At 45.5% G+C, this 70,423-nt stretch overlaps 3 protein-coding genes and 1 pseudogene across 8 annotated transcripts; 3 read left to right on the top strand and 1 right to left on the bottom strand.

Moving 5' to 3' along the window:
* The first annotated feature begins 23,361 nt into the window (after positions 1–23,361).
* Positions 23,362–26,028, top strand: Atp5mc1 (ATP synthase membrane subunit c locus 1). 3 transcript variants are annotated; one of them, XM_087571257.1, is made up of 5 exons: positions 23,362–23,407; positions 23,990–24,036; positions 24,975–25,052; positions 25,361–25,539; positions 25,814–26,028. In XM_087571257.1, exons 2-5 carry the CDS (start codon positions 23,998–24,000, stop codon positions 25,926–25,928), a joined length of 411 nt encoding a protein of 136 aa, XP_087427383.1. In that variant the 5' UTR covers positions 23,362–23,407; positions 23,990–23,997; the 3' UTR covers positions 25,929–26,028.
* A 7,092-nt stretch (positions 26,029–33,120) lies between these two features.
* On the top strand, positions 33,121–52,252 carry Ube2z (ubiquitin-conjugating enzyme E2Z). Its single transcript, NM_001037643.2, is given in 7 exon segments — positions 33,121–33,484; positions 35,519–35,591; positions 37,695–37,882; positions 40,543–40,654; positions 42,760–42,872; positions 47,003–47,093; positions 50,337–52,252. Coding segments are annotated over 7 exon segments (1,071 nt in total). The 5' UTR covers positions 33,121–33,161; the 3' UTR covers positions 50,508–52,252.
* A 1,092-nt stretch (positions 52,253–53,344) lies between these two features.
* Positions 53,345–65,721, bottom strand: Snf8 (SNF8 subunit of ESCRT-II). Of its 4 annotated transcripts, XM_087570743.1 has the most exons (9): positions 65,576–65,721; positions 65,251–65,301; positions 62,403–62,501; positions 59,513–59,651; positions 58,309–58,413; positions 57,016–57,088; positions 55,161–55,302; positions 54,351–54,425; positions 53,345–53,565 (listed from the first exon to the last, which is right to left on the bottom strand). In XM_087570743.1, the coding sequence occupies exons 1-9, from the start codon at positions 65,627–65,629 to the stop codon at positions 53,428–53,430; spliced, it is 876 nt and encodes a 291-aa protein (XP_087426869.1). In that variant the 5' UTR covers positions 65,630–65,721; the 3' UTR covers positions 53,345–53,427. The 4 variants fall into 4 exon arrangements, 3 of the variants coding, with proteins under 3 accessions (XP_087426869.1, NP_001007805.1, XP_087426870.1); XR_015630415.1 differs by lacking the exon at positions 55,161–55,302; NM_001007804.2 differs by lacking the exon at positions 62,403–62,501.
* Positions 62,885–63,247, top strand: Psmg4-ps2 (proteasome assembly chaperone 4, pseudogene 2; annotated as a pseudogene).
* Positions 65,722–70,423: the final 4,702 nt, after the last annotated feature.

The raw sequence follows: 70,423 nt of genomic DNA, 5'->3' as shown, positions 1-70,423 counted from the left end.
AAAGAACCACATTAAAATGTGATTTAAAAAAAAAAAAGATGTAGGGATTGGGGATTTAGCTCAGTGGTAGATCGCTTGCCTAGGAAGCGCCAGGCCCTGGGTTCGGTCCCCAGCTCCGGAAAAAAAACCAAAAAAAAAAGATGTGTCAGTGGTTAGTGTATGAACTGCTCTTGCAGTGGACCTGAAGTTGATTTCCAGTACTTACACTGATGGCTGACTCACAGTTGCTTGTAACTCTAGCTGGGGTCGGGAGTGGAGGGAAATCTGGCACCCTCTTCTGGCCTCCACCGGCATCTGTACACATATGGTAGCTTTTTTTTTTTTTTTTTCTTTCTTTTTACTTTATATGAGTACACTGTAGCTGTCTTCAGACACACCAGAAAAGGGCATCAGATCCCACTACAGATGGTTGTGAACTCAGGACCTCTGGAAGAGCAGCCAGTGCTCTTAACCTCTGAGCCATCACTCCAGCCCCCATATGGTAGCTTTAATATGTATATTGAACTAGAAATTTCTGGTTGTGTCATGTGATGCAGCCTCATGATGTCTTGCTGAAGCAGGCACATCAGGACATGTGATATTTAGATAGGGTGTAAGTAGGACCCAACAGACAGTGACAGTACACCTGCATAGCTAGCCACGCCAAAGCTTCATTGGTCTCATTCCTTCCCTGACCTTTGCTTCAGTGAGAGAGGCATGGCAGAGAACAACTGGCATTCCAACTGGTTCTGGTCACTCCTGCTGACTGTTGCCAATTTGGCAGAGGCCTGGCTGTTTCTGCTGGATCATTCTGCTGCTGATGTGTTTGGTGATACTTTTGAAATGGAGTGCTGGTATCCTGGCAGTGAAGATTAGAATGGTCCCAAAGAACTACTTCTAGACAGGTCTACTTTCCCATTGTCCTATTGCCCATCTTTTCTCTCCTATTTGAAAACCTTTATTAAAGTAGGTTTTGAAAAGCCTACAGTGTGCATGTGAGTGCAGGTACCCATGGAGGCCACAAGGGGGAGCACTAGATTCCCTAGCACTGGCAGGCATGTTTATGAGCCACCTACCAATATGGGTGCTGGGAATCCAACTCAATACTCTGCAAGAACAGTTGATGCACTAACCACAAACATGTTTAACCGTGAACAATCTCTATAGCCATGGAATAAAGAGTAATAAAGTATAAAACAGGTAAGCATATATTCTTCCCAAGATTGATACTTTTGCTCCTTACAATTAGCTAGAAAAGAAAACAAGCTGCTTATTTGTGTGTGTGTGTGTGAGAGAGAGAGAGAGAATTAGGGTTTTCAATTAGTTTCACTGTTGTTGTTTGAGACAGGTTTCTCTGTGCAGCCCTGGCTATCCTAAATGTAGACCAGGCTGGCCTCAAACTCAGATCCTCCTGCCTCTGCCTCTTAATTGTTAGGATTAAAGGCGTACACTTTCATTCTCACACTCTACCCCCACTGGCTTGGACCTCAATATGTAGCCCAGGCTGTCCTGGAACTCATGGCTCCCCCCACCCCCGCCTCCCTCCCCTCCCGTCTCAAGCTGAGATCGTAGGTGTGAGACTCTATGCCTGGCTGTTTATTTGTTTATTTTTATCTGCACGTGCCTGTCTTGTTCTTCTAACTGCTCCTCGGGAACAGTTTCTTTGTTTCTGCTCCTAAATACAAATCTTTGAGCCTTGGACTCATCATTGGTCTCTTAACGTGCTGTCTGTTGAACATTGATCATAATCAAGTTCTATAAATGAGGGGACCGAGGCTTAGGGAGAGGTCGGGCTGTGAGGTGTGTGGCTTCAGCACCATCTAGGGAAAGGGTGGAACCCAGCTGTGGAAGGATGGGAGAAGTGACTGAAGCCTGAGGCTAACTTCCTCCCACTCAACCTTTCTCTATCTTCTACCCAATAAAGTTCATAGTTCAGGAAATTCCCTGCAAGTGGCAACAGTTCTTAACTGTTCCTGAAGATAAGAGCTGCTTTACCAGAACCTCCCTCACCTCACACCATGCCCCAAGCTCATGCTTTTTAACTCTTTCTTCGCCAGTGACCCGACCTTTCCAGCTTACTTTAAAAAAAAAACAAGAGTTTACTTTAGGGCTGGAAATGTACCCCAGTCATTAAAGGTTATAACTTACTACCAAACATCAAGATTTTATTTTATTTTTATTTATGTGTATATGTGTCAGAGGTGCATATATGAACACAAACACACTTGGAAGCCAGAAGAGGGTGTCAGATCCTTCATGTCTGGAGTTCCAGGCAGTGTGAGCTCCCTACCATAGATGCTGAGAACCAAGCAAAGCCTATCTTCTGGAGAAAGAAGAAGCACTCAGTCTCTGAGCTGGTTGTCTCTCCAACCCTGTCCAGCTTACCTTTGGACCAGGGTATAGTTTCCTAAAGAGATCCTGGAAAGGTCAGATCTTGGCTCCTCCCCCAAATACCTGGGAAGCCACACTGCATCTCATCTCGAACCACACTCTCCCCTCACCCCACTTCTCTCCTTCTGGGAGGTTTTATAGTTTGCTCCCACTCAGCCAAAAATTTAAGTAGTGTGGAGACAGGGATTGGCTAGTGTTGGGTCTGGAGGTGCCATTAAAATAGAAATTCACGGGGCTGGAGAGAAGGCTCAGTGGTTAAGAGCACCGACTGCTCTTCCAGAGGTCCTGAGTTCAAATCCCAGCAACCACGTGGTGACTCACAACCATCTGTAATGGGATCTGATACCCTCTTCTGGTTTCTGAAGACAGCTACAGTGTACTTCTATATAATAAATAAATCTTTAAAATAGAAATTCACTAGTCCATGGGTATAAGAATAAGAAGAAGGCAGTTGAGAATGTGTCTTTTAAAAAAAGAAAAGTAGCAGGGTCTGTAACCTCCCCAGCCACTGGTTCTTAGCCAGGTTTTCAGTGGCAGACATTCATTTCTCCTGCGGAGAGGACTTGAAGTCAGTTAGAAGGCGTTGGTTAACCCCATAGCACTCACACCATATTGGACCAAGTACATAATCATGCCAGGCAGGCAGGTCATTACTGTAGCTCCCAGAGTTCACAGCAAGGGGTTGGGGGGGAGATTGTTGATGTCTTTGTCTCCTCAGTAGCTAGCAAAGCACCTCAGTCACTAAGCAGGCTAGCCAACTGGGAAGCCGCTTCCCACTCAGAACCAGCTCCATCTCTCATGTCCTGAGATCAACATCTGGAGTCTTCAGCCTAACAGGGTCTTCCCGTTGAGATCTAGGGTGTAACCAAGAATAGCCACCTTAATTCCTAGTCTATTGCTGTAAAGAGGCTCCATGACCAAGGCCTGTGAAGTATTTATTTGGGGGTATTGATGGCAGCAGTAGCTGACAGTCACATCCTGATCCACAGGGGGCAGGCAGCTGGCACAAAGGATAGAGACTAGGCCTGGTGTGAGTTTCTGAAACCCCAAAGACCCCCTTCAACGACATGCCTGCTCCAGCAAGACACACCTATTGAAACACGATTACACGTTCTAATCCTCCCCAAACTGTTCACTCACTGGGGACCAAACATTAGAATGTATGAGTCTATGGGGAGCATTTTTATTCAAACTGCCACAATAGCAGTAGCCTGTACAATTACACACATATATACACACACACACATATATACATACACATGTATACATATATATATAGATATCATATTTATATGTGGAGACTCCATATGTCCCATGATATATGTATATATGTGTATATATACACACATACATTTGCATACATGTATTATACATATGTATATATATGTGTGTGTGTGTGTGTGTTTGTTTGCACACACACACACACACACATACACACGTGAAGGTGCTAGAGAAGTGACTAAGCAGTCAGTAAAGAGTAACTGGCCTTGAGGAGGACCCAAATTTGATTCCTAGCAACCAACCCATTGTTAAGCAGCTCATAAGTGCCTGTAAGCCCAGAACTTCAGGAGACTCTGACACCTCTGACCTCTGTGGGTCATGTGCACACACACAGACACACACACTAATCTGAAGAAGAGGAAGAAGATGTGGGGAGACATGAACAAGGTAGGAGGAGTTGGAGTGGGGAGTTGGGGGGGAGATATGGTGTAAGTACATTGTATTCATGTATGAGTTTAACAGAGAATAAATAAAAACTAAAAACAACACAAAAAAGAGCAACAAAAGCCCACCAGAAATTCACTCAGGCCCAGGAAATGACTCCCACACATGCGTTTTGTCTGTATGTATAAAGAGACAAGGAGAGGGGTTGGGGATTTAGCTCAGTGGTAGAGCGTTTGCCTAGCAAGCGCAAGGCCCTGGGTTCGGTCCCCAGCTCTGAAAAAAAGAAGAAAAAAAAAAGAGAGAGAGAGAGACAAGGAGAGGGCATTGGATCCCACAGAACTAAGGTCACAGCCATGACCTGCCACGTGGGTGCTGGGAGCTAAGCCCAGCTCTTCTGTAGGAGCAGCCAGTGTTCTCGACTGCTGGGCCATCATATCCTCTTCAGCCCCAGTAAAGATTTATGTATTTATTATGTATACAGTGCTCTGCCTGCAGGCCAGAAGAGGGTATCAGATCCCATTATAGATGGTTGTGAGCCACCATGTGGTTGCTGGGAGTTGAACCCAGGACCTCTGGAAGAGCAGTCAGTGCTCTTAACCACTGAGCCATCTATCTCTCCAACTGCCTCTCCTCTCTTCTGCCATTTTGTTTTGTTTTTGTTTTTTTGTTTTTTTTTTGTTTGTTTGTTTTTTGGAGACAGACTTTCTCTGCAGTCTAGGAAGTCCTGGAATTCAGTCTATAGACTAGTATGGCCTCCGAACTCAGAGATCGCCCTACCTCTGCCTCCCAAATGCTGGGATCAAAGGCCTGTGCCACCACCAGCCAGCTTGAAAAACCTTAAACAAACAACAAAACAAACGAACACCCACCATTACCTCTTTTCAGCCACATGAATTATGATATGTAAAGGATTTATAATGGGAGCTGAGCATGTAGCTCAACTGGCAAATCTCCAGTAAACTCAAGGCTCTAACTTCAAGTCCCAGCTCACCACAAGATTTAGAATGGGGTGTGGGGCTGGCAAGATGGGTCAGGTAGTACAGATGCTTACTGCCAAACCCAAGGACCTGAGAGTTTTATCCCCGTGTCCACATTTGCTACAAGTTGTCTTCTGACCTCCACACTCATAGCATAGTTCACACACACCCACACACACACACACACACACACACACACACACACACACACACAATCAATAAATAGTTTAGGTGATGTTTGATGGGTGTTTTTGGTTTTGGTTCAGACAGGTTTGCAGGAATTTCAGGCTGGCCTTGAACTCACTATGCAGCCAAGAATAACCTTGCACTTCTAACCCTCTTGCCTCTGGATAATGGTGTGCAGGGTGCCACTCTGCCCAGTTTCTGTGTGACACTTTGTTTCTTCTTCTCTTTTTTGTTCTTTTCTTGGAAAAAGGACAGGGTCTGTACTGAGGTCCTCCTGCTTCAGTGCAACCACAACCCCAGTGCTAAGATTGCAAGGGTGTACCTCACACCAGCCTCTAGCATGTGCCTTACAAGCATTCAGTACATTCAAGTGGACAGGCCACTTAGAAAGGGTATTGGGGGGCTGGAGAGATGGCTCAGTGGTTAAGAGCACTGACTGCTCTACCAGAGGTCCTGAGTTCAAATCCTAGGAACCACATGGTGGCTCACAACCATCTGTAATGGGATCCGATGCCCTCTTCTGGTGTGCCTGAAGACAGAGACAGTGTACTCATATATAATAAATAAATCTTTTTAAAAAAGGGTACTGGGGGGCTGGAGAGATGACTCAGTAGTTAAGAGCACTGACTGCTCTACCAGAGGTCCTGAGTTCAAATCCTAGGAACCACATGGTGGCTCACAACCATCTGTAATGGGATCTGATACCCTCTTCTGGTGGGTCTGAAGACAGCTGCAGTGTACTTGAGGAAGAAAGAAAGAAAGAAAGAAAGGAAGGAAGGAAGGAAGGAAGAAAGAAAGAAAGAAAGAAAGAAAGAAAGAAAGAAAGAGAGAAAGAAAGAGTGAGTATTGGGGGCTGGAGAGATGAGATGGCTCAGTGATTGGGAGCACTGGCTGTTCCTCTAGAGGACTTCGGTTCAATTCCCAGCACCCACATGGCAACTCACAACTGTCTCTAACTCTGGCTCCAGGGGATGTGCATATGCCTGCAGGCAAAATACCCATGCATAGAATAAATCTGAAAGGAAGGAAGGAAGGAAGGAAGGAGAGAAAGAAAGAATGAGGGGTTGGGGTTTTAGCTCAGTAGTAGAGCGCTTGCCTAGGAAGCGCAAGGCCCTGGGTTCGGTCCCCAGCTCTGAAAAAAAAGAACCAAAAAAAAAAAAAAAGAAAGAAAAGAAAGAATGAGGATATTATGTGGAGATGGGAGCTCTGGCTTTAAAGTCAAACAGCCTTGAATCCTGACTCCCATTTATTCATTTACTTAGACCGTCTGAACTTGAGTCTCTCTCTCTCTGGAAAGTGAACCCATAAGACCTCTTGCTTCTGAGGGTTACCGAGAGGTCAAAGCAAAAGATAATACTGACAAAGGGCTTGGTACCCAGGCAGAGTCACAGTGGCCATCTTAGGATGTGTAAGACAAAAGTGGTAATGCCCGGTGGGTTCTGTAAGGCTAAAGGACACGACATGTGTTTTTCTCTCTTCTACTCAGTCTGATTCTGTTCTTTTTGTTGTTGGTTTTGTTGTTGTTGTTGTTGTTGTTTGTTTGTTTGTTTGTTTTTTGGAGCTGAGGACCGAACCCAGGGCCTTGCACTTGCTAGGCAAGCGCTCTACCACTGAGCTAAATCCCCAACCCCTTGTTTTTTTAAGAAAAGAAGCCACCCAACAGTTGAGTGTTTTCCTAGCATGCATAAGATTCTGGGTTCACCCAGCACTTTCCAAAACAAAAACAGACAGACAGACAAAACCAGAAAGCATTTTAGTTTCAGTTTTAAGGACTGAGATGACTAACACTGAGGTGTTGGCATCTGCTGGGCTCTTCATGACATAGCATCACCTCATTTGGAAGGAGGAAGGAGGAAGGAGTGGGGAAGCCTGCTGAGGAGCAGAGAGCATCTCTCTTCCCACCCGTCTCCTCTCCACTTCCTGAGCTGGGAGTCCCAGATGACAGAGCCTCCTCAATCTCTCCTTGGCATCAGAGCCCGTGTTAAGATCCCTCCCAACCTTGAGCCTGAGGTCAAGGAAGATGCCTGAGAGGGCAGAGTCTATGTCACAGAATGCTGGAGGTTTGGCTGTTGTCCTCCTGGGAGGAGGAGATAAACTCAAGCCTCAGACTCTGTAACTCCAAAGGCCTCTGGCGGGAGTCTGCAGTTTAACTCAAGTCTGCTCCATTCTGGGCACCCCAGCATGGAGCGACACTTCTAAATAAAACACACACACATCCCATGTGGAATGTAGGTTATGCACATGCTTTCTACAAATTGAATGGCAGCTGGCTGGGTAATATAGGAGAGTTAGTTATTTAATCTTTGTTTAATTCTATATTGGGACTTTCTTTTTCTTCATTTAGAAACCAGTAACTTTTCCAGGTTTCTATCATGGACCCCGAACCTAAGACTATGAAGCCAAGGGGTGGGTCAATAGTATGACCATTGCTAAGGTAGCCGGGTTAGATTCCTTTCCCAGAATTTGCTAACCCCAAAACCCAAGTGGACTGTACCCTCTCCACTGACTTATCCATTCATCTGCCCACCCATCCACCCACCAATTCATGTAAGCATCCATCCATCCATCTAGAGGGACTGTGGTAGAAAAGGTAAGCGCGGTGTGAGGCTGCCCTCTAGAGGTTGCTCCAGGAAGGTACAGGTGGGGAAGTTGAGATCCTTCCACATTCCTCGGTTATCTTTTTTTTTTTTTTTTTTTTAAGATTTATTTATATATAAGTACACTGTTGATGTCTTCAGACACACCAGAAGAGGGCATCAGATCCCATTACAGATGGTTGTGAGCCACCATGTGGTTGCTGGGATTTGAACTCAGGACCTCTGGAAGAGCAGTCAGAGCATGAGGTCAAACACCCTGAGATATATATATATATATAGTTAGATAGATAGGCACTTCCGTACAGTTCGTTGCAATGACTGTTGGGCTACATTTGTGCACCAAGCCCGCCGGGAACATCAGGGAAAACCAAACGTCTCAGGTCACGGGGGTAGGCATTTCAGGGATACCAGCGCTCAATCTGGGCCTCAAAGGGAGTCCATGACACTTCCGGTCTTCTCTGCAGAGAAAAGCTATTCTGGGTGAGAGGGTCATCTCTACAGAGTGGCAGGCTTGCAAGGACCGGTGAGGAGGATAGAACATACCTACTAGTTCACAACACGACACATCTGGCAGGGGAGGGAGGGTCACGTGTTGAGGAAACCCACCCGACAAAACTTCTCCTGGGCTCAAGGATGAAGTCAGAATCCTGGTTACAAAGCTGCAGGGTCTTAGTCCTTGGAGTGAGGGCATGGATTTGTTCATTCCGTTGGTATCTGCTGAGCGAGCACCTCGCCTGTGCCAGAAGCTATTTTAAGCATGGTGTGTACAACAGGCAACAATCCTACACGCGAGCAGCTCAAACTGTAAGCATGCTCGAGAGGACAAACGGCAAACACTGCAAGTAGTCGTGTTTGTCTTCTGTCGAGACGGCCGTGCTAGAAGCTACAGGCATCGCTCTGAGTGAAATAACACAGGCCTGGAGGAAGGATCCTTGTTGGATGAAAAATAAAATAAAATAAAAAAATAAAATAAAAAGGAAAGGAAAGGAAAGGACTTGACTGCTCCTAGGGCTGGTGGTGGAGAAAGTTTATTATAGACGTGTGGGAGAGTGCAGCCAGAGGCAGACACATCTGGGAGAGTCCAGAGTGGTCAGGGCTCTGACCAGTGGGGAGAGGGGGAGGGAGAGATCAGAACCAAGTACAGCAACCAGAAGTACAAAAGGAGCAAGAGAAGGTAAGCAACCAAAATGTCTGGATTGTATGGAGAAAAGCCTGTGGGAGAGAGGCTCTTCCCTGGGCTAGAAAGTTCAGGGTAGAGGATGGAGTATGTCAGCCCTACCCTGTAACAGGTAGGCACTGAGGGATGCTGGGAGAACCTTGAGGCCCATATTGATATATTAAATAGGGACCTCTGCCACTTGTCCTGGGTTTGAAACTGAACAATCACCATGCCTACGGCTCTTTGCTGTATACTGAATGGAGTTCATTTAAAAAAACAAACAAAACAAAACAAAACAAGAACAGAGAGAGGCTCAGTAACTGAGAGCATTGACTGCTTTTCCAAAGGACCCTGTCCAACTCTAGCACCCACCTGGCAGTTCTAGCCACTGTCACTCACGTCCCAAGGGACCCAATGCTCTTTCACAGCCTCCTCAGATACCAGACATGCATGTAATACAGAAACATTTATGCAGGCAAAACTACCCATACACATAATGTAATACAAATTACACATAAAGTCTGTTGAAGTGGAACAGGCCTTTAATCCCAGAATGTAGGAGGCAGAGGCAGGTGAATCTCTGAATTCAAGCCAGTCTGGTCTACAGAGCAAGTTCTAGGACAGCCAGGGTTACACAGAGAAACTTTATCTCAAAAAAAAAGTTATACAGGGCTGGAGCGATGGCTCAGCGGTTAAGAGCACCCGACTGCTCTTCCAGAGGTCCTGAGTTCAATTCCTAGCAACCACATGGTGGCTCACAACCATCTGTAAAGGGATCCGATGCCCTCTTCTGGTGTATCTGAAGACAGCTACAGTGTACTTATATATAATAAATGGTTAAATCTTTAAAAAAAAGTTATACATAAAAATAAGTTCACACACACACACACACACATACACACACACATACAATTTTAGTTGCATGTCTGTACACCACACATGTGCCTGATTCCCTCAGAGGCCAGAAGAGGGCATCAGAAACCCTGCAATTGGAATTAAACGTCTAGTGATCCACCAGTGTGGGTGCTGGATCCTCAGGAAGAGCTCTTAACCATGAAACTATCTCTCCATCCCCTCTGTAGGCTTAGACTTTTCAAAGTCTACTTAAACTATGGTTCTTTAACACTTCAACCTCCCTTCTAGCCCACCACCCACCAGAGGTAGGGGAAAAGAAGGTCAGTAGGAAATGGGAACTGTGGACCTGTTTAAAAATAGTTCTTTGAGGCACTGCCAATCTTCGTTGTCAGTAGTCCAGCCCACTAGTAAAACACCAAATATGAATGAGCAGAAGCAGCTCGATCCAGAAGAACCTGCTAGGCTCTGCCGAAAGGGACGATAGGCACAAGTCCATGGAAGCCGCAAGTAGCAGCTGGAACAGAATCAGAAGTTTTTTTGGTGTGTGTCTCTCTCTATGAAGTCACAACAAGCAGAGATCAGGGAAGAAAGCAAGGGGAACCAAAGTGAGAGCGTCATTCACCGTGTTGGGTTGTGTTTGTACCCTTTCCGAACACGCCGTGTCCTTTCAAGTATCTGCTCTAGCAAAACACCACTTGTCCTCTCACCAGGCAACTTCCAGAAAAAAACACCCTGCGTCTGTTCTCAGCAAAACGTCCTCTCACATGTCTGCTTCAGCAGAACAGCCTCTCAGAAGAGAGTTTGCAGAAGAACAACACATGACACAACAGAGTCTCCAAGGAAAATCAGGAATTCCCACTTTCCCCCTCTTCTTTTTGAGAGAAGGTCTCCAGCCCAAGCTGACCTCGAAATCGCTACGTAGCCCTGGATAACCTTGAACTTCTGATCCTCCTTCTTCTACAGATCCACTGAACTCCTGGTGTGGTGTGTCACCACCACACAGGGCTTGAGGTACCGAGGACTGAATCCAGGGTTTCATGCCTATTGGGTAAGCATTCTACTGACTAAACTACATCCCTAGCCAACACTAGCTTACCTTACAATAAATAAATAAAAGCGGCGTAAGGTGATTAAGGTTGGGTGGCTGCCATATCAAATAGGAGCAAGTTTTCGAGCAAGACCTAAAGGAAATGATCGAGTGAGTCCCACGGTTGTAAAGCAGCAGTTCTCAAGCTGGGTCTCGATTCCTTTGGGGTTCGGAATGACCCTTTCACAGGGGGGGTCACATATCAGATATCCTGCATGTCAGACATTTACATTACAATTCGTAATGGTAGCAAAATTACAGCTATGAAGTAGCAAGGAAAAGTCATGGGTGGGGTCACCATGAGACACTGTGGCAAGGGGTTGCAGCATTAGGACGGTTGAGAACCACTGTGGTAAAGGGTATGGGACCAGGAGCCAGAGCAAAGCGTCCAGTGGAAAGACATGTTAGTAGACAATAGGATGGGGGTAAGAATTTATTTATTTATTTATTTATTTATTTATTTATTTGGTTTTTCTATTTTTTTTAAAGATTTATTTATTTCATGTATGTGAGTACACTGTGGCTGTCTTCAGACACACCAGCATTAGGACGGTTGAGAACCACTGTGGTAAAGAGTATGGGACCAGGAGCCAGAGCAAAGCATCCAGTGGAAAGACATGTTAGTAGACAATAGGATGGGGGTAAGAATTTATTTATTTATTTATTTATTTATTTATTTATTTATTTATTTGGTTTTTCTATTTTTTTTAAAGATTTATTTATTTCATGTATGTGAGTACACTGTGGCTGTCTTCAGACACACCAGAAGAGGGTGTCAGATCCCATTACAGATGGTTGTGACCCACCATGTGGTTGCTGGGATTTGAACTCAGGACTTCTGAAAGAGCAGTCAGCGCTCTTAACCACTGAGCCATCTCTCCAGCCCCTATTTGGTTTTTCTAGACAGAGTTTCTCTATGTAATCCTGGCTGTCCTAGAATTCACTCTTAGACCAGACTGGCCTTGAACTCCAAGATCCTCCTGCCTCTCCTTCCAGAGTGCTGGGATGAAAGGCGTGAACCACTACAACACGAGGACTTTGATTTTTGACCCTGACCGACGATTACTTTAATAATAGTATTTAAGGATAGACTGTGAAGCCAAGTGCGGTAGCACACACTTGTAATTTCACTTGGGTGGTATCGACAGGAAGGTCAGGAGTTCAAAGTCAGCCTCATCTACAGAACTAGTTCAAGGTTTCATTTGAGTGGCCAGACAGCTCTGAGGGTAAAGGTGCTCAATGCTGTCATTCCTGGCAGTGAGCTCAAGCCCAGGATTCACCTGTGAAAGGAATGAATGGCCTTGGCAAGTTACATTCCTTCCTTTCTTTCTTTTTTTTTTTTTTCTTTTTCTTTTTTTCGGAGCTGGGGACCGAACCCAGGGCCTTGAGTTTGCTAGGCAAGCGCTCTACCACTGAGCTAAATCCCCAACCCCTCTTTTTTTCTTTCTATCTTTCTTTCTTTCTTTTCTCTCTTTTTTTTATGTTCACACTTCCACACACACAAAAACATTATTTTTATTTCATGTGCATTGGTGTTTTGCCTGCATTTTTATGTCTATGTGAGAGTGTCGCAGCCCCTAGAGTTGGAGTTCCAGACAGTTCTGAGTTGCTTATGTGGGTGGTAGGAACTGAATCTGGTCCTCTGGAAGGGCAGCTGTTTCTTCTAAATGAAGAGGCATCTCTCCAGCCCTAGCACTCAGGAGGTAGAAACAGGAGGATCTCTGTGAGTTCAAGGCCAGCCTGATCTACAGAGTTCCATGACTGCCAAGACTACACAGAGAAATTCCCTCAAAAAATATATAAAGATGCATAAATGAATGATGAAGAAATTAATTAATTAATTAGCTAATTAATTAATTACAATCTCAGGGCTGGAGAAATGGCTCATCAGTTAAGAGGACTGGCTCCTTTTACAGAGGACCCTGGTTTAATTCCCAGTACCCACACTGTGACTCACTCACTCCATCTGTAAATGCAGGGTATCAGGTGCCCTCTTCTGGTCTCTGTGGTTACTGCACACATTGGTGCACAGACATCCATGCAGGCAAAACACCCATACACATAACAATAAATGATGAAAGAAAAAAAAACCCATGTGATTCTTCTGCCTCTACCTCCCAAGGGCCAAGATAGTGTGTGCGACCATGCCTGATTGTTCCTTCTGTTTATGACGTCTCATTGTGTTGGGTAGGCTAGCCATAGATTCTTAGACTCATGCAATCCTCCTGTCTCAGCCTCTTTGTAGCTATAACTTAAGTGTGCACCACCATACCCAGTGTATTTGACATTAGTACCCCACTACACCAACAGAAGTAGGCAGTGAAACACTTGAGCAGCAGACTCATCAGAAGCCAGGGGTGGTGGTGCCTACCTTTAATTCCGATACTTGGGAGAGAGAGGCAAGGGGATCTCTCTACGTTTGAGGCTAGCCCGGTCTACAGGACAAGTTTTAGGCCAGCCAGAGCTGTCTCAAACAAGCAAATAAGCAAAATAAGACCCAATAGATACTTGATTAGGATGGTTACAATTGACTGTCAACTTGAAAGAACCAGGAATCACTCAGGAGACACCCCCCTAGGCATGTGTGTGAGAGAGATTCCGGATTAGGCTTCTAGGTGGGAAGACCCAGTTTATTTTATTTATTTATTTATTTATTTATTTATTTATTTATTTATTTATTTTGGTTCTTTTTTTCGGAGCTGGGGACCGAACCCAGGGCCTTGCGCTTCCTAGGCAAGCACTCTACCACTGAACTAAATCCCCAACCCCAAGACCCAGTTTAAATGTTAGCAGTACTATTCACTGGGACAGACCTCGGACTGAGTAAAAAGAAGAAAGGGGGGGGTTGGCAATTTTACACCCCGCTGGTTGACCGGACACATTGTGAACCAGCCACCTCCAACTCCCATGGTGATGATGCCGTCTCTGTTGTGATTGGCAGTACCCACAAACCGAGCCAAAGTTAACTTGTCTTCCCCAGATTTGTTTTTGCTGGGTATTCTGTGTCAGCAGTGAGAAAATTCACGAATATCCTTAGAGAACAAACCAGCAGCTAACAGCAAAGCTTAGGTTCTCAGTCACCCAGGGATTGATCCTGAGGCGTACTGGGCTATCAAACGAGCTTCACTAAACTTAGACGTATAAAAATAATACAGAGTATCAGCTCTGAATGAAATAGAATGAGTTACCTGAGTGTGGTGATGCACACCTGTGACCCCAGAATTGGGGAGGATGAGGCAGTGGGATTGCTGTGAGTTCAAGACCAGCCTGTGATGTAGAGTCCTAGATCAGGATCCAGAATGAGACCCTGCAGCAAACCCCTCTCCGACGCAGAGAGAGTACTGCTGCGTTGAACACCCACAGATAAACAATGAGCCCAAGATACATTCCATCCTTACAGAGCAAGAGGTAGGGCTAACCCACACACGAGCCTCTCTGCCACACGTGATCCACACTGCAGAACGAATGGTTCCTAAGACAAAAGCAGAGGCTGCCCAGAGTGAAACAAAAGCAGCATGGGGGTCCACGGAAGCTCAGCGGCACAACTGTGCCAAGGCAAGAGGATTTCCCCTAACTCAAGATCAGCCAACCTGCGGTACATAGTAAGGCCCTGTCTCAAAAAACATAGGAAGGGGGCTGGAGAGATGGCTCAGTGGTTAAGAGCGCTGACTGTTCTTCCAGAGGTCCTGAGTTCAAATCCCAGCAACCACATGGTGGTTCACAATCTCTTTAATGAGATCTGGTGCCCTCGTCTGGTGTGTCTGAAGACAGCTGCAGTGTCCTTATACATAATAAGTAAATAAATCATTTAAAAAAGGAAGGGCTGGGTGGTAATAGCGGCATCTTTAATCCCAGCACTCAGGAGGCAGAGGCAAGCAGATCTCTGAGTTTGAGATCTGCCTTGGTCTACGGAGTGAGTTGCAGGGTAGTCAGGGCTACGCAGAGAAACCCTGCCTTGAAAAAAAACAAACAAAAATAGATGGGAAGAAAGGACAGAGAGGAAAATGAATGAACAACTTTTTCTGAAGGCTGCCTCATCCCTTCCACCTATGAAGACTCAATAATGTGGTAGCTTGAAAGAGAACGGTCCTCATGGGCTCATACATATGAACATTTGGTTCCTAGTTGATGGAACTAGTTTGGAAGGGTTAGGGAATGTGACCTTTCACCTCTGGGTGGCACTGGGGATAAGCTTTAAGGTGTCAAATGCTCACACCAGGCCCAGTCTTTTTGTTCTCTGCCTGGTGCTTCTGGATTAGAAGGAAACTCTCACCTACTGCCCCAGGACCATGCCTGCTGGCCTGCCACCATACTCCCCTCCATGACAGCTACGGACTGACCCTCTGAAACTGTACGCAAGCCCCCAGCTAAATGCTTTCCTTATAGGTTGCCTTGGTCTTGGAATCTCCTCACAGCAATAGAACAGTGACTAAGACAGGTAAAGAGAGATTGTCTTGAACATAGAGAGTGACAGCTGAGTCTGTGGGCACCTTGATGTTAGACTTCCCAGCTTCTAGAGCTGTGAAACTAAATCCTTCTTCCTTCCTTCCTTCCTTCCTTCCTTCCTTCCTTCCTTTCTTCCTTCTGTTTTGGTTTGTGTTTTTTCAAGTCAGGATTTCTCTGTATAATAGCCCTGGCTGTCCTGAAACCCACTTTGTAGACCATGCTGACCTCAAACTCAAAGAGATCTGCCTATCTCTGCCTGCCAAGAGCTCGGATTAAAGTCGTGCACCACCATGCCTGGTGAGAATAATGAACAGACTAAAATAATACACAGAGGGCTAGTGAGCCCAGAGGGTAAAGGAACTTGTTGCCAAGCTGGCCATTCCTGGAAGTTCTAGACCAGCCTGGGCTATAGAGTGAGAAGAAGAGAACTAACCTTCACCACCACATGCACCCAAAGCGCTCAGGAGCCAGAGGCAGGTGGATTTCTGTGAGTTCAAAGCCAAGGCCAGCCTGGGAGCGATGAGGAAGAGGGGGTTAAAGCACACACTCTCCATGCGACCTTATCTGTAGTTATCTGGGGTAGATGCCTAAAACCAATACACAGGGACTTTGGTGACTGGATCTGGAACCGATAACTTAAGCTATGAAGCTGTTGACTTGCTGCTAGCCCGTACTGATGGACAAGCTGATCGAGAAAAAGATCACCTCCAGGGCAGGCAAGGCGGGAAGGGGCGTGGCAGCACCACGTTTCGTCCCCCTTGCCCCACCCCCACCCCACCCCACGCAACTCAGACTGCTGTGCAGATTTTAAACTGACCTTTCCCACCTGCCACTCCCTCTCCTGCCCGCAAGTTCTCTTTCTGGAGACAGGTACTCATGTAGCTCAGCTTTGAACCCAAGAAGTAGTCAAGGAGCTTTTTTCTTTTTTCTTTTTTTCGGAGCTGGGGACCGAACTCAGGGCCTTGCACTTGCTAGGCAAGCGCCCTGCCACTGAGCTAAATCCCCAACCCCAGTCAAGGAGCTTTAACTTCTGATTTCCTGCCTCCCTGCAATGGCAGGATCATGGGTGTTGGCCTTCATGCTGGGGCCTGAACTCAAAGCTTCAGGAGCCGCATCAGATCCCCTAGGGCTGGAGTTGCAGACAGCTGTGAGGAGCCATCTTAGTCTTTATAGGAAGCCAGACTTTTCAGATTCATTTTCATTTTGTTTCCAGCAGGATGGCTTTCCGCAGCCCAGGCCGCCCTAAAATTCATGTCAATCTTCCTACCTCAGCTTCTCCCCACCCCTACCCCGAGAATTAGGGTTACAGGCATGAGTCAGTGCGCCAGCCTACACTAATTTTAAATTTTTAATAGAAGTATAATCACACTTGGATAAACATTATTCAGCCTTACTATACAATAAAGAATTAACTATTAGGAAGGATAAAAAGTTGGCTCATTGGTTGAAAACACTTGTTGTTCTTTGTTCTGGCTGGCTTTTGTGTGTCCACTTGACACAAGCTGGAGTTATCACAGAGAAAGGAGCCTCCCTTGAGGAAATGCCTCCATGAGATCCAGTTGTAAGGCATTTTCTCAATTAGTGATCAAGGGGGGAGGACCCAGTCCATTGTGGGTAGTGCTGTCCCTGTGTTGGTCTTGGGTTCTATAAGAAAGCAAGCTGAGCAAGCCAGGGGAAAGTAATCTAGAAAGTGGCACCCCTCCATGGCCTCTGCATCAGCTCCTGCCTCCAAGTTTCGGCCCTGTGAGTTCCTGTCGTGATTTCCTTTGGTGATGAACAGCAATAACTTGCTTCTGGTCATGATGGTTTGTGCAGGAATTCAAACCCTGGCTAAGACAGTGTTCCCCAGGAACTGGGTTTGACTCCTAGCTCATGTAAGGAAGCTCACAACCATCTGTAACTCCAGTTTCAAGGAACCCAAGGCCCTTTTCTAACCTTGTAACCACCAACTGCATACACATGGTGCACAGATATACATTCAGGCAAATATAATATCATACAGATATAATAATACAATGAACATCTTTTAAAAATAAATTAATTTATTTATTTTATTTAAGAAATTAATTAGCTATCAGGAATTTGGGCTCTTCATGACCACCTGTAATTCCAACTCTAAGGGATTCCACACCTTCTCTGGTGGCTTCCTTGGGTACCTGCACACATGCGGTATCATTTAAACACACACACACACACACACACACACATACACACACACACTCGTGTGCACATGCACATAAAAAATGTAAAAGAATTCTTTTTGAGGTGAGATGTGGTGGTACATGCCTTCAATCCCAGCATTGAGGAAGCAGAGGGAGAGGCAGCCAGATCCCTGTGAGTTCAAAGCCAGCCAGACCTGTCTCAAAAACAAACAAACAAACAAACAAGCCATCAAAATTTGAGGGTTGGAAAGATGGCTCAGCAATTAAGAGCAATGGCTGCTCTTCCAGAAGACTCAGGTTCAATTCCCAGCACCTCTGGAAATGTAGTTATAGACAATATTAACTGTCTGCCCTCTGGGTGCTGGCAGATAGCTCTCAACTGTCTGTAATTCCAGTTTCAGAGTGCCTGAGGCTATCTTTGGCTTCTCAGGGCATCACACATACATGGTACATAGTCAAGCAGGCCACATACCCATATTCATAAGATAAGAGGAAATACGTGCTGCAGAGATGGCTCAGTGGCTAAGGGCATTGCCTGCTCTTTCAAAAGACCCGGGTTCAATTCCCAGCACCCACATGGCAGCTCACAAATGTCTATAACTCCAGATCCAAGGTATCTGACCCCCCAACCAACACACACAAACACACACACACACACACACACACACACACACACACACACACAAAATCAAGCAGAACACCAGTGTACGCAAAATCAACCAAGTATTTTTAAAATATAATAAAAAGACAAATAATGTTGCTGCTGGAGAGATGGCTCAGCAGTTAAGCCCACCAGCTGGGGCTGGAGAGGTGGCTCAGTGGTTAAGAGCACCAAATGCTCTTCCAGAGGTCCTGAGTTCAAATCCCAGCAACCACATGGTGGCTCACAACCATCTGTAATGGTATCCAATGCCCTCTTCTGGTGTGTCTGAAGACAGCGACAGTGTACTTATAAAACAAAACAAAACAAAATAAACAAACCAAAAAACACTAGCTGTTCTTGCCATGAACAACCAGGTTTCATTCCTGGCACCCACATGGTGGCTCACAACCATCCCTAATTTCAGTTCCAGGGTATCGATCCTTCACTTATTTAAAAATATTCTTTAGGGGTTGGGGATTTAGCTCAGTGGTAGAGCGCTTGCCTAGGAAGCTCAAGGCCCTGGGTTCGGTCCCCAGCTCCGAAAAAAAGAACCAAAAAAAATATTATTTAAATAAACATTGTTTAAATTTTAAAAAATGACTATTTTTTTAAAGATTTTTTTATTTATTTTATGTACAGCATTCTGCCTGCATATGTGACTGCAGACCAGCAGAGGGCACCAGATCTCATTACAGATGGTTGTGAGCCACGCTGTGGTTGCTGGGAATTGAACTCATGACCTCTAGAAGAGCAGTCAGTGCTCTTAACCACTGAGCCATCTCTCCAGCCCCAAAAAATAACTATTAATATTACATACTCTTCTAGTTTGTTTTCTATAGCTGTGATAAGCAACATAACCAAAAGCAACTTGGGAAGGGTTTATTTTACCTTAGAGTCTACAACCCATCGTAAAGGAAAGCCAGGGTGGGAAGTCTGAGGCAGGGACGGAAGCAGAGGCCAAGCAGGGACACTGCCTACCGCTTAACTTCCCCCTCCCACGCAGCTTACTCGCTAGTGTCCTACATACTCCAAGACCCCCAGCTCAGGGATTCCACTCTCCACAGTGAGCTGTGCTTCCCAAATCAATCGTCCATCAAGATGTCCCACAGGCCAATCCGATGGAGGCACCTCTTCAGCTGAAGTTCCCTCTTCCCAACAGACATCAGCCTGAGTCACGCTGATAAAAAATATACTCTCTCTTCTGATCTTTTAACCATATATATATACATATATACACACATATATATACACGTATATACATATATACATACATATATATATATATATTTATGTATGTGTGTTTATACTTGTTGGGAGAAGGGGGTACGCGCGCGCATGCCCGCATGAGTAAGTGCATAAATGCGTGCGTGCGTGCGTGCGTGCGTGCGTGCGTGCGTGCGTGCGTGCGTGCGTGCGTGCGCGCGCGCACAAGTGCCCGTGTTTAGGAGTCAGAGGACAATCTATCCTTTTTCCAAGCTTTCTACTTTTTTTTTTTTTAGACATGATTTCTCACTGGCCTGGAACTTGCTAAGCAGACTGGTCTGGCAGGCCAGAGAACTCCAGAGATCACCCCCACCCAACCCCCTACCCCAGCCACACCTACGATTCCTAGCGGTGGGATTCCAAGCCAAGCCACCACAGGCTACCGAAATTAAACTCAGGTCGTCATGCCTGTAAAGCACTTTCTTGACTGAACTCTCTCACCCCAGTTCCCAACACCTCTCTGATTTTTTGTGTGTTGGTTCTGATTTTTCTTCCTCATTATGTAGCCCTAAATGGCCTCGAATTTGCGATGTAGACAAGACGCCTCCGACTTGCAGTGACTTTCCTATCTCTGCCTCCCCAAATGTTTACTTTGATGAGTGATACCAACAAACCTGGTTTCTCATTTTGCATCTTTCCTATTTTTTTTTTAAATCATGAACCTTTTCTCTATGTTTAAAAAAAAAAAGTTTACTTTTAATTTTTATTTCGCCAGTTTAAAAAAATTTTTATGTGTGTTTTAGTTCAGGAATGCATGCATACCACATGCATGCAGTGCCCTGAGGCCAGAAGAAGGGTGTCATATTACCTAGACTGAGTTACAGACTATGGAAGCCCATCCTGTGGGTACTGGGAACCAAATCCGGGTCTTTTAGAAGGTAGCCAGTGCTCTTAACTGCTGAGACATCTTCGATGGCCCTCATTTTATCTTTTAAATTTAACTTTATTAGACTGAAGCACTACTTATTTTGCTAATGAGGCTCCTTTAAATGTAATTTTAGCCATACATGTGGCTATGCCTTTAATCCCAGTTCTTAGGAGTCTGAGTTGGGTAGAGCTTTGTAAATTCAGTGCTAGCCTGGACTATATATGGAGGTCCAGGCTAGCCAGGGCTACATAAAAAGACCCTGTATTAGAAAGGAATTGTTTTAATGTTTTGTTACATTTATTACATTTATTGTGTTCCTGTGGGTGAACTAGGGGAAGCCAGCCAATAGGAGAGGATGACTGTTCTCCTTCCACTACGTGGGTACTGGGAATGGAACTTTGGTTTTGTAAAACTTGGTGGACAGGGCCTTTACCTGCTGAGCCAGCCGTCTCACTAGTCCAGTTTTTAATTATGCGTATATGGGGTGGGGGTGGGGCAGTGTATGAGCAAGTGCCCTTGGCACCTGGAAGAGGGTATGGGATCCCCTAGAACTCCTGTTACAAGCTGTTGTGAGCAACATTACCTGGGTACTGGGAACCAAACTCTGGTCCTCTAGTGTTCTAAGCCTGTGCCATCTCTCTAGCCCTGAAAGTTTTCTCTGTAGAATCATACCTATAATCCCAGCCCTGGGATGGAGAGGCAGCAGGATCACTCTGACTTGAACAACTGCCTAATCTGCATAGCTAGTTCCTAGCCAGCCAGGGTTACATAGCAACGTCTAGTCTCTGAAAGAAAAAAAAAAAAGGAATAAATGAAAATATTCTGGGCATGATGGTACATACCTGTAATTCCAGAACTTGGAGGTTGGAGACAGGAGGATTAAGAGTTCAACCAGAACCTGTATAGAATTGAAAGCAACCCTAGTCTATGTGAGATCCTGTCAAAGAAAGAAAGAAAGAAAGAGAGAGAGAAAGAAAGAAAAGACCTCATGATTTCTTAATTTTTTTTTTAATTTTATGTTTGTAAATACACTGTAGCTGTCTTCAGACACACCAGAAGAGGGCATCAGATCCCATTACAGATGGTTGTGAACCACCATGTGGTTGCTGGGATTTGAATTCAGGACCTCTGGAAGAGCAGTCAGTGCTCTTAACCACTGAGCCATCTCTCCAGCCCCTGCCTATTTTTATAAATGGACTATAATACCTGTCTTACTTAGGGCCAGTAGATGGGTCAGAGCCATTACCTCACAAGCCAGGCGACAATCTGAGTTCGATCCCTGGAACCCACAGTGGAAGGAGTGAGCTGAAAGTCGGCCTCTTGATTGCCACACTGGCACTGTGGCACACAGAAGCCCAAACTTTCAAATATAGTAACAAAATAAAATAAAAAATAAATTAGGACCAAAGAGATGGCTCATCAGTTAAGAACACTGTTCTTCCAGAGGACTTGGAGACTCCCATGAGGTGACTCACAACTACCTCTAACTCCAGTACTGTGAAATCCAATGCCTTCTTTTGGCCTCTGAGGGCATCAGGTACATATGTGGTACACATTCAGGCCAAACACCTATATACCTTTAAATGTATGCTTAAACATATCTAGTTTATTTAATCATTTACTATCAGTGTGACATTTACTTTTCCATTCCGTAAGCTCTGCATAGGACATGGTGGCAAACACACAGGATTACCAGCAATTGGGAGACTAGGAGATCTCTGTGAGTTCCAGGACAGCCAGGGCTACAAAGAGGGACTCTGTCTCAAAAAAACAGAACCAACGACAAAAAGGTCGACAACATTCATTCTCCTTCATCAGAACCTTTGCATGACATTATTTATTTAGTGCAGGTTCCTAGAAGTGTTAATACTGCCTCAAAGAGCCATTTAAAGGTTCTCAATTACTCAAGAATTACTGGGTCAAAGAGGATGGCTCAGTCATAACGTTCCAAATAAAAATATTGCCAAACTGCTTTCCAGGAAGGTTTTCTGTCCTATTTTTCTGTTCCTACCCTTCATGCTTGTGTGCATATACATGTAGTTTTGTTGTTGTTCTAAGCAAGGTTTTGCTACTTAATCCAGACTGGCTTGGAGCTTGTGCATGGTTCCTTCCTTAGACTTCTGGTGTCTGGAATTACAAGCATACACCACCTCACTTCTTTGCAAGCTTCGTTCTACCAATTATTGTTTCCATTTTAGAGTTCTCCCCACTCCCAATACAATTGTCTGGACCTACGTTGGCTTTTTGACCTAAACTCATGAAACTTAGTCTGGCTTTGAACTCCTGACCTTCCGGTCTCCACCTGCCAAGTACTAAGATTTCAGGTATGAACTAGCAAGCCTGGCTTTTTTTTTTTTTTTTTTTTTTTTTTTTTTTTTTTTTTTTGGTTCTTTTTTTTTCGGAGCTGGGGACCGAACCCAGGGCCTTGCGCTTCCTAGGTAAGCGCCTACCACTGAGCTAAATCCCCAGCCCTAAGCCTGGCTTTAATTGTGTTGTTGTTTCAACATTCAATTTGTGAGTCAAGAGCACGCTCACTACTTAGAAAATTTCCAACCTGCCTTAATTCTTGGTCAGAAACGGGGATTTTTTACAAATCACTATGGTGGAATGTACTGTAAAGGTGTCGGCTCTCCCTGCCAAGAAGCAACGTCTCGCGGGATGTCGGTGGTCCTTAAGTCCTCGGACGGGACTACAAAGCCCAATATGCAATGCGCTCCAAGGTCCAAGCGGCCGAATGAAGACTCGGAGCCCACGTTACGTGTCCGCCTGCGTCAAGCGGGCGGTAGTCACTCCCACGCTTTTTTCTTCCGCTTGCACCTTGGTCGCCATTTTGTGTTGAAGGCTGTAGAACCTCTGAGTCTCGTCGACTCTATGGTCAAGCATTTCGGGATTCGACCAATCGTAATCACGATCTCGGAAAAAGACCCCGCCTTTATCCGCAAGGAGGCGGGAATTGCCACGAAGCTCCCGTGGAGAGAGAGGAAGAACCTGAAAAAGACCAATAAGAAAGATGAAGTTGATGACGCCAGCCAATTGGAACGTGAGGAGATAACGGCCAATGGGAGTGGAGGGACCCCGAACACGTGGGTGGGGGAGCTGAGCGCTGAGACCAAGGGCTAAAGCTGCGAGGTGAGTCAGTCACCTTGAGCAGGGAGTGTGCTGTGGGCCGAGCAGGGGCTGCAGGGGAGTGGGAGTGCAGGTGACTTGGGGCCCGGAGACAGGGTCCGCTAGGCCGTGGGCTGTGCCATGTGGAGCAGCATTTGCCTCCAGGGATAGGGAAGGAGGACTAAAGTCTTTAAGCCTTATCAATTAATGTTAATTACCAACGGTAATGAGCGATAAACGGCCGCTGGGGAGAGTAGGGGACAGCTATGTAACATGGGCAGGATCCTGCACGACGTCTGCCAGTTTCTGCCTCCAGTCTTCCCGGGAGATCATTCCTTTTCGCAACGTTTCCCTCTTGGGGCCTGAGCCACCTCCTTTTACTTCCGTTCTTGATTGCTGTCCTTCTGCAGACCCGCTGCGCAGAAAGTGGTTGACCCCGGAATCTGCTCTGTCCTTCTGACCTCTAATGCCCTCCTTAGTTGGAGTATAGGAAGAGGGTTGGGGGAGAACGATTGGAGGTGGATGGGAACGACAGGAGGTTGCCAGTATCAGCAGACACCTGGGTTTTCATAAGAGTTACCTTTTTTCACCCCCTTCTTCTTGCAGATTGAAAAATGCAGACCACCAAGGCACTGCTCATTTCTCCAGTTCTGGTAAGCGGTGGCTCCGGGTTTTGTTGTAGTGCCGGGTATGGGAGCAGTCCTGTTTAATGAATGGACTAAGAGAAGCTGTCGCTCGGTGTTGATGATGGCTATTGGGGGGAGGATATAAGATGTGTTGCGAGTAACCTGTGCTCATTCAGGCCGGTAAACTAAGCAGTCGTGGCTTTCTGAGCGTCCTCGGATAAGCTAGAGCTGACCTTTTATCGTAGTCCTGGCTTGGCTGTAGCCAGACAACCGGAAAACAGATTTTCCTCTACCTTGACTGCATGTTCAGTTCATGTGGAAAGCCTAATGCTCCTAATGTCCAGACTGCACCTCAGACCAATTGCATCAGACTGTGAAAATAAAGGTGGAACCAAGCAATTTCGATAGACCTTCCCAGGTGATTCCAATGTTCTGCCAAGTCTGAGAGCCATTGCACTGAATAATTTGTCAAGAAATTCATGTCCCTGGGAGCTTTTCTAAGATGGCTGTTCTGAGAGTCAAACCAGGCTTTCTGGCCCCCTGCATCAAGGATAGATATGGCTGGGAATGCATTTTAGTAAATCTCCTTGGAGTCTTTTATTACCTCAACAACTGATTGGATGTTTGAATCTTACTCCGTTCTGGGAAACTGATTAAGTCTGTGCCCTTGAAAATGAACTTTGGTACCTGGTTTGCTTTGGGTTTAGTTCTGAGGATTGACCCCAGGGTCTTGTGAGCACTCCGCAGCCTGCTACATTATATCAGATGGTGATTGCTGCCAGTGTGGGCTACTACAGACTTATCAGCAAGGCTGTCTCCGATGCAGACCTACCTGAGAAAAATAAGTTAATTGACCTTGAAATTTATTGGACTGATTGTGACAAACTCCTGCCACTTGGGTTGGTCTTTGGTTTCATGGTTTGTTTTTGCCTGATTTGGAGCAAGACATCTTTCTGATTTTACAGATCCGCTCCTGTACCAGGGGTCTAATCAGGCCTGTGTCTGCCTCCCTCCTGAGTAGACCAGAGGCTCCATCTAAAAAGGTAAGGAAGGCAGGCCCCTCAGGATGTCCCCGGGCAAAGGACTCTACAGTTAACTGAGGTGCTTTTAGGAATTAAAAGGATCTACGACACCCCATCTAACTCCAAGACTCAGATGACAGTCATAGATGTGACTAGCCCTGTCTGAGAACACTCTGGGACTGACATTCTCCCTGCACGCAGAGCACTCTGCCCTTTGAGGCTGTGTGCCAGCTGCTTCTTAGCTCAGGTGGGTGGGGTGAGCGTGGAGCAGCCACCTGACAGCTGCCTCACTGCTCCTCACTCTTCCTGACTGCCTCCCTTTCTTCTAGCCTTCCTGCTGCAGCTCCCCTCTCCAGGTGGCCAGACGGGAATTCCAGACCAGTGTTATTTCCCGGGACATTGACACAGCAGCCAAGTTTATTGGTGCTGGGGCCGCCACAGTTGGTGTGGCTGGATCAGGGGCTGGCATTGGCACAGTGTTTGGTAGCTTGATTATTGGCTATGCCAGGTAAGTTTGGGGCTGCCTGGGGTGTTACTTCATATAAGTTCCACCCTGTTTGGGGAGAGTCTTAGCAGGCAAGGGTCTCCAAGTGGATGTTCTTTTACCTCCTATTTATTTCTCCAGTGACCTAAGTCAGAATTAAAGTATGCCACATGTAAACTTGCCAAGTTGCTGGTCGTTCCTGTCCCAGTCCTCAGGGTAGATGTAGGCTAGCCCCTTTTGGCACAGTAACATACTCCCTTCCCTCACCCAGACCTTCACCCTTTCCTGTCTCTGGCAGGAACCCGTCTCTCAAGCAGCAGCTCTTCTCCTATGCCATCCTGGGCTTTGCCCTGTCTGAGGCCATGGGGCTCTTCTGTTTGATGGTCGCCTTCCTCATCCTCTTCGCCATGTGAGGCTCCATGGGGTCACCCGGCCGTCCCTGCTGCTTTGACTCCATGCCAGTCCTGGTGCTGGAGTGTGCTGAGCTTTACCATTAAACTACGTTTCTCTAAACCATGTGCCTGTGCCTGTCTTTCTACCCCGGGGGTAGGGGACAGCTTTGGAAAAGTGAGAGGTGACACTTGGGTCAGCCGTAGTGACGAGGAAGTGGGCAGAGAACGGAAGGGTCCCACCGTCTTCCAGGAGGATATGCAATAGCTTGGGTAATGATGTTGGTGCTTTGTCCCTTTCAAGTTTAGCATATTGACAGGCGCCATTTCATTGGGTTTTGCTTATGTAGGGAAGGGGGAGATGTGTTGTTGTATTTTGTTGAGTCCTTACGGCCTTGCTGTACGGCTCTGGCTGGCCTGGAACTTGCTATGTAGACTAGGTTAGCCTCTACTTGGTTTAAAGGCATGCGCCCCCTATTGTTTGTAACAGGTAACATTTTTCAGGAGTTTAATTTACAACCAACTCTGTACTGAGTGTTGAACAGCAATCCTGCTAAGCTTAACCATTAAGCCTGATATATATATATTATATATACTGTATATATATTATATATATAACATATATATTTTTTTTTTAAGAAAGCAAAATAGTTTGTCCAAAACCCTGAGCAGAGAAGGGGAATTAGCTTAAATTTAAAGGTGCTTCTCATCCTTTGTTCCCCCTCGCCATCAGTTCTGTTTTTATTTTTGCCACACAATTTAAAGTACTATAGAGAAGATTAAAGGCAGAGGTGTTGAACAGTCAAGATGGCTCTGTGGGGTAAAGGTTCTTCCTTTGTTGTTTTGTTTCTCTGCATGATTCCAGCTATTCTAGAACTCAATCTGTAGACCAGGCTAGCCTTCAGCTCACAGAAATCCTCCTGTCTCTGCCTCCCGAGTGCTGGGATTACAGGGTGTACCACCACACCCATGTGAGTAAAGGTTCTTGTCACAGTAACCTGTGGATCCAAAGGCGCTGGAGGTGGGGGTGGGCCTCGCCACCTGTAGCTGCCTCACTTGTTTCCTCTTCATCTTCAGCCTCATGGGCTTTTGAAATGTTCTTGACTACACAGAAGACACCCAGGTTCCCCTCAAATAGTCCATGATCTTTGCTTGAGCCTGAAAGTGCTTTTGGAGCGTGCAGACTAAGTAGTCCCTTGACATCATGAGCTTCTTTTTCTGTGGCCTGTGCCTAGACCTTCCTCTGCCCTCACTTGTCTAAAATGGCCCGGATAGCCCAGGTAAGATAATGACTAATCTACTGCCACACACACACAAAACATATGTGTATACATGTTTGTATGCAAACTGGCAGGAGAGTTTTTATGTCTGTGCAAGCACTTGGGCCAGAAGGCCATCAGATCTCCTGGAATTAGTTACATACAGATGTGTTACTGGGAGTGGAACCCACATCTATAAGAACAAAAGTTTCAGCCCTTTTTTTTCTTTTTTGAAAATTACTTAGTTTATTTCTATTTCATGTACATTGGTGTTTTGCCTGCATGTATGTCTCTGATGGTGTCAGATCCCCTGGAACTAGAGTGATAGACAATTCTGAGTGCCATTTGGGGGTTGGGAAGCAAACCCAGGTCCTCTGGAAGAGCACTGAGCCATCTCTGCAGGCCTCAGTATGAGCTTTTAACCCAGAAGAAAGCTCAGAGGGGTGGGGCATCCTGCCTAAGGTTGTATAGCTGGTTAGTAAAGCTATCCTTCAGACTCTAGAACATCTTATCACTATGCTGACTCACCGAGAATGCAAGTTCAGTGACTTGTCCAAGGCCATGCAGCCAGCCAGCATTTCCAACCCACGTTTATTCCCGTATTTCTCAGCTTTGTTATATATGGGGCCTGGTAGTGTAACTTCAGCTCCCCGAGTTTCCAAATGACTGCTCTGAGGCTTATATTTATTTTAAAAATGCCTAGGCCATAAGCTAGACTGCTTCCCCAAACCAGCTCTTAACCTCTCTGGTTTATTTGAACCTGAGCTCAGCTACATGACTGGTTTCTTGTTCTCAGTTTCACATGTCCAACTTCCCCATAGCCTGGGTAGACTCTTCATCAGCCTAACTCCCAGAATTCCTATCTCTCTCCTGGAAATACCACCTATTACTTCCTCCCTTTTGCTAATAGGTCATCAACTCTGTCGACAGGCGATGCTTCCACACAGTACGTAAGAGATTATCCCCACAAGGCAGTTTCAGTAGTTGGCTTGAGGGGCGTTTCTGTTCAGTGAGCGGTAGGAACATTCCTAACATAGCCACTAGATATCAGTAGCAACAGATTCTCAAGTGGACAAAGTCCCTTAGTTGTTTTACCTAACATAACTCCCTTAGGGTTGCTGACCAGTGGTAAATCCTGAGACAGCCTGGCAGTTTCAGGCTGAGGAAAGGAAGAGGACAGAAGGTGACCTGGCAAAGTGTCACCAAGGGAGCAATAGATTAACTGGTAATACTGTTACACAAATGAAACACCATAACCCTTGGGGATATGATGCTGGCACCCTTGATGGGTCACTTGCTTTGGAGGTAATCAAGGAACACTCCCCAGGGAAAGTAGTTGCTTTTCCTTCCCGTGAAAGGCCAAGAACCTGAGAGGCTGGCCTTCAGAGAGCCTTGGAATTGGTTGAACTTAACAGATCGGCAGGACTAGGAATCTAGCAAGTGGGCTCTTGGAGGGAGAATGCTTTCATATCCACTGGGCTACTTGGTATAGCCTCTAAGACTCTTCAAGATCTGTGATATATTAGCTCTGGTGCATGGATGCGGCCATTTTTGTTTAGAGCAAAATGTAAGTGAATGCAAAGATGTTTTTGGGTTTATAAGAATAAACTACAGTCTGAGAAGAGCATAGGAACCAAAATGAGCCCATCCTGAGGTTGGCAGTGTGCTCAGTGGTAGACTCCTTGCCTAGCGTGTTTAAAACCCTGGGTTCTATTCCTGGCTAGGGGGCAGGGAGATCAGAAGAGCATGGGCTTGAGAAGCAAACAGATACAAATGTCAGCCCTGCCCCATCCTAGCTAAGATGGTACTGTCTCCCTCCCAAGTAGTGACTTCTTCATCCCTACAGTGGGAATGAGACTGATTTTTGGTGATTGTAATAAAATTAAATATTACAGGTAGTATATGTAAATGAGGAAACATTAACGTACTCTCCCAGTTTCACATGCTGCTGGGGGCCAGGGCAAGCATTCAACCAAGTGAGTCACATCCCTGTCCCCATCCACATTATTTTTTGACAGAGTCTCACCCAATCTGAAGCCCAAATACTTTTATTTTTTATTATGTGCATGCATCTGTGTGAGTGTAGGTGCTTTAGGGGGTCAGAAATGTTATATCCTCTGGAGTTGGCATTTCAAGCAGTTGTGAGCTACCCAGTGTGGGTGCTGGGAACCAAACCTGAGTGCTCTGCCTGAGTAGTTATGGGCTGCCATTATTCCATTATTCCTCACGCCCAGCTTATACTGGATATCCAAACTCAGGATCTAATGCGTGGGCAGCAAGCCTTTATCCACAAACCATCTCCCAGCTCACAGACTTTATTACTACATGATTAAACAGCTATGGGAAATGATCGAGGTTGCTCATGCTCTCATCCCAGCACTTGGATATGCAGGCAAAAGGGTCAAGAAGTTCAAGGCCAGCCTTTGCTATAGGTCCAAGCAGCTAGGCTTCAAACACCGCCAACAAAAGCGAAGATATTCATGAATGTGAATGTATGTAATGTATGTGTATGTGTGCAGAGAGAGGTATTTTCAATTATTAAAAGCTTTAAATATCTGGTCCAAGTTCTGATTTTTTTTTCTTTGTTCAAGATTTATGATCTAGTAGAGAAATATTCATGTATTCCCAACATAGCACCAAGACGCAAGCCTGCGCACTGGGGGAGAAGGGATGCCCCAGACTGGTGGGACACACCACTGGGAAGCCAGAGATGAGTCTTCATTGTGCCTCTCCTCAGAAAGGCCATCTGAACACTGGTCAACCCCTACCATCTGAGAATGACGCTTGCAAAATTGTGTTGGCCCAGCGCAGACACAACATGAAGCGGGTTGGGAGGAAGTTGATATGGAGCTGTGTTCCTATGGGAAGCTGGCTCACCGATCAGCCATTCCCAGAGGGCATAGAATTAGTTCCAGCAAGCATACTGTTGCCCTCTGGCCAAGTTCCCTATGGAAAATAGCCAGATGTTGCCTTGAGAAAGTCAACGGACACTGGAGGAAGTTGGTCAGCTTACTTTGTGTTCAGCCTGCTCTGGGTCCTTATGTCATCCTGGCCTCTGCTCTGTCAGTGCCTCCCATGAGGGCTGGTGAGCTGGCCCTTCAAGCACCTGCCATCTATCACACCTTGACTTGCAGTTTGGCTCAGCACTTTAAAAACACATCTGAGGAGGAGAAGGGGGAAAGGTGAAGTGCTAAGGAGACATGGCCAGGGGGAGGGCCAGTGTCTACCATGCTGGGTCTCATTTGCATCCTCCTGACCTTTGTGCAGTATCTATTGAACATTAGGCCCTAGAGCTAGGTGTCCTCGTCGTCCTTCCTGCTCTAGAGGAGGCCCTAGCCAGTGGCCAGTTGTGAGTAACCAAACCACTGAAATAAAACAGCAAGAGCTGTAATAAAGGTGTGAATAACCAGCCATAAGAACCTGAAGAGGGAGTAATTAAAGCTAATAAATAATAATAATAATAATAATAATAATAATAATAATAATAATAATATGCCTGGAGATGTTACGGCTTGGCAGAGAAAGTGGAAGTCCAACCGGCTTTAAAGGCCCTGTAAGAATAATGAGAGTTAATAATTATTATTGGCCCTGGGCAGTCATTGCGCCCCATTCATTATCATACTTTTTGCTTTTAGTCTCTTCAGTTGTCCCAGTTTTACTAGGAGGAGCAGAGGTTTGGAGAGGTTCTTCGGCCAGAGGTGAGGGAAATAGTATTGTAAGCATAAAAAGCATCAGGAAGAAAGGCCTAAAGTAGCTGCACGTGGTTCCACATGCTTTTAAACCCCAGTACTGGGGAGGCAGACACAGGTGGAATTGCTGTGAGTTCAAGGCCAACCTGGTCCACAGAGTGAGTTCCAGATAACCAGAGCTGCATAGTGAGACATAGGGGGATGAGGTAAAAAGGAGTAGACAAGTCAGGGAGGTGCCAATTAAAAGTACAGTACCGTCGCTTTTAAAAATACTGGTGCAGCCCTGTGTGCTAGTGCATGCTGTTAACCCCAGCGGTCAGGAAGCAGAGGCAGGCAGATTTCTGTGAGTTCAAGGCCAGGCTGGTTCACAAAGTGAGTTTCAGGGAAACCAAAGCTATTTTTCCCTCTGTATCCCTGGCTGTCCTGGAACTCACTTTGTAGACCAGGCTGGAGCCCAAACTCACAGAGAACTGGCAACCTCTGCCTCCTGAATGCTGGGATTAAAGCCATGTGCACCACCCCTGCCCAGCAAAATAATTTTTAATAAAATGTTATTTTTTTTAAAAAAAAAATCAAACCCTAGGAAGATACATCAACACAACACGGAAGCTCCATAAAATGGTATACTGACGAGTTTATTTCATGTTATGTTCCTAAGGTGAACCACACTAAGCTGTATACACAGATAACACCCAAACTAGAGTTCTGGGTGTATACGTGTGTGTGTGTGTGTGTATAGCAAAATGACGTCTGCTCTCAGTGTGATCTCATGTGTGTGACTGACCTTCTGTCTGCCCGTTGTCATTCCATCTGTTACAAAAGGCTAATAACAGTCTTTACATCACAGAGCTGGGGAGAGAACAAGCAAGATAAAGCAGATAAAAATATGTGTACCCTTAAGCACTCAATTAATGGCAGCCTCAAAACACAATAACGTATTTGCTATTTCCAGACCATTTGAGAAAACGCACAAATGTCCAGAACCCAGGCTTTTCACTTGGTTTTGCTTTTTTTGAGACAGGTTGTCCTTTTGTAGTCCAGATTGGCCTTGAACTCAATTCGTGACCCCAACTATCCTACATCTCATGACCCTCCTGACTCCTCAGCCTCCCTAGTGCTGAGATTACAGGGATGTACCACCACAGGAGCCGGGCTTCTGTGGGAGTAAAAGAGAGAAAACAAGAGAGTTGGAAGCAAGATCCAAAGTGAGGCTCTATTTGTTCTAGAATGAGTGAATATTCATAAACATACTAAAGTTAATGTGAATATTTCATTGGGTGTGGTGGCTTATGCAAGGTCATCTTAGCCCTAGGAAGGCTGTGGTAAGCAGCTACATATGGATACCTTGTCTCAAAGAAATATTCATACACTTTGTTGTAGAAATATCAGTATGTTTGTTAAGGATGTTTCAGACCAGCTGAAAGGGTTGTGTAAATTCTTAGTCATGTGGTAATTAGCAAACACACATACACTCTTATATTCCTGTTAGTTTTCCCTAGTCGTAGAATTTTCTTATTACAAATCTCAGTATAGTTCTAAGAAATCAAGAATTTCAAACCCCTAGTTTCAGAATTAGTGGGTAGAAAAGGTACTGATTTTGGAATCAAGCCTGACACGTGACTCCGACCAAGCTGTCAACTTCTGTGTCATTAACTCCAGGGCAATGCCTAGCAACATCTCCTGGCCTTTGGCGTGCCCTTCATAAATAAATATTGAATAAACTGAAATGAGGTGGTGTTTTATTCGCAAGTTCTGATTCGGTTCTCCTTCTTGATCCATCCGCAGTTAGGGGACAACAGTAGTCGTTGGTGGGAGAGAAGACTTGCCATGATCCCTCACAGAGCTGTAGGGATGTGAAGGGCCCTAAACTAGTCAAGCTCTTCCTTTGGTTGCCCTACTGGGAAGCTGGACCTCAGTACTATCCCAGGATTGAGCATCGATGGTCCCTCCCGTTAAAGGAGGAGCTGTGGCTCTCTACATCTTCTGTGAACTGTCCTCTCCTACATCAACACTCCAACATAAAACCTTCAAGCAAGGTGAATGCCAGCGTCTCGGGCGGATCGCAGAACCTGCGCCGGCCTGGAGCGCCGGCCAGTCCGCTAGCCCCCGCCCCCCGCTCTGGAGGACCGTGGGTGGACGCTCTGGCAGCACGCCTCTCGCTGGTCCGGGCGGAGGTGGGCGGAGCCAGCGCCACCCGGGCTAGGGAAGCGGAGGGTGGGGACACTCTGGCCCGGCTCTCGGTGGTGCGGGAGCAGCGGCCGCTCTGGTCGGCGGACGAGCTGCTGAGCAGTCCCGGAAGCGAAGCAGCGATGGCGGAGAGTCCGACTGAGGAGGCGGCTACGGCGACGGCGGGCGCCGGGGCAGCAGGCCCAGGGGCGAGCGGTGTTGCCGGTGTGGTCGGCGTTAGCGGGAGCGGCGGCGGGTTCGGGCCGCCTTTCCTGCCGGATGTGTGGGCGGCGGCGGCGGCGGCGGGCGGGGCCGGGGGACCCGGGAGCGGCCTGGCTCCGCTGCCAGGACTCCCGCCCTCGGCCGCTGCCCACGGGGCCGCGCTGCTTAGCCATTGGGACCCCACGCTCAGCTCGGACTGGGACGGCGAGCGAACCGCGCCTCAGTGTCTACTTCGGATTAAGCGGTGAGCCGGGGTTTTTCCTCCCTCATCCCGGAGCTCCAGGGCTCGACCTTCCCCGCCCCCCACCTTTCCCCATCAGGGCTCACTCCCGCTTCGAGTCTTCAGGCCCAAACCCTGCGGGCGTCTACCAACAGGGCCTTAGTGTCGCCCTTTCCCCTCCCTCTCTCCCTCCCTCTCGCCTCAGCACGGGGCCCTGCAGCCTAAACAGATCCACGATTGCCCTCGGGCCTACCCCGCCCCTTAGCGACCTCCGGTGAGCCCTGCAGCTCTGTTCCGGACTCCCTATCCCTACCCCTCCCGTTCACCCGAAACCTGACCCTTTTGCTCTTCTGCAACACTCGGTCCCGCCCTTCGCACCTCCCCTCTAACCTACCCCACCAGCTTACCTAAAGGCTGCCCTCAAGCCCCACCCATCAGCCCCCCATCTCTCTGGAGTCCTCGCTTGGAACATACTCTACCGGCATTGCCCAGTTGCAGACTCGAGTCAGTCTTCTTTTTACCTTTCCTTTCCTCATTTCCCCACCATATGGTGCTTTCCACGGGTCTAGATAGCCTCCCTGACTTTCCAGATCATCTCTTGAACCCCCTTTCCGGACTCCCCAAAGCTGTCTCTCACACCAGAAATTCAGCGTTCCTTCCATCTCTCAGTACCATTGTGGATTGTAATATTCTATTCAAGAACTTTTTTTCCTGAGTTTACCCCCTGGATTGTCTGGTTGACTTTTGCGAAGCAGATGTACTCCATTCAAGATTAGCAGCAAAAGGCCTAGGGCCTTTCTGTGCTTGTTTCTTGGGTGACTGATCTTAGATCACTTCATAGATAAATATGTTTGGCAAAAGTGCTCACTTAGTGAAGTACCTATTGCATGGCAAAGGATAAGAGTGTTGAGCTTTTAATTTTGAAACTTGTTTCCTGGTGACCAGATTTACTCTTTTCATGCCCCCTTATCTGAATATTATCCCAAACATTCCAAAACCCCTCAGGTGTCTTCCCAGCTGCGTATTTTTCAAGCTTTTAATTAAAAAACAAAACTACACCATGCGTTCGTGTAAAGTATCTGGCACAGTGCAGGACACAGAACAACTTCACAGATATTGCCACCTCAAACTTAAACTCAGAATACAGCTCTCAACTCCTGAGCTGTTTGATTCTCCTAGTCCTGATACAGCTTTGAGTTTGGCCTGTACAAACTTCTTTGTTATGCTACCCTACTGTGCCCCCAGACTTCCTCATAATTCACTTTTTCTGAGCCAGTTCTCAGCTGATCTATTCTAGTTGGTTAGTGGTCCAGAAGTTTCAAACATCCTAGTTACTAAATGGCATCTTTCAGAGACGAGATTCTGGTAATTTCAGAGGATTCCTTTTTCCCCAAAACAGCTCCATTCTGTTAGTTTCCTGGACACCACAGGCCATGGTAGACTTGTACCCGATGGCTTCAGTCTCCTTACTAGCAAAGCAAACCTGTACAGTTTTTTGTTTTTTTGTTTTTTTGTTTTTTTTTTTTGGTTCTTTTTTTCGGAGCTGGGGACCGAACCCAGGGCCTTGCGCTTCCTAGGTAAGGGCTCTACCACTGAGCTAAATCCCCAGCCCCAAACCTGTACAGTTTATGGAATAACTTTTGTAGCAGACGTAATGACGCCTTCCCAGTTAGTTTTGAGAAAATCTCTGTGCTCAGTTGTAGTACCTGGGAATCTGGGAGATAGGAAGTAAAGGAGTTTCCATGTGGGAAGAAGTAAGAGTAAATGGGATGTGGCTTTTCTAGGGTGACATCTGATAGCATGGGATGTTGGCTTATTTTTCCTCTCTCGGTTCCCCCCCCCCCCCCCGAAACAATGCCTCTTTGATAATAATTTGCTCTCTGCCTGCCTGACAAGTATTCAGCTGAGATTTCTCAGCCAAAAAGACAGGGCAAACATATTCAGTACCAAGCACCACTTTCTCAAACCCTGGGTTAACTGAAGTGATAATAGCTGTTCCTCTTAAGGGATTTCCCTCTTCCTTCCTCACTCCTCCTACCTCCTCTTGGTGTTATACAGGGATATCATGTCCATTTATAAGGAGCCTCCTCCAGGAATGTTCGTTGTACCTGACACCGTTGACATGACTAAGGTAGGTAATGTGATGGGGGAAGGGGCAGGGGGATTATGTGACATTTGGGCCCATAAAATTGAAAAGACCTAAAAAAATAATAATTCAGCTCTCCTCTCTGGTTATACAGATGAAGAAATCAAAGCCCTGAGAAAGTAAGTGGTTTGCCCGAGGCTACATACAGAGAGGTAGTGCAGAATCTTAAATAGGTTTGCTGTTAGGGAACATAGGTATTGTTTGGCTTAGAAAATCCTCAGATTGACAAGCTGTACCTCTTGTTCCCACTTAGCTCTTTTTTTTTTATTTTTTTTTATTTTTTTCGGAGCTGGGGTCCAAACCCAGGGCCTTGCGCTTCCTAGGCAAGCGCTCTACCACTGAGCTAAATCCTCAACCCCCCCCCCCCACTTAGCTCTTAACAGCATCTTTCCTCTCAGCCGCTCTGTCCACTGTAGGTGATGTGTATGGTCACCTGCCCATTGTACTCCCGTCTCTTCCTTCTCAGCGTCTTGCTTTGACTGTGGTGCTGTAAGTCAGGTGCAGGGAAGGCAAGGATGAGGCTATCTTGGCTGAAGTGTCTGTGATACAGATTCCTAGTCTCACCAGTTTGGAGTATCTCTCACCCCAGAGACCTATCTGCTCATCCTCTACACAAGAAGCTTCTACATAATAGTCATGTTCTTCTGGAATATATACCTAGGCTTCTGTCATTAAATGCCCTTCCCTTAGGAGTGAAGTTGGACATAAGCTGATGTTGGAGGGGAAAGTTGGATATCCTAAATCTAGGATTTTAAGCAAAAACCAGTGAGTTTAGATTTCCTAAAGTAAAAACTCGGTTTATATATTGTTATAAACTTTTATTTTGAGTAGACTTTCTTTTAATTTTTTTTTCTTTTCATGTGGTTGGAAATATTTTTCTGGTGACATGCTGTCTCCATTCAAATGCTAGGGTAGTATGCTAATTTCTGAGACCTTAAAACTGATGCCAGTTGACTTTACTATTTCCAGAGTTTGCAGACTAGAACATAACCTACTGTGTTGCCAGGGCAGAGTAGGATTATAGATTTGAGGCCTGGGAGTACAAAGTCTTTTTCCCTCTTGCTGTTTGAATTCTGAGCGTACTTAAGTCATTAGTTAGAAGCCTTTGAAAAGAGCATAGAATTGAGTCAGCTCAGGTTTGCTTCCCTTCTTGAAGGAAAATTGTGTTCAATAATGGAATAATTACGGCTTGTGAAGGAAGAGAACTGAACTTAACGTTACGTTTTTAGGATACTTATTTACTTGTTTGTTTGTTTGTTTTTACAACAGTGTTGGAGAAACTTGGGGGGAGTGCGGGGAGTCCATTGGCCATGAGTGGACCTGAGTTTTTGTGTGTGTGTGTCTTTGACACGGTAGTTTTGATCCTCTGGAGGAAGCCAACAGACAGCCTTTGTATGCATGTGGTTATCAGTTCTGCACTGTTGTTGGCATTGGTGCTGTATCCTCCAATCCCCTTTTCCATTCATCTTCCCTCCCCTTCTCCCCTTTCTATCACACAAACACAGAATGGACTTGCATCATAAGCATGATTAACCTTGGCGAATCTAGTGTCTCAGTAAAAATACGTACTGAGGGGTTGGGGATTTAGCTCAGCGGTAGAGTGCTTGCCTAGCGAGCACAAGGCCCTGGGTTCAGTCCCCAGCTCTGAAAAAAAAAAAAAAAAGAAAAAGAAAAGAAATACGTACTGATTTCCTAAACATAAAAACCTACCAATATTTTATATTGCCTATTTTATATATTTAGGTTCCACTTGTTGTCTGTAACACTGATCAGGGAGGTCTGGTGGGAAAACAAACAAAACAAAACTTGTTTTAAGGTAATATTGACGAGGGTCACTTTTTACCTTGGGATTTAACTAACTTTTGGACATAACCTCTGAGTGTGGCATATGATGCTATTCCACTGTGATGGGATTTCCTTACATTGAAGACCTACTTACGTGAGTGAGCCCAGCTGGTTCATTCTGTATGGTGAGGATGTGGAGAATGCATGCTGTTGGTGACTGCTTCTGCGGGGAGCAAGTGGAAGCTAGGAGGGGTTGTGGTGGGGCATCACCTCACAATTTTGAGATGGGGTTTTATTTTGCAGATTCATGCATTGATCACAGGCCCATTTGACACTCCTTATGAAGGGGGTTTCTTCCTGTTCGTCTTTCGGTGTCCACCCGACTATCCCATCCACCCACCTCGGGTCAAACTGATGACAACGGGCAATAACACAGTGAGGTTTAACCCCAACTTCTACCGCAATGGGAAAGTCTGCTTGAGTATTCTAGGGTAAGAGGAGACTTCTAAGAAGCCAAGTTGGTGTTAGCAAATAATCGCTCTAGGGTGGCCTTCATCAGTTAGGGTTCCTCTTTTGAACCCACAGCACAGACGTGATTGAATGTTCAGTTCTCAGGATGGCACATGGCTGGTATCATTCTAGATGGGAAGGAGTAAAGTCACATTATTACATGTAAGAAACCTCTTACGAAGTGGTTTATTACGTGTGGTCCTTGAGCTGCCACAGCCTCATCTGCAGATTCGAAGGTCCCGTCCTAGAAGTGTATCTCAGGCTCTGGGTACACACTGGCCTGCTCTCTTAAAGGCCATGCAGGCGGTTATGCTGTATACCCCTTTGAGAACTACTCCCTCGGGAAACATTAGGGCCTTACTTTTCCCCCAGAGGCTTGAGAAAGGCTCCAGGTCTGCTGAATTCATGTATAGGTGTCTGATTGGAGTCTCTTAATGGGCACCTTTGGAGGTAGTGGTTTAATTGAATAAAAAAAAATCTGAGATTAGAAATCATGCCAGATACCAAGCAGCTGTCAAATATACTCCCGGGCGCTACTAGGAAGTTGCTTTGTGGAGTTCTTACTCACTCCCTATCAATTGCCTTTGTGAGTTTAACATTCAGAGTGAAGAATATCCTGTAGCCTGTTTTGGGTTCTTTTGCAGTCCAGGTTTCCTTGAGGTAGAGAGTAAGTGTGGGTCGAATGTTAAGAAAGTTGCTGTAACTGGTGATGCTGTTTCTTTCTTGCATCCAGCACGTTTCTATGTTTGTGTGTGAGAAAGGCAGCTGAAGGACAGTAGAAATGTGATATTCTCTCCCTCCCTCTCTCTCTCTCTCTCTCTCTCTCCCTCACTCTGTATGTCTGTCTCTATGTCTCGGTCTGACACTGTCCCCCCTGCCCTCTCCCCTCTGTCTGTCTGTCTGTCTTTTTTTTACCCTAGAATTCTCAAGTCTAGGGATATGGTATACTCTGCTAGGATTATGACAGCTGGAAAGTCCCATTGAAGGAAGATTATCTATAATAAGTCCTTCATTTTATTAGGCTACATAAGTGTCTCTGCTGGTGGAATTGGGTGTATATCCCTTAATAGTTTGGAAATTGAGTCCTGGGTTTTGGTATGAAGTTTGTTCTTAAAAGTATATGTGTAGTAGGTTTCCCTCTGTAAGCTACTGTGAAGTCATTCTGGATACCAGCTCATCCAAGATGGTGGTTGAGGGAAAGCAGCAGAAGTTTGTTGCATGATAATGAAAGATCCACCCTGAAATAGAAATTTTACAGTTAAGAGTCATGGAGTAAGAAGGTTCTTAGGCAGTTTTAGTTGGCTCCATTAGCTTTTTGGCCCAATTCCCTCTCTTCATACCTAGAAACAACTGCTAGGGCCACTGCTGCTGAAATAAATGGAATGAGAACTAACCCTGTCGGTGTGAATTGCCACATGTAAGGGGGACAGCATGGGAGAGAGCGCTCTCTGGAGGTTTACTCCACACCTGTGACTTGGGTCTTCCTCAGGTGTAGAAGGGAAGGGCCATGGTTACTTAACTGAAGTAACCCAGTCGTGGCTCAGGCTGTGTTCTGTTTCCATCTCTCGTGCCATCTTGTTAATTAAATGAGCTAAAATAAATACCTGTCGGGGGTTGGGGATTTAGCTCAGTGGTAGAGCGCTTGCCTAGCGAGCGCAAGGCCCTGGGTTCAGTCCCAAGCTTCGGGAAAAAAAAAAAATACCTGTCATGCATGGTAGGATAGATTCCTATAATAAGTTCAGGGATACTTGGTCTACTTAGCAAGTTCTAGGACAGCTAGGACTACATTAGTAACTCCCTACCTATAAATAAATACTGACACCTACCTCTAAATAAATAAAGGAAGGAAGGAAGGCAAGCATTGGCATTCAAGTGCTCCACTCTAATACCTAATGTGGTTTAACCAGGAGTGGTGTAGTATATTTCTCATCCCTGGCATTCAGAAGGCAGAGGCAGGAGGGTTGCTTTTAAGTTTAAGAATAGCCAAGGATGTATACCAAGACCCAGTCTTAAAAAATATGTGTGTATGTGTGGGATATTTTCCCTGGTGTTGTTTTCTATCTGATATTTTACATATTGTCAGACACTCCACATTCTGTAAACACCCCATCGTTTCTGTCTTAGCAGGGTTGTCGTAGTCAGAGAATTTGACTCTGCTTGTCTTGTTACAAAGCTGAATCTATAAACTTCAACATGTGTCCTCATAGGCCTCAGTCACCTTTATGCTTTTGACTAGCTGCTCTCCCTTCACCAACTCTGTTACCACCAGTAACTAATAAGTTCCTTGAAGTCACAGGTTAACATTTAGACGACCTTTAGAGTTATTTCCCTAACTTGGGTTCTTGTTTTGTTTGGTAGGATCACCTTCCTTGGTCACTGTTTATTTTCTAGATCAAAGAGCATCTTTTCAAAGTTGTAGTTCTTGCTTGCTCTCTGTTTTATTCTCATTTGATGAGAGAATTTAGGCATTCGCCTATTCTGGTGAATGAGGGTAAAACAGAGGCTGGGAATTTCCCAAGTGTTAATAGTGAAAGGGCAACTTGGGTGAGTCACTCACAAACGGTGGGGATGCTGCTGGCGTCAGGGTGATGCTGCACAGGGCTGCTCTCGGCATCACCTTCTCCCTCTGCTGTGTTTGCAGTACGTGGACTGGCCCCGCCTGGAGCCCAGCCCAGAGCATCTCTTCTGTGCTTATCTCCATCCAGTCCCTGATGACTGAGAATCCCTACCACAACGAGCCAGGCTTTGAACAGGTAAGGGCTGTTGGGCCTTGTGCTGAGACCTGCAGTATTGAGCTGTAGGTGCTCTGAGCTACCCTGGAGAGTCCTTTTCTGTTTTTCCACCTAGATAGCCTCCACATAATACTAGTATATAGAGAGGGAAAGGACATAAGTGCTCTTTATTTGCAAGAATTGCAGTATCAGCTGGGCCTGGTGAAGCACACCTTTAACCCCAGTCCTAGGGAGGCAGAAGCTGGTGGAGCTCTGAGGTTAAAGCTAGCGTAGTCTGTGTGGTGATATCCAAGCCAGCTAAGCCTCCATAGTGAGACCCTGCCTCAAAAAAGGGAAAAAAGAAGAAAAGAAAGAAAGGAAACAAACAAATCTTACAATAAAATTACTACATATTTAGCTTGGGTTAGCCAACTTAGTCGAAGTAGTATCATTTAGAAATCAGTTTTGAGGGTTGGGGATTTAGCTCAGTGGTAGAGCGCTTGCCTAGCAAGCTCAAGGCCCTGAGTTTGGTCCCCAGCTCCGGAAAAAAAAAAAAAAAAAGAAATCAGTTTTGAGCCTATTTTGGGAATTTTTGATTTTTTTAATTTATTTTATGTATATGGGTAGTTTTTTCTATATCTATGTTTGTGTACCTCATGAGTGCCTGATGCCAAGGAAGTCAGAAGGGGGCATCAGGTCCCCTGGGACTGGAGTGAAGAGACATCAACAACCATGTGGGCCCTGAGAATCAAACCCTGGTCTTCTACAAGAGCAGCAGGTACCCTTAACTGATGAGCATCTCTGCAGCTCCATGCCAATGGGTTTTTAAGTGTGTCTGCATTCTGCAGTATGGCCTTAGTGTGCTCTGCAGTGACTGCTGCCTGAGGAGCTAGCTCCCTCCCCCGTATAATACCAAGGATCAAATATACGGAACTTAGCCGTGAAGTGCTTCCCTAACCCTTTGAGGTTTTCATTTTGAAACAGGTTCTGAGGAGTTGTATAGGTCAGTCTTGAATTCTCTATATTCCAAGCAGACTTGAGCTTCTTTTTTACGTAAGATTAGTTTTTGTTACTTGTACTTGAGTGTGTTGTATGGTATGCCTGTGTGCACATGTGCACATGGCATGGAAGCTAGAAGAGTTGTAGAGGGTTATGAGCTGACAGGTATGGGTGCTGGGGTCCAAACTTGGGTCCTCTGGAAGTCTTTGTAACCACTGAGTCATCTCTCTGGTCTCCTAGACCTTGAACTTTAGATCCCCTTGCTTCAGTCTCTCCAGATGGTGGGGATCACAGGCCTGTGTCACCAGGTCTTTCTCTAGCTGTCTATTATTTTGGAGATAGGATGTGTAATTATTTACATAGTTAGAGTAGCTAGTCATTAGTTAAGACAGGGATATTCTAGTTGGCACTGCAAAGGGCATAGGAAATACACATGGCTATATGCCAGGCTGCGCTAGTCCTGTATATTATACATTGTTTAGTATTCATGCTAACTATAAGGTAAATATTGTCCTAATTTTCAGGTGAGGAAATAGAGGTTTTCTTTTTCTTTGTTTTGTTTTTGTTTTATTTCTTTTTTTCCCAGATGGTCTCATGTAGCCCAGGCTTAACGTGTGTGTGGTGTGTGTGTGTGTGTGTGTGTGTGTCTATGTGTGTGTGTGTGTGTCTGTGTATGTTATGCACATGCATGCTTGGGATAGAACCCTGGAGCCAAAGTGCCTTATAACTTATTTGCATCTGTTTAGCCCAGCTTTTGACTCTATGTTTATTTGGAGTGTTAAAGATTGTTCCTTTGATAAGTTTACAGAGATAGAGGAACCTACAGAGAAGAAAGAAATTAACCAGGCAGCTCCAGAATTGTTCCCCATTAATCTTTACTTAATAAGTCTTTTATTGAGACGCAGAATAATCTGATGGATCGTTTGCTGATTAGTTATTTGACCTATAATATAATAGAATGGGTGTTTTTATGTGTAGGGAGGTCAGGGGTCCACGGCTTAGCTGTCTTGGATTTACAATGGGAAAGGCATTCTTTTCATTCTTTCACTGTATATGTTTGGGTCATGTACTCTGTATTAACCCTGAAGTATCTTTGCACTGCTTTTCTCTTTGACTAAATGGGTACTATGGCGTCTGTCAAATTACAGGAAAGACATCCAGGAGACAGCAAAAACTATAATGAATGTATCCGGCATGAGACCATCAGAGTTGCAGTCTGTGACATGATGGAGGGCAAGTGCCCCTGCCCTGAACCCCTACGGTATGTGCCCAGAGGACCCACTAAGTGTTTGTCCATTTCGGAAACTTGGTTTGCGTCTATGAGGACCTTTGTATCAGAGTCTGTTGTCAAGAAAGGTAGAAAAAAAGAGAAAGATGGATTTTTTTTTTTCTTTTCTATTTTTTGGAGCTGGGGACCGAACTCAGGGCCTTGCGCTTGCTAGGCAAGCGCTCTACCACTGAGCTAAATCCCCAACCTGGATTTTTTTTTTTAATTCCTTTTTTTATTTGCTTGTGGTTTTTTGTTGTTTTGTTTTGAGGCAGGGTTTCAGTATGTATGTAGCCCTGGCTGTCCTGGAACTTACTATGTAGACCAGGCTAGCCTTCAGTTCACAGAGATCTAGATGCCTCTGCCTTCTGAGTTCTGGGATTAAAGGTATACACCACCACACCTGGCTCCAGACCTACAGTCTTTTACGCTGGCTGGGCAAGCACTTCACCACCAAGCCCCAAGCTTTTGTTCTCTTACCTGATACTCCTTGGGTTGTGTGTTTCGCACATTCACCTGTGGGTGGGTGCGTAGCAGCCAGAGGCCAGCATTGACATCTTCCTCTATTCTCTAGCTTTTGAGATGGGGGTTTTTGTTTTGTTTTGTTTTGTTTTAATTTTAATTTATTTATTTATTTTTCTTTCCTTTTTAAGATTTATTTATATATTTTATGTATATGAGTACAATGTAGCTGCCTTCAGACACACCAGAAGAGAGCATTACAAATGGTTGTGAGCTACCATGTGGATGCTGGGAGTTGAACTCAGGACCTCTGGTAGAGCAGTCAGTGCTTTTAACCAGCCCAAGATGGGGATTCTTTATTGAAGCAAGCTGGAGTTGACCATTTTTGCTTGATTGGATGGCCAGCAAGACTCCAGGATCCACCAGTGTTCTCCCTGGGAGCATTAGGGTTGTAGATGTGTGCCATCACAGCGTATACATGTGTGCTGGGGATCTGCATTTGGATCATTGAGCTTCCTTAGCAAGCACTCTACCTACCAACTGTCTTTTGATTTGTTTTCATGCAGGGTTTTAAGTTTTAAGGTAGGGTGACCTGGAACTCCTGATCCACCTGCCTCTGCCTCTATAGTTCTAGAATTACAGACTTAACATTATTGTGCCAGTCTGGTTCATGCTAGTTTATTTCTTTTGGTTTATACTTTTAAAGAGCAAGTGGCTGTGGTTACCCAAGAACTTATTCAGAATTTTTCTGTTTGTTTGTTGGGTTTTGTTTTTTGTTTTTGTTTTTGTTTTTGTGTGTGGGGGGGGGGTGGCGTTGAGACATGGTCTAACTATATACTCCTGGCTATCCTGGACTTGACCTCAACTTGGCCTCAAACTCGGAGAGAGCCACCTACCTCTTCCTCTCAAGCTGTGGGATTAAAGGTGCAGGGCCTCTCAGTTCTTTAAGAGTATGAAATGTGATGGGAAAAGCAGTGTGTGTCTTCAGGGAGCCCCTTGATCACCGCCCTCTTGATGAAGGCTGAAGAGCCAAATGAGAGTGAGTGCCGTAAAAACCCACTTGAGTTATGTTCTGAGCCATAGCAGAGTCAGAGTGCAGATTCCTCAGGAGGGGGGGTGTGCTCACTCCGTAGCTTGGATACTGGAAGTCAGATCCCCTGGAACTAGAGTTACAGTTGTGAGCTGCTGTGTTATGTGTTAGGACATAAACCCAGTCTTCTAGAAGAGCAGACAGTGCTCTTAAATACAGAGCCGTTTCTCCAGCCCCAAGGAGGATATTTTCTTTTCATATTTTTATTTGTTTACTTGAGATAGGATCTTATTATACAGACCTGGCTAGTCTTTTTTTTTTTTTTTTTTTTTTTTTTTTGGTTCTTTTTTTCGGAGCTGGGGACCGAACCCAGGGCCTTGCGCTTCCTAGGTAAGCGCTCTACCACTGAGCTAAATCCCCAGCCCAGACCTGGCTAGTCTTGAACTTGCAGAAATCCTTGCCTTTGTGTCCTCAGTTCTGGGATTAAAGGTATATACCAAAATGCTTATCTTTATTTTGTAATTGTAATTACATGAATGCGTGGATACATTCGTGTGGGTGCAGCATCCAGGGAGACCAGCAGAGGGGGTGTCGGGTGTAGTTAGAGTTCACAGGCACGCGCATGCTGAGAGCCAGGTTCTGACCTGTGGCAGTAGGCCTCTCTCCAGCCCAAAGATCAGTGTCAGGTGCCTTTTTCTCTATATCCACCTTTTCTAAAATACTGGGGAGATATGCCATGATACCTGTGTGGGGGTCAGAGTTCATTCAGCCTTGTGGAGTTGGTTTTCTCTTTCCACCTTTGCATGGGTTCTGGCGATTGACCTCAGGTCATGCTTGTTTAGCAAGTGCCTTTACCTGCTGAGTCACCACCAACTCACCTCAGTATTTGAGCGGGGTTTTTCATTGAACCCAGAGTCCTCCAGTGATGACACTGCCTAGCCAGCAAGTTTCAGACATTCTCTTGGTTTTTTTGTTTTTAAAGATTTGTTTATTTATTCTGTATAAGTACACTGTAGCTGTCTTCATGCACACCAGAAGAGGGCATCAGATCTTATTGCAGATGGTTGTGAGCCACCATGTGGTTGCTGGGATTTGAACTCAGGACCTCTGGAAGAGCAGTCAGTGCTCTTTAACCACTGAGCCATCTCTCCAGCCCAACATTCTCTTGTTTTGTCAATGCTTAGGTTGCAGGTGTGAGCCGCCACGCCCGTCTTTACTGTGAGTGCTGGGGATCTGAGCTCAGGTCTTCAGGCTTGCACAGCAGACACCTAGATGACTGTGAATCTCCATAGACGTTCTAAGGATGCCAAGTATTGTTTATGATTTGAATGGCCTGTGAAGACAGTGAGCAGTGAACATAGAGTGAAATGAGGTCGGGATTCAATAGCAAGTGCTTCAAGTGCTCGGGTTCAGTGATTCTAGAATTATAAGGGAAGTCAACTATTAACAGTCATCTGTTCTTTTGCCTAGTATCTGGTTTTTTGTTTTTTGTTTTGTTTTTTTTTTTAATTGTTTTATGTAGATGAGTACCTGAAGACATTTTTTTTGCTGTCTTCAGACACACCAGAAGAGAGCATCAGATCTCATTACAGATGGTTATGAACCACCATGTGGTTGCTGGGAATTGAACTCAAGACCTCTGGGTCTTAACTGCTAAGCCATCTCTCCAGCCCCCTTTTATTGTTTTTGTTTTGTTTTGTTTTGTTTTGTTTTTTTGAGACAAGGTTTATCCATATAGTCCTGGCTGTCCTGGATACTCCTGTTGTCTGGTTTTTTTGTTTGTTTGTTTGGTTGGTTTTTTTTCTTTTCATTTTTTTCGGAGCGGGGGACCGAACCCAGGGCCTTGCGCTCGCTAGGCAAGTGCTCTACCACTGAGCTAAATCCCCAACCCCCTTTTTGTTTCTTTTTTAAGATTTATTTATTATATATAAGTATATTATAGTTGTCTTCAGACACACCAGAAGAGGGCATCAGATTTCAGATGGTTGTGAGCCACTATGTTGTTGCTGGGATTTTAACTCAAGATGTCTGAAAGAGCAGACAGTGTTCTTAACCACTGAGCCATCTCTCTAGCCCTTGTCTGTTTTTTAAAACTATGTGTGGTAAACTAAATCTGAACCTGTGAATGCTTAATCATTTGTCTGTTCTCTCCCTCCCTACCCCCACTTACACCCCAGTGTGTGTGGTGTGTGTGTGTGTGTGTGTGTGTGTGTGTGTGTGTGTGTGTGTGTGTGTGTTTTATGAGAAAGGGTTTCTCTGTATTCCCTAGATCAGGTTGGCCTCAAGCTCAGATCTGCCTGTCTTTGCCTCCCGAGTATTGGGATTAAAGGGGAATGCCACCACTACTAACCAAGAATGCTCATTCTTTAATTGGTATTAAGATTAGGGAGTCGGGTGCTGGAGAGATGGCTCAGCAGTTAGAGCACTGACTGCTCTTCCGGAGGTCCTGAGTTCAATTCCCAGCAACCACACAGTGACTCACAACCATCTGTAATGAGATCTGATACCCTCGTCTGGTGTGTCTGAAGACAGCTATGTATACTCATATAAATAAATATATAAATCTTTAAACATTAGGGAATAAGAGAGAGAGACCTGTGCCTCATGTTTCTGACTATCTGTTTCTTTCCAGGGGAGTAATGGAGAAGTCCTTCCTGGAGTATTATGACTTCTATGAGGTGGCCTGCAAAGACCGCCTGCATCTTCAAGGCCAGACTATGCAGGTAATATAGTCTCTCGTTGCTACAAACCCCACACAGAACATGGACAGTTGACCTCACAGGGGTTACATCCACATATCATAAAATGTTACAACTAAAGAAATCCTTTGTTGTGTGAGGCCAGAGAGAAGACTGACTTGCTTAACATGAAGAGATGGTTTCTAGTTATACTCAGAGTCAGGTAGGAATAATCTGTTCCAGAACGTACATTATAAGCCTTTCCTTTCTAGCGAAGCTCTTTAAACTCTTCCAAGCTTCTCAGAACATCAAGGATGATAAAAACAGTCACTGTAGGGGTTCTGTCCCTGACCCTAAGGGCTTACAGAGAAAAGTGACTTAGGGTAGCAATAGTATACAGTATGATGTTGATTCCTGCTTTAAAGGTAGTAACTAATTCATTCTCCACTGAAGAAATGTGTTCTGGCTTCATATAAGAAAGAATGGACTGTGGGGTTGGGAGATGGCTCAGCAGTTAAGAACACTGACTGCTGGGGTTGGGGATTTAGCTCAGTGGTAGAGCGCTTGCCTAGGAAGCACAAGGCCCTGGGTTCGGTCCCCAGCTCCAAAAAAAAAAGAACCAAAAAAAAAAAAAAAAGAACACTGACTGCTCTTCCAGAGGACCAAAGTTCACTTCCCAGCACCTACATGGCAGCTCACAACTGTCTCAACTCCAGTTCCAGGGAATCTGACCCCCTCACAAACACGTACTTTATATACAGGCAAAACACCAATGTATATAAAGTATGTTTAAAAAGACAAGAAGAGGGCTGGAGAGATGGCTCAGTGGTTCAGAGCACTGACTGCTCTTCCAGAGGTCCTGAGTTCAAATCCCAGCAACCACATGGTGGCTCACAACCATCTGTAATGGGATCCAATGCCCTCTTCTGGTGTGTCTGAGGACAGCTACAGTGTACTCATACACAAAATAGATAAATAAATCTTTAAACACAAACCAAAAAAAAAAAAAAAAAAGACAAGAAGAATAGGCTGTGGTAGCGGATAAGATGACTTGATTAATAAGACAGTTGGTGCAAAGCCTGTAAACCTGAGTTTAGTCTCTGGAACCCGTGAGTAGGTGGAAAGAGAGAACTGACTGTACAAGATTGTCTTTTGTCCTCTGACATCTATACGCTTGCCGTACAGTAGTAATGGCTTGGTGGTGCATGTCTGTAATCTTTGTACTTAAGAGGCTTGGGCAGGAGAATTGCGGTGAGTTAGAGGCCAGCCTAAACTAGTAAGACCCTGATGAAATTTCTTTTTGAAGTGTAGGTTAAGGAAGGACCTGAGACAGTGTTCCATTATGTTGCCCTACCTGCTCTAGAACCTGAAAGTAGACCAGGTTGGCCTAGAACTCAGAGATCTACCTTCCTCTGCTTCCCAAGTGCTAGGATTAAGGCATGTGCCACCACATCCAGCTTAAGATGGGCTTGTTTTCACTCGGGAGGCAGAAGCAGGCAGATCTCTGAGTTCCAGGCCAACCTGGTCTATACAAAGAAACTCTGTCTCAACAACAAAAAAGAAAGGGTTATTTTAACAAAGACAGGCTTACTGAACAAGTCATAGATTCATCTGCTTGGTAAAAAGCTGAGAGTCCCGTCTTGGAGCATTAGTTCATTGGATCTGGATACCTTGTTTAGAAATGGGATAACGTGGCTGAATGTGGCTATCAGCAATCCCAGTTACTAGAGAGACATGACAGGAACATGCAGTGTTTAAGGCTACCTGGGTAGTTGGGTGACAATTTTTCTTCAGATGAAGAAAGGACTGATGATTTTAGCTTAGTGATAGAATTGAATTGTCTGGCATGAAGAAAACCAGGGGTTCAAAATTTGTAATCCCCCAAAGAAAGAGAAACGGGATGACCTAGGCAGTTGACTAAGCTCTCATGGCTTTTCCCCACTCCTCTTGAGCTGTTTGTATTTACACAACACCCTTACAGTAGTTGTTTCCTGGGAGCCTCTCCATGCACTCACCTGCTTTGAGGACAAAGGAGGACAGGGCACACTAAGGATGAACTACTTCTTAGTCCGTTAGAGGTGGCCAGCCTGTCTGTTCTCCATGAGGAAATTTCATCACTAGTCCTGGTAGCAGGCACAGGATTTAAGTCGTGAAGGAACATTGTTCAGTGAGAGAAGAGGTGGAAGCAGCAGGTTCTGGGGAGAAGGGAATGAGGTGCAGGGAGTCAAGGTGAAGGAACATTTGAAGAACCAATAATAAAGATACACTCTAGCCTTAAGAACTGTGACCCTCATGAATGAAGGATGGGCAGTTGTCACAGTGCCCGTGTCTGATACCTGCTCCTAAGACTAACATGTAGTTACTGGGAGTGCATTTGCAGCCTCAGGAAAAAGTGGGAGGGGCTTTTGTGAGGAGTGAACAGAGGAGGGACTAATGTAAGTCATGTATTTTTTTGGTCTCTGTGTTACTGCCATGCAAAGAAAGGTCCCATTTGTTTGAACCCTGGCCTTGGGAATTTGCTGCCATTAAATCCCTATATAACATTCTCTCTCGTTTCTCCCCCTCCCTTCCTTAGACAGGCTCGTTGCTATATATTATTTTTAAAAACTCAAGTTGGTGGGTGGGGTAGGTGGGTAGGTTGGTTTTTTTTTAAAGTATACGCCATTCCAGCTATAGCTTTTTTTTTTTTTTTTTTTTTTTTTTTTTTTTTTTTTTTTTTTGGTTTGTGTTTAAAGAAGATGGAGGGAGATTATTTCCTTGGGTTTTCATAGGTTGAAAACTCAGGCCCTCGGGGCCAGTGAGATGATTCAGCAGTTAAAAGCCTGTCTAGACTCTCGGGTTTGATTCCCAGCACTGATACCGCAGCTGTCTGTAACCTCAGTTCCTGGGGCTCTGAAGCTATCTGCTGGCATCCATGGGCACTGCACCACATGAGCTGTGCAGACATACATGTAGGCAGTGTACTCATCTGTATTAAATAAAATGTCAAAAAAATTAAAAAGAAAGCACAGGCTCACCTAATGATTATGGCCTCCCTTCATATTTCTTGAATTCCCCGATAGCCTCATTTGCATATTGGCTTCTTTTCAGAGTGTAAATATATTTTAGTGTTAGCCCAAGCTAGACCTATTTGGGGCAGTAATACACTATTTCATTTGGAACTACTTGGACCACCTGTGCTTGCTGTGTCCCAGAAGGTTGAGCTTGCGTTTCAAAGAAACACTAGAGCCAGAGACTTAAATCTTACATCCCCTTGTGGGTTTTTTGTTTTTTGTTTTTCTTTCACAGGACCCTTTTGGAGAAAAGCGGGGCCACTTTGACTACCAGTCCCTCTTGATGCGCCTCGGACTGATTCGACAGAAAGTGCTGGAAAGGCTCCATAATGAGAATGCTGAAATGGACTCTGATAGCAGCTCATCTGGGACAGAGACAGACCTGCATGGGAGCCTAAGGGTCTAGACCCTGCTCCCCTGCCCCTCCCCCAACTCGAGAGTCCCAGCAGAGCCCCTCCCCTCACCCCAGGGACGGAGAGGCACTGTGCATCTCCCTTCAAAAGTGTTGGCATCCCGCAAGATGGCAAGAAGCAAGCAAACTCAATCCCAGGGTGTGGGAGTGGGGCTGTTCCCAATCTGACCTCCTTGGTGCTGGAGCACCTAGGGCTGTAGTCAATCCTGGATCAGGGCCGGCCGGGGTACTTTTGGAGAGTACCTGGAGTGATGACCTCTGGCAAAGCTAAACAACCAACACACCTCTCTGCAGGGCCAGCTAATTAGGGATAGGAGAAGACAGGAAACGAGAACCCAAGGGGGAGCATGCCCAAGTGGTTTATAGGGATAGCTGGGAGTTTGGGTGGGGGTGCTGTCCATGACACTTAAGCAGTCTGGTTGGTTATCTGTTTGTCTTCAGTCTTGAAGCAGGGCTTCCCAACACCCTCTTCTTCCCCTCCCCTATTATTTCCCATGGGCCAGCATAACTTTGTTTTTCCTAATTTATATAGTCACTGTTCTAGACAGACCAAAGACAAGGAACAGTGGTGGAGTCTGGGCTGCTGATCAGTAAGCTTTACCTAGCACCTGAGCACCTTCTCCCTCACACCATTTCCTCCGCATTCTAGGTTACAGGTAGAAGGTAAGCCAGCTGGGACTGAGCCCAGGTCTCTGTGAAGCCTGCATGGGTGTCAGGAAGCTGCTCACTGTGTCCCCACAATCACTGATTTGAAAGGTTCCCAGCACAGGCAGCTGCAGCGTGTATGGGATTTGAGCCACTACATAAAATAGTCTCTTACAGATTTCCTGAATAGTAGTCAATGAGGGTGTTTTTCTTGGGGTGGAGCATGGGAAGACTGATGCTAGTCCCTATTTTGTTTAGCAGTTATGTCTGTAGTCCCTGTCCTCCCTTCTGCCCTACCCCCATTCCCTGGGGATTTGTGAGCATGGACAGCCAATGGCTTGAGGGGATTGTGGCTGGGACTCTGGAGACTCCTCTCTTTATCGTTCCCTCTTTGTCACTGGCGCTGTTCTTTCTTTGAATTTAGCTACAGTGATCTTCAGCTGGTTGAGTAAGAAGTGTTTTCAGTGGCTCGGGGTCAGTTTAGTACAGTTCACACTTTCAGGTTTGCTGTTCTGACTCCCAGTGGGTGGTTAGTGATCCACGGGATGCAGGCCTTCTGGTCAGTGTCCAACCCTGAGGAATGGAGAACTACCTGCCCTGCCCGCTGCTATAAAGGTCTCTGCCTTGTGGATCATGGGACTCCCTTGGAGAGAGAGGGAGAAAATAGGGCACAAAGAGGGACCTCTTGGAAGGGCAGAAAGCAGAGAACTGGACAGGGACAGGTCACTTGGGGAGCAGTTTTGTTTTGCCTACATGGAGGCTGGGTCATATGTGGAGATTTCAAAAGGGACCCTGCTTCCAATTTCCCTCTTCCATTCCCAGAGCTAGTCCAGGGCTGAGAATGCCTTTGGTCTGTGGGTCCAGTGTTGTCTGTCATCCATTAAGTGTTCCCACTTTCAAGTGACAATCTTCTCCTTGGCCCTGCCATGGGGCAGAGCATGTCTGGCACAGCAGCCTGACTTTTATGCCCTAATTTTAAGTTGAGGAAATATATGCACAGGAGTCAAAGAGATGTCTTTATATCTGACTGTACATAAATGAAGTTTTCTTTTTTTTTCCTTTTTGGTGCAATAAAGTTTGTTTTGGCAGAAGGAGGAAGCGCCTGTGGGTGTGGGAGGGTTTGTGTAAAGAAAACACTGAAAATCACCTGGTGCAAACTGTCAGGAGGGAGGGCCTCAGTTTCCCGGAAGCAGAGAGTGGAAGCATCTGTGGGAAGAGCTATTTGTGGTTGGTTTTCTATCATTTGGAAGTGGAGGGCTGTGCCCTGAGCAGTGACAGGAACAACTAACCCCAAATGGACTCAAAAGTAGCTTTCAAAACTGGAAGTGAGCACATCCTGTGAGGGCAGACAGTGTAAAGATGGGCCCAGGCTACAGGCTGTCTGGAGACACCCCTGTTTCAGTGTCCAGATACTGAGCCAGCACTTAGGATCTGACAGCTTGTAAGTGGGGTATAAACTCAAGGCTCTTCTCCATTACTGTCGCATTTGCATGCTCTGAGAGGATTTTGCTTTCTAACAAGGCTTTTCCTGATTGATCAAGAGTGCAGAGAGAGCCAGTGAACGTTCTGTCCTGCCAGCCTGCACTGTAGGCGCAGTGACAGGGTAACGTAGGCCAGTGGAGCCTGGCTTTAGCTTTGCACTGCCTCTGGCATTCACTCCCCTGAGAATCTGATAACTGGTTAACAGGTTGCTGTAAGGACCAATGGACAGTGTATGTAAAAGGAACAGGACAGGTTCTCAGCAGTTCCCCACCTTGAGTCTACAGGACCTGGTGGAGAACAAGTAAGGAGTTTGGACAAATTGTTCAATTTCAGTGAAACTGTTCCAGTGAAGTACAGCTAGCTTTCCTCTAACACCAGACTTAAGTTTCCTTCAGTTTGGTCTCTCTAATCTAGAACCTCAATAGAAGCTGCAAGACAAGTCATGGTGGGGTGGAAAGGAATGAGGAAGAGGTTTGAATCACTGAAGTGGTAATTTGTTTCACAGCTATATTAAGGCTAGCCACAAGACGCTGCATCTTGGCCCAGCTGGGAATCTGAATCTATGCAAGTCATTTTATGTGCTTGCTGCTGTCCCTGTTACTCAGTTTATCCTCACTGGATAAAAGGCTTCCTCCAAAACATGAAATGTGAAGGCACTTCCAAAAATAAATCCTGGGGGAACAAAAAAAAAAACTTGGCATGAATTTTTTTTATAAACAGAATTGTCCAGGTTTATTCACAGGCAGGACGTCTTCGGGCCTGCTGCTGTATATCCCTCCACACTCAGTCAAGGAAAGACTTCTTTGGCCTCCTCAGCTGATATCTCCTGGGAGTAGAGATCTGTGAAGAGAGCTGGCAGCCAGTAGTGGGCCTCCCCTGGTGCCTGCAGATCCAGCCAGGCCAGTCCTTCCTTCAGCAGGTGTTCCTGTAGGGAAGAACAGGACTGACTTAAATAAGCAGCCCCCACACCTAGTTAGCTTCTGGGAAGTTTTCAGATAACCTTGTGCCTTCATTTGTTCACACGCCCAGATGGAATCATGTTTGGCTTTGGCCAAGGCCTGAATAACACCAAGTATTTAACTTGTCCAGCTATAGTAAATGCTTGTGGAAAGAATGCAAGGCTCCAACAGTATGTGCCGACACAGTGTCGAAGTCCCTGCCCGTCTCCAGCTCCCCAGCGCAAGTGGAGATCAGTGTTCTGGATGGTTTTCAGATCATTTGCAGGGAGCACCAGAACTACAATTGACTTGGTTCCTAAGTAAGCTGTTGACTGTCCAGTCAACATGTTTTAGGCATGCATTTTATGTTCTCTCATTTACAGAAGTGCAAAGAATTGCTGCGATATGGAAAAGGTACTGAAACTCTTCATTTTGCTCTCTCCTAAGCCTGAGTATTTCACTGGTACAAGTTTGTATGTGCAAAATTATCCACCATAGAATATGCAGTTTGTAATTACAGATAACTCTCTTCAGTGGTTGCCAATTCCCTTTGCTCTGTACTATTTCCAGTGCAAACTGTATTTCTGTCATGCCCCTGATCAACGTCTCCTGGAAAGTTAGCAAGTGTGCATGCATTATCAGGGGAAGTGGCCAGCTTTAGGGAAGGTCTGCCTTCTCAGTGTTACCTGGCAGAGATGCTAGGCTTCCTGATACGAAGCTAGAGGGAACAGAGTGAGGCTGCCTCTTTGCCCCAGGGCTGTCTGTCACATACCAGCACTTGCCGTGCTCGCTCCGTCTCCCATTTAAGACTGGCTTTGATTTCACTGACAGTCACATAACCGTTTTTCTGGAGGAAGGAATAAACAGGAACTAAATCAGTTAAGGGTGTTATTTGGAGCCCAGCACCTGCCTAGCTAGAAGCAGGATGACATCTATCTGGACATGCTGCCCTTAAACAAGTCTAAGCATGCAGGAAAAGAAAGTTCCCAGCAAAGAGGTGATTTTCAGGATGAAGAGAGACTGTGAATTCATCCCTAAAAACCAGGTCCAAGTTACACCTCCATAGAGAACTCAGAGCACACCAAGAAGGGAGGGGGGTAATCGAAAGTCTCATCTATGTATTTAAGTACGAAGCTGCAGCACCTCACTGTGCCCATCTCCCAGCACAGAAAGCCCCTTACTTACCTAGTTTTGTTCTATACTATAGAATTAAGAAAATGAACACATCTTCCCTATGTTGTAGATGTTTATGCTTCAGGCATGCTGAGAAACCAGGGCAGGGGGATTGTGAGGAACTCAAATTGAGACATCAGAAGGTCTATCTACCCCAAGAAATGTAGTCTGCATCTCTGTCTACCTGACAAGACTGTAAGCACCCCAAGGGCAGGGCCTGTATTAGCTTCTCTGTCCCACAGTCTACACAGGTGCTTTGCACTGCAGTTGCTCAATAAATGTGCTGAGTGGCACAGGCCAGAGTAGTTCATAAGACAGTCTTTGCACAAGGCCAGAGCAATGGACAGGTGGACACCACTCCTGACTACAGCCCAGGCTGCCCCTCAGCACTCTCAAAAACACACCCTACCTCGGCCAGCTGCAGCACAACAGTGTGATCCATATTGAGCTCAGCTGGAACAGACTGAATGAGGTAAGTTCCTCCCACAGGGATGATGCCAAATCCAGTGCCCAGTGCTTTCAGCTTCTTGATGGCCCTGATCAGGTCGTCTCTGAAGTGAGTAAGAGCAGCTTAAAGACCCTTGGCAAATCAGGCCTAACACTCAGATATGTTAAGCAGAACAGCAACCGAGGTGCCAACAGGCTGTGGTATGGACTACAGCAAACTACAGAGTGCTTGTCCTTTTTTAAAGGGGCAGCAGCTGATTACCACTATTTTCCATTGTAGTTGGTCACTGGTGAAAAGAAAAAACCCAGAGAACATGGAGACCGTGCACAGCCAGCACACGTGAGGTTCACACCCCTTGCCAGGGAAAGGACACTGTGGTGTGAATGTTCTTCCTAGGGGAGCAGACCGACATCTGTTTGACTACACTGGCTCCCCTCTCTTCTGAAAACTTGATGCACAAAGAACAAGGTTGGCCGCCTCCTGCCACTACTTGCTTTTTAATATTCCTGGTCTTCAGTACATCACTTCTGGTCTCTGGGAACACTTATTTTTCTCACCTTGGATTTGCAGACAGGTCAACTAGGTCAACCTATGGCTTGTCACCTGACCCTCCTTAGTCCTGTCTTTAGGTGACTGCTCTAGTCTCCTTGACACCAAATAAGTAATCTCAACACATTAAAAAGATGTAACATACACCAGAAGTGGTGGCATACACTTTCAATCTCAATACTGCTAAGGCAGAGGCAGGTGGAGTTCTGCGAGTTTGAGACCAGCCTGATCTACAGAGTGTGTTCTAGGCTACACAGTGAGACCCTGACTCAAAAACACTATTGGTTTTATAGGGCCAGGGATGTAGTTCACAGTATAAGGACCTAGATTCAATCCACAATACCACCAAAAACAGGAAAAAAGAATGTAATTTCATCATACTGATTAAGAATGGCTCTAAAGCAGAGGCTGGAGAGATGGCTCAGAGGTTAAGAGCACTGACTGCTCTTCCAGAGGTCCTGAGTTCAATTCCCAGCAACCACATGGTGGCTCACAACCATCTGCAACAGGATCTGATGCTCTCTTCTGGTGTGTCCGAAGACCATGCACTCATATACATTAAATACATAAAATTAAAAATAAGAAAAAATTAAAAAGAATGGTTCTAAAGGTAGCCTAGACATTGGAGGACTAGAAGAGTGCTACATGCTATTTAAAGTGTTCTTTCTAGCTAAGTGCTGTTCCTGCCTATAATCTCAACACTAAGAGGTGGTGGGGCTGGAGAGAGATGGCTCAGTGGTTAAAAGTACTAGCCACTCTTTCAGAGGACCAAGATTTGAGTTGCAGTAGCCACACAGCTGCTCACAAAATTCCAGTTCCAGAGGATGCAAAGGCATCTCATGGCTTGTATGGGCACTACACACACAATTTTAAGAAGAGAGGCATAAAGGGTTGGGGATTTAGCTCAGTGGTAGAGCGCTTGCCTAGCATGCGAAAGGCCCTGGGTTTGGTCCCCAGCTCCGGTGGGGGGGGGGGGGAGACATAGGTGGATGGGATGTCCATTCAGGGCTACTCTATGTCCACAGGCCAGCCTAGGCTACACAGAGATCCTGTTTTGGGGGGTTTGTTTTGTTTTGTGACACAGGGTTTCTCTGTATAACCTCAGATGTCCTGGGACTTGCTCTGTAGACCAGGCTGGCTTCAAACAGATATCGGCCTGCCTCTGCTTCCCAAATACTGGGATTAAAGGCATGCACCATCACTGTCTGGTGAGACCCTGTCTTTAAAAAATTCCTTAATACTTCAAAGGGTTGAAAGCAGGACATACTGGCTGACATCCTGAGCAAACTTGCCCCTTCCTTTTAACACCTGCTGATGTAGCTCCTCCAGAGTTATCAGACCTGTTGGAGAGGGACAGAAAGAAAATGAAAAATTACCTAGATAGCTACGACTGCTTGAGATACATGGACAACCTCCTCTACAAGGAACAAATGTTACTCTAGTTTCTCGATCTCTCCTCAAATAACTGGTTAGACCCTGAGAAATGAGCCCTGAGACCTTGCTAGGACTCTCGACAGTGAAGGCCAGGAAAGTCTGAAAGCAAAGGCAGCAGAGGGGCACGGTGGCTCACCCCTGCCTGGATTCCCTGCACTCAGGAGACTGAGGCAGACATGAGTTCTAGGCCACACTGGGCTTCAGAGCCTGACCTTACCTCAAAACAACAACAAAAAAGATGGCTCTACCAGATGGACAATTTGATTGTCAGGTTTCTTTGAAACAAGTCTCTGCCAGGTAGCCCAGGCAGGCCTCCAACAGTATAGTCAGAGTGACTGAACTTTTTCTTGAAAGACAGAATCTCTCATAATATAGCCCTGGTTCACCTGGAATTCACAGAAACCTGGCTGCCTCTGCCTCCAGAGTGCTTGAGATAAAACAGAACCATATGGGCTGAAGATATAGCTCAGTGGTTAAAAGCACTGACTGCTCATCCAGAGGTCCTGAGCTCAAATCCCAGCAATCACATGGTGGCTCACAACCATCTGTAATGGGATCTGATGCCTTCTTCTGGTGTGTCTGAAGACATCGACAGTGTATTCGTATACATAAAAATAAATCTTTAAAAAAAAAAGAAAATAAACAGTACATGTTAATACTGTATTATGTGTGGATATACATGTGGATATGCCAAGCCGTGCATATGGAGCTCAGCGAGCAAGTGTGTGGGTTCAGCTCTCTCCCTCCATCTTTATGTGTTGCAGGGACTGAATTCATGCAATCAGGCTAGCCCCTTCACTGGCCCCAGATGACCAAATTTTGAAATCATGAACCTGAGCCTCAGAACTCAAAGGCTGGGTTGGCCCCACTGGACTTCAGAAAGGTGGGTCAGGTCTACCTACAGTTACAGTGAGAACTTCGTAACAAAGAGCACTGTATACCAGTCTCAGGCCACCCTCCTACCTCCACCTCTAACCATGGCTGTAGAGATCAGCCATGGATTCAACAAGATGAAATATTTAAGATATGTCTCCAGACCTTAGAGGCCTGCAAGCTATAGAATTTTAGAAAAGAAAGTCAGAAAACTAAGCCCAAAGCGCAGTTCACAGGTCCCAACCACCCTTACCTCCGTTCCGATGTTTTAGGGCCAGGCACACTTCAATAATCTGGACGCCCAGTTCATAATAGAAGTCCCCAACACCCAGCATCTCAGACCAAAATCCTTTTCCAGCTAAAAACAGAAAAATGAAAGCTGTGTTATTCATCCATTCTCATCTCTTCTCTTCTCTCAATGGTGGATTAAAGCATCTATCCTGTGGGAAGTCCTGTGTGTACAGGTTAGGCCCTGGTTCTTCCTCCCAGCCCTGTTCCCAGACTCTGATTCAAACCCTGCCTAATCAAGCCTAAGTGCCGCCATGCTTACTAATGAAGAGCCTCTGAGCCAGGCGTATGCATGCAGAGTGCACAGCAGCAGCCCCAGCCCTCTGAACAGGGAGGCAGCAAGGTAAAAGTCATCCTCACTGCATAGCAAGTTTGAACCAGTCTGGGCTACATGAGCTCCTGTCACCAAAGGGGGTGGATGGGGTGGCAGAATAACTCAGCTGGTAAAGTGATGGTTCACAGCTGCCTGTGACTCCAGTCCCAGGCAATCTAAAGCCGCCTTCTGACTTCCTTGGGCCAGAACATGGTAGACAGGCAGACAAAACATTCATACGCATAAATGAAACATGTTCAAAAGCCAGGTGTGGTGACACACACCTTAAATCCCAGAAGTAGAGAGGCAGAGGTTAGCAGATCTCTGTGAGTTGGAGGCCAGTCTAGTCTACATAGTGAGACCCTGTCAAAAAAAAGAGAATTCTTCTCTTTATGGGGCTTCCCTTAGCTGGCTCAGCAGGTAAGAGCTTTACGTGCTCGTTCAGAGGCCCAAGTTCCAGTTCCAGCTTACAACAGACTAACTCCAGCTCGCTGGCCTGTGAGGGCACCTGCGATCACATACATTTTATGCTGCCTCCCCCTAAACATAATTACAAATTACGAAAATAAATCTTTAAAATAGTCTTCTTTTTCTACTAAGAAGAAAGTCATGAAGAACAGAAAAAGTGGACTAGATTGTTCAAGAAAAGATGGCGCCCACAGACTACAGCTAGCTTCCCGGGCTCCCCGCCTTCCACCTCAGAAGGGCACACACAGTCCTCCAGGATGCTCCCTCAACATATACTCTCCCTGTTTCCTTGAAGGGCCATCTAGAGATGCCCCACAGAAGAGACCATAACAGGGGAGCAGCTATAAGAGCCTTACAGGAGCCCCTCACCCCACAGGCAATCCCTTACAGGCCAGAGGATCCACCCCAATGGTAGCACACATGTCCTGGAACTGAACTCGGAACTCAGGATTCTTCCGGATCTCTTGCTTGTGCTTGCTGGCAAATTCTTCTAGGTTGGTCTTGAACATGTCCAACTGTTTTGACATCTGTTAAAAAAAGACAAGGGGAGGGGCTAGAGAGATGGCTCAGTGGTTATGAGCACTGATTGCTCTTCCAGAGGTCCCAAGTTCAAATCCCAGCAACCACATGGTGGCTCACAGCCATCTGTAATGGGAACTGATGCCCTCTTCTGGTGTGTGTGAAGACAGCTGCAGTGTAAACTCCCCTCTGACCTCACATCTCATGTGGCAGGAGCCCACACACTACACACAAATAAATGTAACAACTGAATAACCAGCGGCCTTCAGACCCATTTTTACCCTATTTGTATCTCTTTACAAAGTCTTTGTCCTTAGTTTGAGACAGGGGTTCATGGAGTCCTGTCTGGCTTGCCCTTGAACTCCTGACCCTCCTGCCTGTGCTTCCTAGGCATTTGCATGATTCCAGCATTTGCAATGATGCTCATCTCTGTGCTCCCTCCCCCACCTGTGCCCGGCACGGCTGTGCTGCAGGCAGGAAGGAGATGATATTGGTTCCTCTCTTCTAAAATCTGTGCTTGTTTTCACACGTCCCAGTTCTGATAATCAACATTCCCAACTAATGTGTTTTTTCTCTTCTTCCTGGAAAAATTAACTAAACTGAAGGTACAACAATCTATTTTGTCTTAAAAAATGGAAGAATAGCCAGGCCGTGGTGTCCCATGCCTTTAGGCAGATCTATAGGTGGATCTCTGAGTTTGAGGCCAGGCTGGTCTACAGAGTGAGTTCCAGGACAGCCAGGGCTACATTGTAAAGTCCTGTCTCAAAAAAAGAAAATGAGGCTGCGTCTGGCTCCCGCTCTCACAGCCATTGCAGTACATTGAGCTCCATAGAGATAGCGCCAGGGCAAGCGAGAGCCGGACAGGCACTGGGCGACTCTATGCCTCGCAGAGGAAAATCAACTAAACATGGGCAAAGGAGATCCTAAGAAGCCCAGAGGCAAAATGTCCTCATATGCATTCTTTGTGCAGACCTGCTGGGAGGAGCACAAGAAAGCACCCTGATGCTTCTGTCAACTTCTCAGAGTTCTCCAAGAAGTTCTCAGAGAGGTGGAAGACCATGTCTGCTAAAGAAAAGGGGGATTCTGAAGATCTAGCAAAGGCTGACAAGGCTTGTTATGAAAGAGAAATGAAAACCTACACACGCCCCCCCAAAGGGGAAACCAAAAAGAAGTTCAAGGACCCCAACACACCCAAGAGGCCTCCTTTGGCCTTCTTGTTCTGTTCTGAGTACCGCCCAAAAATCAAAGGCGAGCATCCTGGCTTATCCATTGGTGATATTGTGAAGAAACTAGGAGAGATGTGGAACAACACTGCCTCGGATGACAAGCAGCCCTGTGAGAAGATGGCCGCCAAGCTGAAGGAGAAGTATGAGAAGGATATTGCTGCCTACAGAGCTAAAGGGAAACCTGATGCAGCGAAAAACAGGGGTGGTCAAGGCTGAAAAGAGCAAGAAAAAGAAGGAAGAGGAAGGCAATGAGGTGGATGAAGAGGATGAGGAAAAAGAGGAAAATGAAGGGCTGGAGAGATGGCTCAGCGATTAAGAGCACCCGACTACTCTTCCAGAGGTCCTGAGTTCAATTCCCAGCAACCACATGGTGGCTCACAACCATCTGTAAAGAGATCCGATGCCCTTTTCTGGTGTATGTGAAGACAGCTACAGTGTACTTATATATAATAAATGAATAAATCTAAAAAAAAAAAAAAAGAAAAAAGAGGAAAATGAAGAAGATGATAAATAAGTTGGTTCTAGTGCAGATTTTTTTGGTTTATAAACATTTAACCCCCCTGTACACAACTCACTCCTTTTAAAGGAAAAAATTGAAATGTAAGGCTGTGTAGGATTTGTTTTTAAACTGTACAGTGTCTTTTTTGTACAGTTAACACACTACCGACTGTGTCTTTAGCTAGCCCTGTCCTGGTGGTATTCTCAATAGCCACTAACCTTGCCTGGTAAGTTGGCATGGAAATTAGATTCGTGTTGGTGCACAGCACAAATTAGTTACATATGGGCACAGTAGTTTGGTTCTTGGTTTCTTTTCTTTTGGTTTTGTCTGTTTTGTCTCCATCCTCAGTTGTCTCTGATGCAGCTTACATGGAGGTAACTGTCGTTCTGCTAACTGAACACGGCTCTGTGATTGCAAAAACATGGCAGCTGTTTTGTTGACATTCTGAACGCTTCTAAGTAAATACAATTTTCTTTATTAAAAAAAGAAAGTGAAAATGAAGAGAATTATCTCTACTACCTCTTTTATCTCTATTACTTCTAAAATAGACTTATCTCCTTTTCTCTAACTAACAAAGAGCTTTCAGGTCACCAAGAAGAATGACTTCTTTTTTTTTTTTTTTCCGGAGCTGGGGACCGAACCCAGGGCCTTGCGCTTCCTAGGCAAGCGCTCTACCACTGAGCTAAATCCCCAGCCCCCTGAAGAATGACTTCTGACCCAACATCTCTTCATTTGCCACAAAAAAATGATCTGAATTCTCTATATTCTTCTAATCGCTGTTCTAGTTACAACTGGCAGGCTGCCTTCCCTATAAACAACAGCTTGTTCTGGTTTTTTTGTTTTGTTGTTGATGTTTTGGTTTTTCGACAGAATTTCTCTGTGTGGCCCTGGCTGTCTTGGAACTCACTCTGAAGACCAGGCTGGCCTCAAATTCAGAGATTCACCCATAACATTGCCCTGTCAAGCAAGAGCTTTTATTTATTTAATCTTTTAATCTTTATCTTAGGTGCATGTTTGAGTGTAAGTATACGCACCGCATGTGTGCAGGAGCCTGAGGAGATCATAAGGTTCGTATGCCTGTAACTGGACTTGTAAGCTTCCATGTAGGTGCTGGGAATCAAACTTGGTCCTCTCTGCAAGAGCAGTAAGCACTCTTAACTGATAAACCACCTCTCCAGTCCCCAGATAAGTGTTTCTTACAGCATAATCAGGAGCCAGGGATGTTGGTGCATGCTTTTAATCCCAGCACTTGGGAGGCAGAGGCAGGCAGATCTCTGAGTTCGAGGCCAGCCTGCTGTACATAGAGAAACCCTATCTCAAAAAACGAACTAACTAAAAGCATACTCTAGATGCAAAATGTGGCTTAAGGCTTGGGCTACACGATGAGACCATGACAAAAAAAAAAAAAAAAAAAAAAAAAAAGAAGAAGAAGAAAAGGAACTGAAGGCGCTCACTCTCTCTGGTCCGGGCGACTACGCCTGCCTGGTCTCCTTGCTGTGGCCTGGTGGCTGGCGGGATGGAGGAGCCATGAGCCAAGGCGGACTCGCTTCACAACTTCAGTGGGAGGCTCTGGGAGCAGCTCGTCCACTTTCATGTTATGAGGTGGACTTGCTCTTCCTGTGGGTGAGGACAACCTCTAACCGTATCTAAGCAACCTCGCAGTTGCCATGTGCAGCCGCTACGACTCCATCCCTGTGGGCACCCCTCTTTTTGGAGACACTTCTGATACGACTTCCATGGGCCTCCCTCTGCACTTAGCCAGAAGACCAGCAAGCAGGTGTTAGTCAGCTACAACCTCTCCAATACAGACAGTGACTTAACATTACTCATAGAAGCCAGGATTAAAGAAGAAACGGAGACCTTTCGGGAAAGGTTCTGAGCAGAAGGGAGAGTTTTTATCTTGTATATAAATTACATTGAAATAAACAGGTTGCTTTTTGTCCTAAGGAAAAAAAGAAAAGAAACTGAAATGAGGCCGGAAGAGAGAACTAAGTGGCTAAAACCACTGATGCCTCTGAAAAGACCAGAGTCTGGGGCTGGAGAGGTGGCTCAGTGGATAAGAGCACTGACTGCTCTTCCCAAGGTCCTGAGTTCAAATCCCAACAACCACATGGTGGCTCACAACCATCTGTAATGAGATCTGATGCCCTCTTCTGGTGTGTCTGAAGACAGTTATAGTGTACTTATACACAAAATAAATAAATAAATATTAAAAAAAAAAAAAAGACCAGAGTCTGCTTCTCAGGACTCACTCACACTGCATGCTAAGTCACTACCCACCACTAGCTCCAGGGGATCTGACACTCTCTTGGCCTCTGCAAGCTCCTGCATATACATGTGTACACAGGTAGTCTGACAAATATATAAAGAAAATAATAAGTCTTTTTTAAAAATTACAACGACATGCTCTGATGTCTACTTTTCCTCAGATCAAGAGCCCATTTCAAGATAAACCACCTCCTCTCCTTCACCAATCACAATACTCAAGTGTATTCAGAGTCCATATAGGAAAGGGTGAAGTTAGAGAAGGGACTTGAACCCATCACTCATCCGCCCTCCTGTGGGTTCCCAGTTGCTATGAGTGACAGGTGCCACAAGTCATGCACATTCTCATCATTGTGAGGTACTTGAAATAAAAGTCGTAAGTTGAGGTACAGTTTGGTGATGGGACACATTCTCAGCATGTACCAGCCCTGGCTTTGATACAAAGCACCACATAAAGGACATGAATGTGGTGATATAGTCCTTTAATCCCGGCATGCGAAGACAGAGGCAGAGGCAAGTGGACATGGCTAGTTCCACACCAGTGATAAGCAACAAGAGCCTAACTCTTAGAAAAAAGAAAAAGCCGGATATGATGCCACATGGCTTTAATCCTAGCATTTGGGAGGCATAGGCAGGAGGATCTCTGTGAGTTCCAGGCCAACCTGGTCTATATCGTGAGTTCCAGACTGCTGGGACTGCACAGAGACCCTGTCTCAACAAAACAAAAAAAAAAAAAAAAAAAAAAAAAATTCAAAAGACAGCATCTGCCCAACAGACTGTTCAGCTTTGAACAACATTGTCCTTATTATTAATCATTATGACTAAAGATTATCATTTCAAAATGTCTTAATATTGATAATTTTACTTTTTGTCTCAACTTCTTTAGATAGACACATCCCATTGGCTTGTGCTTTCCTAATGCTGTTCCTACTGCAATGTTATAAGTAAGCAAATATCAGCATTCTTTTTTGTTTTGTTTTTCAAGACAGGGTTTCTCTATGTAGCTAGTCATGGCTGTCCTGGAACACCCTCTGTAGACCAAGCTGGCCACCAACTCAGAGATCCACCTGCCTCTGCCTCCTAAATCCTGGGATTAAAGGCGTGTGCCACCACTGCCTGGCCACATATCAGTACTTTTAGGAGAAATTATCATTCTGATTTTTTAAGAAAATTTGTTTAAATTTTTGCTGTGCTGAGAATGGCCTCAAGTACGTGTGGATGTTAGGCAAACACTCTACCACTTAGGTACGTTCCCAGATCACTAGGTTCACCTAGAATTGACCATGTATGTAAAGAAACCACAAGGCTGGGAGCGGTGGCATTTGGTACTCCTCAGGCTGAGACAGGAGAATCACAAGCTGGAAGCCCAGCCTTGGCAGCAAAGTCAGACACCATCTTTAAAAGAATAACATAAAAAGACAATAACCAAATAAAATAAAAGGGGGAAATGCACCAGTCTAATCACTCAAAAAAAAAAATCTTAGCTAGTATTTCTAGCAATCTCCCTAAAACGAAATCTGGATTTGCCTGACACTCTATTTTTAGTTCGGTGGAAACAATCTATACCAAAGGCATATTGACCAGCCCTGTTCCATCTCCCTTCCTGCCTGGACTCACCTGAGCCAGCTGGTCCTCAGCCAAGACAGTCCCTCGCTCCTTATACTTGGCCTGTCAGACAAAAAGACCGGCATGAGTTGAGACAGTGATCGTTAAGGCTCCCATTGTGCTGCCACAGCTTTAGTATTCAAGTGTAAGGATCTGTCTGATAAAGTGACTTAATCAGCGGCCTCCTGAAACTTCAATGCACTTATCCCTGGGCTCCGGAGAAGCCTGTCTTCTACAGATAGTTTAAGAGGCGATTTAGGGAAAGAGAACTCCACTCCGGGAGAATTCGGTGTCTCGAGAGCAGAGCAGGCTTCAGCCCGGCTTCCTTCCCGCTCACCTCGGCGAGTTTCTTCTTGGCAATGGCGCCAGCTCCCACCCCGCGCCGGTGCATCCCCACCCCAGGCCCGCGGGCCGCCCCGCTGCCCCAACCCCAGCTCTCCGCGTCCCAGGTTCTGTAGCCAGCTCCCAACACGGAAGCCGGGTGCCGTGCGTCATCGGAGCGCGCCGGAAGTCGCCCTATTCACTTCCTGCTGCGGCGTCTAGGAGTGTCTTGCAAAGGCCCCAGTCCTCGTCTTAGCTCGGCGCCACGTTCCACAAAGCCCAGACAACATCGAAGGAGCGAACCCTATGTCTTATCGTAATTCCCCATGCATCCTACCAAGGTGGGCGCCTGGTGTTCTACTACTTCAGCGCCTGGAGAGCAACAGATGCTTCTGGGACATGACCAAGCGCTGTGTTGACCGTGGAAGGTGCCATTTTTTTTTTCCCAGCCAGGGTTTCCCTACGTAACCACGGTTGGCCTGGAAATATGTAAACCAAGCTTACTTCGAATTCACAGAGATCTCCTGCTTTTAACTCCGAATGTTGGGATTAAATGCATGAGCCACCACACTTATGGGTGTCACCTTGAGCAAAAGCCAATAATACAACTATATCTTAGATTTTAAAAAAGGCAGCAGCACATCTGATAGTTTTGTGCTATACACTGTATGTACAACTTGCCTTGTTATATATTTACTTATTCAAAACCCTCAACTTAGTAAGTTGGTATTGTCATTCACAAGGGATTTGGAAATCTGCCTTAAATTACTTAACTTCATGGAATAGGATTAACTATGAGTCAGACACTCTGACTCGAATTCAAATGGGGGCGGTTAGGAGGGAGTGAAATAGTTTCTCAATATAGCCTTGGCAGTCCTGGAATTCATTCGCTCTGTAGATGACGCTGACCTTGAGCTCAGACATCTGCCTGCCTCTACCACTGTCTCCCCAGTTCGTGTGTCACCATGCCTGGCCCTTAGCTGTAAATTCTTAACCCAACTCAGAATTTCTGCCAAAGAATCCAATAGGTACATTTGATCAAGTCAGAATTTGTTCTGTTCATGTAGCAGACAGGCTTACTGTATGGACTTCTAAATGTCTACCTAACGCAGGCAGTGTTGTGCCTAGTAAGAGGTAGTGGTGAGGGTTTTTGTTGTTTTGTTGTTGTTGTTGTTTTAAAGATTTATTTATTTTATGTATACAAGTACACTGTAGCTGTCTTCAGACCAGAAGAGGGCATCGGATCCCTTTACAGATGGTTGTGAGCCACCATGTGGTTGCTGGGAATCGAACTCAGGACCTCTGGAAGAGCAGTCAGTGCTCTTAACCATTGAGCCATCTCTCCAGCCCAGTGGTGAGGTTTTAAATGTGATCATTATGATTAAAAAACAATGTTTATAGGCAGTCTTTTACAATGGCTGGCTTGGAGGAGAAACGTACAAACGAAGGGAGGAAAACATGTAAGTCTTTGAGGCTCTAATACTCCCTTCAAATAGCCAAGATGCCACAAATGTGAATGTGAACTTCTCCATTGCTTTTTTTTTATAAGATTTATTTATTTATTCTATATAAGTACACTGGAGCTGTCTTCAGACACACCAGAAGAGAGGGCATCAGATCTCTTTATAGATGGTTGTGAGCCACTATGTGGTTGCTGGGATTTGAACTCAGGACCTCTGGAAGAGCAGTCAGTGCTTTTAACCACTGAGCCATCTCTCCAGCACCCATTGCCCCATTGATGCATGTGAAAGGTCAGAGAACAGCTTTGTGAAGTCTGTTTTCTCCCTCCGCCTTTACTAGGTTCTAGGGATAGAACACAGGTCAAGACAATAAGTATCATGAATAATCACTAAAACAGAGACACTTTAAAAAAATAACTCCTGGGGCTGGAGAGATGGCTCAGCGGTTAAGAGCACTCGACTGCTCTCCCAGAGGTCCTGAGTTCAATTCCCAGCAACCATATGGTGGCTCACAACCATCTGTAAAGGGATCCGATGCCCTCTTCTGGTGTGTCTGAAGACAGCTACAGTGTACTTATATATAATAAATAAATAAATCTTTAAAAATAATAATAATAACTCCTGGGCTGGAATGATGGCTCAGAGGTTAAGAGCACCGACTGCTCTTCCAGAGGTCCTGAGTTCAATTTCCAGCAACCACATGGTTGCTCACAACCATCTGTAAAGAGATCCAATGCCCTCTTCTGGTGTGTCTGAAGACAGCTGCAGTGTACTTATATATAATAAATGAATAAATCTTTAAAAAAAATAACTCCTAGGGGATAGAGAGATGGCTCAGTGGGCTCAGTGGTTAAGAGCACCTGGTACTTTTGCAGAGAACCTAGGTTTGAGTAGAATCACCACATGGTGGCTCATAACTTTCTATAACCCCAGTTCTGGAGAATTCTACAGGTATACATGTACTGCACAACCATATATGTATGTAACTATTTCATACACATAAAATAAATTATAATCTTTTTTTAAAGTAATTTCTGGAGCTGGAGAGATGGCTCAGCAGTTAAAAGCACTAACTGTTCTTCTAGAGGTTCTGAGTTCAATTCCCAGCAACCACATGGTGGCTCACAACCATCTGTAATGAGATCTGATGCCCTCTTCTGGTGTGTCTGAGGACAGTGATGGTATACTCACATACATAATAAAATCTTTTTTTTTTTAAGTAATTTCTAAGCCAAAATTAGTATCTCATACCTTGAATCCCAGTACTCAAGAGGAAGAGGCAGGCTAGCAAGGTAGTGAGTTTCAGGACAGCCAAAGATATATAGTGAAACCCTGTCTCAAACAAACAAACAAAAATGTAATTTCTAGCTGGTAAGGTAAGCACAACTGTAATCCAAGCTCTTGAGAGACAGGAGAATCAGGGATTCAAGATCAGTCCTGGCTACATAGTAATTTAGAGGTCAAAGGTCAACATGGGCTACATGAAACCCTGACTCGGAAGAGAATAGAACCATTAGGGGAGATGAGATGAGATGACCAAACCTGAATATCTGGATTTGATTTCTAGGACCCACTTGGAAGGAGAGAGAGAACTGCCTCCTCCAAGTTGTCCTCTGACCTCCACATGGGTGCAACCACACCCCTACCTCTACCCCACACACAAAACAAGCACTGAGGTGTACTTAAGTGTTCACATGCAAAGAGAAATAGATGAAAAAAAAGTTGTAAGTGCTGATCATGGTGGTTCACACCTTTAATTCCAGCCCTTAGGAGGCAGAGGCAGGCAGATCTCTAAATCAAAGGCCAGCCTGAACTAGAGAGTGAGTTCCAGGACAACCAGGGCTGCATAGTAAGAGCCTCTATCGGGGCTGGGGATTTAGCTCAGTGGTAGAACGCTTACCTAGGAAACGCAAGGCCCTGGGTTCGGTCCCCAGCTCCGAAAAAAAGAACCAAAAAAAAAAAAAAAAAAAAAAGAGCCTCTATCTCTCTAAATTATTTCTTTTCTTTCTTTTTTTTTTTTTTCCGGAGCTGGGGACTGAACCCAGACCCTAGGCCTTGTGCTTGCTAGGCAAGCGCTCTACTACTGAGCTAAATCCCCAACCCCTCTCTAAATAATTTTTAACAATACTATTTTTCTTTTTTTGGGGGGGGGGTTGCTTGTTTGTTTTTTCAAGAAGGGATTTCTCTGTCCTAGACCTTGCTTTGTAGACCAAAGTGGTCTAGAACTTAGAGACTTGTCTGCCTCTGCCTCCCAGGAGATGGGATTAGAAGCATGTGAGACCATGCTCTAATAATAACTTTTCTTTTTTTTTTTATAACTTTTCTTTTTTAATGATAACATGCCCAGCTCAATAATAACTTCTTTTTTTTATTTTATTTATTTATTATACAAAGTACACTGTAGCTGTCTTCAGACACACCAAAAGAGGGCACCAGATCTCATTACAGACATTTGTGAGCCATCATGTAGTTGCTGGGATTTGAACTCAGGACCTCTGGAAGAGCAGTCAGTGCTCTTATCCGCTGAGCCACCTCTCTAGCCTCCAATAATAACTTTTCTTTTTATTTTTTTTCTCTTTTCTTTTTTCCGGAGCTGGGGACCAAACCCAGGGCCTTGTGCTTGCTAGGCAAGCGCTCTACCGCTGAGCTAAATCCCCAACCCCAATAATAACTTTTCTTAGGCGAAGGTAGACAGCTCCTGAAGAACAAAAGTTGAGGTTGTCCTCTGGTTTCCACACGCGCACACACACACACACAAACACACACACCAGCCACACACCCAGAGACACAAAAAAAAATCTAATAAAGCCTATGTTTAATAAATGCTGCTTTATTAAAAAATAATAATAAGAGGATAGTATCAAAAGGCACTTGCCCTGATGTCATTCTCGATGGCCAGAATTGGGATTCTGCAAACGACAAAGTAGAAGGAGAGAACCAACTCCTGAAAGTTGTTCTTTGTCCTCCATAAGTGCCCCAGTGCACACACCCATGGAGGCCTGCCCCCACATGCACACAGGCATGCACACACGGACACACAATAAGTAAACATACAAACTACTTAGCAAGGAGGAAGGTATAGCTCAGCCATTGGGTTCTAGCCCTAACATCACAAAGGGGCGGGGCTAAAACAAACAATTCTCTGAGCAAAGATTGTCCCGTAATTGCATGGGACATACTTCACAAACTGCAGAAGTTTCAAAGGGAAGGGACAATATCATCAAAGATGCGTGAAAACTGAGAAGTCTGGCGGGTGTGTTGGCATACCCCTTTAATCCCAGCAATTAGGAAGCAGATCTCTGAGTTCAAGGCCAGCTTGGACTTCAAAGTGAATTTTAGGACAGTCTGGAAAAACAGAAAGAAAAAATCAAAATAAAAGAAGAAAGCATAGGGGTTGGGGATTA

This window comes from Rattus norvegicus, chromosome 10 (genome assembly GCF_021556685.1).
Source record: "Rattus norvegicus strain SHRSP/BbbUtx chromosome 10, alternate assembly SHRSP_T2T, whole genome shotgun sequence".
Taxonomy (NCBI): domain Eukaryota; kingdom Metazoa; phylum Chordata; class Mammalia; order Rodentia; family Muridae; genus Rattus; species Rattus norvegicus.
The sequence above is the reverse complement of the archived record's forward strand: the minus strand, read 5'-3'. Positions and strand labels throughout refer to the sequence as shown.

Bases quoted from the DNA above. Each gene is read 5' to 3' on its own strand.
- Atp5mc1 (XM_087571257.1), top strand. From the start codon at position 23,998: ATGCAGACCACCAAGGCACTGCTCATTTCTCCAGTTCTG. The intron at 24,037-24,974 runs GTAAGCGGTGGC...CTGATTTTACAG, and splicing joins TGCTCATTTCTCCAGTTCTG to ATCCGCTCCTGTACCAGGGG. The intron at 25,540-25,813 runs GTAAGTTTGGGG...TGTCTCTGGCAG, and splicing joins TTGATTATTGGCTATGCCAG to GAACCCGTCTCTCAAGCAGC.
- Snf8 (XM_087570743.1), bottom strand. From the start codon at position 65,629: ATGCACCGGCGCGGGGTGGGAGCTGGCGCCATTGCCAAGAAGAAACTC. The intron at 58,414-59,512 runs GTAAGGGATTGC...TTCTGTTTTTAG, and splicing joins TGGGGTGGATCCTCTGGCCT to CTGGAAAAGGATTTTGGTCT. The intron at 55,303-57,015 runs GTATGTCCTGCT...TACTCACTTCAG, and splicing joins TTTGCTCAGGATGTCAGCCA to AGACGACCTGATCAGGGCCA.